General features: G+C 38.4%; 1 protein-coding gene and 1 long non-coding RNA gene across 3 annotated transcripts; both read right to left on the bottom strand.

Moving 5' to 3' along the window:
* Positions 1–487: 487 nt before the first annotated feature.
* MMAA (metabolism of cobalamin associated A) lies at positions 488–25,819 on the bottom strand. 2 transcript variants are annotated; one of them, XM_015081606.3, is made up of 7 exons: positions 25,404–25,819; positions 10,856–11,360; positions 8,535–8,657; positions 5,350–5,520; positions 2,848–2,933; positions 1,878–2,027; positions 488–853 (listed from the first exon to the last, which is right to left on the bottom strand). In XM_015081606.3, the coding sequence occupies exons 1-7, from the start codon at positions 25,734–25,736 to the stop codon at positions 563–565; spliced, it is 1,659 nt and encodes a 552-aa protein (XP_014937092.2). In that variant the 5' UTR covers positions 25,737–25,819; the 3' UTR covers positions 488–562. The 2 variants fall into 2 exon arrangements, with proteins under 2 accessions (XP_014937092.2, XP_014937098.2); XM_015081612.3 differs by lacking the exon at positions 25,404–25,819 and adding an exon at positions 21,423–21,744.
* Positions 25,820–30,221: 4,402 nt separating this feature from the next.
* Positions 30,222–37,744, bottom strand: LOC106983428 (uncharacterized). Its single transcript, XR_003422253.2, has 3 exons — positions 37,387–37,744; positions 35,579–35,626; positions 30,222–30,627 (listed from the first exon to the last, which is right to left on the bottom strand). It is a non-coding gene; the product is annotated as an uncharacterized LOC106983428 (long non-coding RNA).
* Positions 37,745–57,168: the final 19,424 nt, after the last annotated feature.

The following is a 57,168-nucleotide window of genomic DNA, read 5'->3' on the forward strand; positions in this document are numbered from 1 at the left end:
ATAAATTAATTAAAAAAAAAAACTGTTCACATCACTACACAGTCCAACTGTTTTGTTACTGGTGTACACAGCCATTTCAGAAATTGCTAGAATACTCCGGTACACTAAACACCAGTCATTATTTTCAGCTCTCGGAAATCCACCGTGTATGATTCTAGCCTGAAGTAAGAATTCAGAAATGTGGTCACTCTTGCTTACATTTTCTCTGGAAACTCAGCGAATATGGAATCAAAGAAATCAAAGAAGGTACATGACCTTCTTTTGTTCTCCTCAGCTTTCTCTGCTTATGACTGATGAGAAGAAACTATCCTACCAGCTGCCATGGCAGCGTACGAGAATAGAAAGAAATGGAAATCAGTAACATACAACAGGTACCTTACAAATACTGCCGACTGCCTGACCTTTGCCAGCCATATCTAACATTCTTTGACTTTTCAAGCATAGTTCACAAATGGGGCCAAGGGCACCACAAAAGAATTGCTGAAAATACAGGCATATAAGTGACCTTTAATATTAAAATACTTTATGCAATGTCATATAAAATCATTATATAGGATACATTTCACAAGTCTCTGCTTTTAAAAGTTTTCAACAACACATCTGCGGCTAGTCCTGGGGACAGGGCTCCACTGAGAACCTTTTTTTCCAGAAGAGGAATCTGCTCCCGGACTGCGGGATGGGTCCTGAAATGGTCTAACACACTTTCCTGAATGAGATTCCACATCCAAACTTTCTGCTGCTTCTGTCGTTTGGCAGTCAGCTCCCCACTGGCGAGCATGAGGTCCTGGAATTCTTTCATTTTATCCCACATTTCAGTGATGCCCTCTCCACTTCTAGCAGAAATACGAATTACCTATTAAAAAGGGAAGAACCCAAAACCGTTTTACTTAAAATGATAGAAAACATTTTCACAGGGAGTCTGGTTTCCTGCCAATTAAGTCTTAAAGTGTATGAAAATAGGCAAGTGAAACGGAGACATTTTATCACTGTGTTGAAGTGAATATACTGAGGTCACTTACTAGGATTACTAAATACATGCAGAAACAAGACACTGATTCAAGGTCAAAATCTTTAGCCCAGGGTCTATTCTGGTCAATTGTTAGGATCGCTCAGATGGTCTTCAGGGGCAACACAGACAAACTGCGAGAGGGTCACGAGGATGAGAAGGGCAGGGCTGGGTGGGTTTCCCTGAGGCCTGAGTGCCAGACCATGAAACTCAGTTGAGAAAATAGCCCCATACCCTCCCTTTGTCAGAGTTCCCTGATTCAGCAGGTGCCAAGAGCTGAGCATCCAGCACCTGCCAAGTACAACGCAGACAACGTGACCAGGGAGACCGGGAGCTGATGGGAAGACAGGTTGTGGCTGTTCTCACTGTAGTGAGTGTAGCTTATTCTTTAATAACATAGTGTCCTCCTGCAGATAAAGCTGCCCACATCAAAATTACCGTACCATTTATTACAGAATTTGTCTTTTTTTTTCCTTATTGAAAATAGCACCCAACAAGCATAATGGGAAGGGAAGCTATCACATCAAAAGCCTCTTCTCTCCTACTCAAACTCTAATAAAGATAATCAAATCACTAATTACTCCATAATCTTAAGAATGGTTCCTTTCAGAATGGATTTGCTATCACTTCCAAATGGCTCAAGTCAAGCATTAAGCAATCTAATCTATCCCCTCACATCCAGTTTTTGACATCTAGTGGTTGAAGGATTAGATTTAAAATCATGACTGCACACTCTGGCTTTGTCATAATTTTAAAATTGTAATCTCACATACAAGCAAAGATTGATTATCTGTCTAGCTTGGGACTTGCATCCTCTCTTCTAATGTGCACGATCCACTCGGTGAAAATGCAGAAAGGAAGGCAAGCTAACCTTTGGTCTCCAGACTTCTGAACGCCTGTGGAGTAATTTCAGTGCACTCACATACTCTGCTTGCATCCTTCGAGCTGGCACGATCAAGTCTCCATCAGATTTAGTTATAGCTACCAGATCTGCCATCTCAATTATGCCTCTTTTGATACCCTAAAGTGAAAAAGACAGTGATGTATCAGAAATACTTCATTTAATTGTAGCCAAAAATGGGACAATAGTCAATTGAGAGTCACGCACTTTATTAACTAACTTTTCCTCTACATCTTCCTAAACCCTGGGTTCCAGGAATTACAGTTACTCAACAGAAATTACTCAGAACCACCAGCTGTTGGGATTATGGAAGTCATCTACAATGTCTCTTCCAAGTTTAGAGACTAACATGCTAAGATACATTCACAATTAGAGTAAATATGTCATTAAGACACCACATGAATGAGTGGCAGGAGACAATTCACACTGACTCATGATGGGTTCCCTTTCTCATGAGCTAACACTGCAGGATGCAAAATCATCCGTCATTAAGTGCTTAAAAAGAGAAGACACCTATCGCTAACATCTGCATTTCCATAAACAAAGTCTTTGAAGTTTTCCTTAATGTTTGTAATTTTTTCTCCAATTTACATTTGAAGAAAAATAACCTGATAGCAAACAGTGCCTCAGTCTCTGTACTACAAACACCCACACAACAGTAGTCTCTTTTGGCTGGAGCTGTCCACGCATTCCATTCACTCCCGTGTTGCGGGTGGAAAAATCTAAGTTGTATGGTTAGCTCGAGGTCATAAACTCTATTACTGTAAGTTGAGAAAAAACATAGAGAATCTGTCTTTGACTCAGTACTTTAGCCAATATGAATGCTGCTTCTTTCCCTACATTAACAGCAACTTCATTTACAGAAGTACAACACTGGAAATTTGTACTTTCAGAGATGTATACTTTGTGTTTGGGGAGAAAAAAAAGTCAATATAATTACCTGCAATTCATCTCCTCCTGCTGGTGGCAGTAGTAAAACAAACATGTCAACCATATCAGCAACAGCAAACTCCGACTGACCCACACCTGCAAATGTAAATCACAACTATATGCTAAAATATTCATAGTAATTTGCTTTCTCAACTACCTTGACCACCATTCCCGTTCCACTTCGTTCACTTGTACCCACGATCACACACTCAGCCTGATCCCACTTTAAACACCCCACCTCTCGAGAATTTATTAAACGCACTGCTTTCCTATGAGCAAACTGTGACCTTCCCAGCTCTCCCCTTCGCTTATTCCCATTAGCCTTAGTCTTGGCTGAATGGAGAACATCGAGATGTCCATTCTCTCCTCCCCCCTTGCAACTCTTTCCTGGCTTCCCTCTCAGTGGTAAGCAGCTTGAGCAATGTGGCTCTAACCCTAGATCATGTCTGTCAAGATGTTCAGCTTTCTTGCCTTCTCAACTTCCTGTGAGCCCCGCAAACCCCCACCCATGGATCAGTCCAACTACCCGTGTTCTCTCCTCCATAAGCGTGCTGGAGAAATGGCTCGAGAACAGGCACCACAGCAGGATCATGGTGTCTAACATCTGCTACCTCCTCCTCACTGCCTGGTAAAAGCAATGCCCCCAAACACCCTCAGTCAGCTGCCTTCCCATTTCTCACAGTGGCTATTACAAACATTTACTGTGCCATAATCTCCCCGCATGATGATGACCATGACTCCTACGTGGCGGTGAAATAAAGGCAAGAACCCCCTCAGCTTTTCCCTCTCCACCCTCTGCAGATCAGCGGGCCCGAACACCAGCTCTGCTCACTGCCTCCTCTCCAGTCGCAGTATAAGAAGTACTGGCTGAAGGTTACCCTCTCTTTCCTTCCCACTTCCTCTGTGCCCTTGCCCTTGCTTTATCTTTAACTTCTTTAGTCTACGGGCTCTTGTCCCCCAACACCTGACAGGAATTGTGCTCATGTCTTTGTCATCTGAAAACCAAACAAACAGGAAAAAAATAAGACAAAAACTCACAACCTACTCCAATTATCACCATATTTCCTCATTTCTCTTTATACCTAAGTGTCTAGAAAAAAAAAAAAAATCAATGTGTGCTCACTGGTCTTCACTTCATTACTTCATATTAATTTCAATCCACTTAAATCTGACTTCCATATCACCTGCTCCACTGAAACTCCTCTCGAAATTCTGTCCGTTGGGGTGGCAGAGACTTCTGGTTGTCCATTCCATATTTATTCTCCCCTATTTCCTTATCCCAATGTTGTCAGAAGCATCGATGTACCAGGCGAAAGCCCACAGTCACCTGAACCCATTTCAGCTAGAGGTGATTAATTAGTGAAAGCCAAAGTCACTAGATGGGGCTTTCAGGAAAGTTCTTGAAAGGGAGCTGACCCAGCTAGGAGGGGCCCACCCCTTCCCCCCACCTCCCCTCCCCCTACCTAGAAGGTGGATGTGACAGTTCAAGCTTCATCAGCTGTCTTTTAACCATGAGCAACCCTGAGGATGGGAACTAAGTGCTAAGAATGGAGAGCAGAGACAGAAACCCGGGACACCGAGGGCACTGTACAATGACCAGGCCTGCTTGGGACTGCCTGCCTCCAGGTTTCTTCTGTTTACAAAAAATAAACCACTCTCTGTTTGAGTCACAGTTACTTCGAGTCTCTGGGACAAGCAGTCAAATGCAACTTCCAGGTCATGCACTTGGTTCTTATGGTCCTCTACCTTGATTCTCCTGCTACCCCATGGGCAACTCTGCCCCATCCACCCTTAGATGGTGGAGTTTCCAGTCTCCAGCCCCATCTCTCTTCATGCCCGGCCTCCACACTCCATGCCCTAAATCTCCTGAGCAAACTGCAGGTCTCTAAATGGGCCATGTCCTCTCATTCTCTTTATTTCATTTTATTTAACTCCAATTCCTCCTTCAGCATGGAGTTTAACTGTCACCTCCTCCTGGAAGTCTTCCATGATCCCTCAAACCCAAGTCAGACTGTGTCACAAACATGTATCACTCAGTAATAGTGGATTGTCTCTCCAGAGGAAGGCGAATTTCTTGGGGCTTCCATTTCAGTATTTTCACTGGGTATAGCTATGTGCTAGGGATATAAAGATGAAGTAAAACACGGCCCTGTATTAAAAAGGTACCCAGCTACATGAATTTTCTGAGCGAATATTGAAGACATGTGAAATGCGCTTTAAACAAAATAGGTGTTATGGTAAAATATCGTTTCCAATGCTTACAGTTCTCGTCTGGTACTTACAACGCACCACCCCTGTGTAACAGTTCTCCAGACACATGGCTTTTCTTTAAAGGTAAGGATGATAGCCCATATTCTCATATCTCCTATAGAATCCAAGATACAGTACCTAGTATTTAATGACACCTTTAGTAAATACATGCTCAATGAACAAAATGGTATTAGCTGTCACTCATCTTTATATAGCATTTGTTATAGCACTTCATTGTTATGAAACAGAAAATCATACTCACCTACGGTTTCAATAAGAATGATGTCATATCCCCCTCCTTCGCACAACAGAATGGCTTCATTTGTGGTCCTTGTCACACCTCCTAAAGTCCCTCTAGTAGGAGATGGCCTGATGTATGCATTCATATCTCTTGATAACTCAGTCATTCGGGTTTTATCACCTAAGAGTGATCCTAAAACACACATTTACATTTTATAATCATGGAACACCTATAGGGGCCAATTATCAATCAGCCAATTCCCAGGGGAAGTGCCTTATGACATTTCTCCCAAGATCTCAAAATCATGTCATATAATTGAGCTTTAGCGCCACACAGCATATATGATGTCAAATTAACACCTCAAGCCTCTCAAAATTTATAACGGCTTTCCATTGGCTAGAGGTTCAAATCTAGATTCTTCAGTCTAACACTAAAGGCCCTCACAATGCAGCCCTACCTTACCTGTCCAATTTCAGCTTCCACTGCCCCCAAATCAATCTTCCAATTCCAGCCAAGACAGCTTCTTTACTGTCCTTTTAACATTGTTGTCCTTATGGTTTGCAACTGGAGATGATTATGACCCCAGAGGAAATCTGGCAATGTCTGAAGATATTTTTACTTGTCACAACGGGGGGCAGGATGCTACCGGCATCTGGTGGGTAGAGGCCAAGGATACTGCTAAGCATCATTCAGTGTCCCACACCAAGACTGTCATTAGTGCCAGTGCTTTAATATAAGTTCCTTGCCCATGGAACCACGTCTCACATTTTCTGTAATGACTGCTGGTTCCCAGTAGGCAATTAATTTAATACCTATGGTACAGAATGAATGATGTTCCAAGGTTTACGACAGTATTTTGGTAAACGTCACTACTTGCAAATTCTAAAAGACTAAAATAAAAGCCTTGGAACTGTTGAAATTCCCTTTAACTTTTACTTTCCTCTGGCCATATAACAACATTGGAGGTGTAGTGCTGTTCTAACCCGAATTTCAATTTTCACTCTGCCCCAAGAGCTAACTTTTCCACATAAAGTTGATGCTAAACATTGAGAAGTTCCTTAAAGATATGATCTCTCCACTCATGACTCCAGTTTAGAGTTCCCATAGGTTCTAATTCTCGAGCACATGCCTACCATGCATCTCAACTACCTTATTTACTTTTTTCTAAAAATATTTAGATGTTTTTCTAAAACTTCTTCCTAAAACAATTTTCTACATGAAATCATCTCTGGATAAGTCAACAATCTGCCAAAGCTATACTTTAAATTATTATCCTATAGATCTTAACACACTGAACTAAACATTATGAAATTACTCTCCCATATAATTGTCTTAGCCAGTGAGTCCAAAACTGTCACTTGCAGACCCTAAGGGAAGTCTCAAAGCTACTGCTGGAATCTGTGAATCCAAAACACAACAAGGGTTGACTACAGGCCAAAAAAGGAATGCTTCTCAACCTTGGCATCATGCTACTTTCAAATGCACAGTCCTATAGCAATATTAAAGTAGAAATGTAAACTTATAGTATCTTGTTTATCCCCATGTATTTTTTTCTTTCAAAGTCTATACATGTATTTTTTTTTCTTACCTGAGAAAGGGGCGTTCATTTTTAGTTTAAGAATTAAGAACCACATAGCTATGCAACTTTAATCAGACTATCTTGTCACCATACCTGCTATCACTATCTCAAGCTATGGTTTTCTTTTGCTACTGCAAGTATTCTAGAATACTACAAAGGAAAAGAGAAAAAAGGATCTCTCACCTATATGAAAATGAGAGCCACCATAAAAAAAATTATTTGTTCTGGGGCACTTGGGTGACTCAGTCGGTTAAGTGCTGACTTTGGCTCAGGTTCTGATCTCGCAGTTCTTGAATTCAAGCCCCACATCAGGCTCACTGCTGTCAGCACAGAGCCTGCTTTGGATCCTCTGTCCCCCCTCTCTGCCCCTGCCCTGCTTGAGCTCCCGCTCTCAAAAATAAACAAACACTAAAGAAAAAAAATTCTTTGTTCAAATACTTACCTTTACCAAAGTTCTTAGACTGAAAATAAGATAATACACTGATATGGATTTAATCTTGAACGTTGTAAATACAATTTTATTTTATGGTTAACATTTTTATTTTAGTGAATCAAAAACCGTGCATACTCTCAGCTAAAGTTCTCAATGGGTGGTGACAGCCACCTTTCTACTGACCTAAAGCCCCTAAAATATAATGATATCATCTCTATTTTTTAGCGTTAAACCCACTGTATGCAAACCAAACATTTCCACAAAGTGCCCTGTATTCCCTCCCCCCGCCACAACACACATTACATTGTAATGGCCTGTGTGTACATGTCTGTTTCCCTCGTTAGATACAGAGCTCCGTAGGCCAGGGGACTGTGTCTCATTCACCATTACACAACATGGTACCTTCCTTGTACAATGCCTGGCCTATAGCAGACATTCAAACACCTGTGAAATGAATAACTGCAATGTGAGAAGCCTAGATCATAAAGAGGGATAAGGGAAGAAAAACCTTCCTATTTATATGGCATGCTTTATGTTTTCCTTAAATGATCCTTTGGGGAAACTAAGTTTATTCATCGTATCTCTGATGAGCTGTGAGTAAACTCGGATGACTGTGTGACCCTGAATCAGTAATTGCTGAGCACTGTACATGACATACCATGCTAAGTGCTGTAGGGACAACAGCGGTATATTACATGGACCCCCTAAGAGCTTTCTGTTGAACCGAACATGTAATATTAACGGGTGACAAATTGTAAAGAGCAATAAGATTTTCTTTTAAGCTTAAGAGATGTTACAACAATATAAGAAAAAAGGCAATGAACAGACGGACCCATTTTCTGAACTGCATAGGGGCTGATCCTGCCAGGAGGAAACAACAGGACGGAAGTGGGGGCCTGGCCTCAGGTGTGATAGAGGGCTCAAATTTGCTTTTGATGATCTTCAACTTCTGGCACCTGTTTTCCTAGTTCTCTAAGTAGCCAGGCTACTCCTGGACTACCCACTAGCCAAGGAGCCTAATACCCCAAACTACCTCCCTCAATCTCCACCTTGTCCCTAGGACTCCCTTCTTTCAGTGAGACCAAACTCGGCTAGAGGTTAGAAGTCACCTGATTGTGCAAATTCCCACTAAATTATAACAGAGAGCCCCACGAGCCCCTGCTTTGCAGTTTAAAAAGAATCAGCAATACTCACCACCACTGGTACAAGAAGAAGGGTCCACAGCTAGCACGGATAATTTGTGCCCTCTCTCAGTAAGCATTTTTCCAAAATATTCTATGAAGGTTGATTTTCCAGCACCAGGGGGCCCAGACAATCCTACAGTAGAGAGAATCCTTCTAATTTAAGAAATGAAATCAGCCCTATGATAAGTTCTATTCAAATAGATTACCTTCTATTTCTCCTAATTTATTAAAACTCCTATTAATGTATTTCACATTTCCTAAATGAAACAAAACACTATTTATCTAGTTCCTGAGTAATATAGAGAAAGAAAACAATCCTGAGCTCCATATGTTCACCAAATTCACTTTATAAGATTATAAAATAGGATACGCCTTTTTACCATAACACAGATCTTTCTGGACAGACTTTATTGCCTCTGTCGTTAATGTGCTACATTCCCTCAACATCTGCCCACCTCTCATCATGACCAGTCATTATTCCACCTACCCCAGGGCTGTACTTTTATCTTCCCAGTGGAAAAACAACTCACTACTCTAGAAATTTCCAGTGACTGAGAAAATAATTTTCTATTTATGAAGGATAATTTGTTTCATCCCACCCATAACTCAAAATATATCCTATCAACTGGATCCAGGAAAAATTAATTTGTCTGAAGAGAGGCAGAAAACTCCCCTGCTTGGAGAATTCACAGAGCATGCAGATAAGACCGCACACTCTGCAGCCAGGTGGCCAGTTCCAGTTCTAGCTCCACCTCTTCTGAGCTGTGTAATCTTGGTGAAGTTACTTAACCATTCTGTGCCTTTTTCCTCTGCAATAAAATGCATATGATAGCACCTATCTATTCAGGTTGTCGTCAAGAATTAGATGTTAATGTTTGCAATGTTTCGAACAGCATATGGCATAAAGGAAGAGATATATGTGTTATGTTCACAAAGTATATAAAACTTAAGCATTTAATTGTAATTATATTCAAAAGTATGTGTACGTCATATGGTATGCTTGGCTCCTTACTGAAGTTTTCAGGGCAGGTCTCTGTCTTAAACATCGGTACGGGTGCTGAATCTGTTACTCGTATTTATGATGATAATAAAATAACTACCACAGAGACACAGGTTTATCTGGCCTCATAAGACCAAGATAAAAGAACCAGAATAGCAATCAAAATTTATGAGTTATTAGTTATGTGTGAGTTGCTGGTTAACTCTAGATATTTCTGGGACCTTCTCTCTTCAAATATCTTTTAGGTGTATCAAGTAAACACTTTGTTATAGCTGGAATTTCTCTTTTGGAGTCTGCTATTTTGTCTGTCTGCAATACGTAAAGATTATTAACACCCAACATAGTACTGTCAAAATGAGGGTTCCTTCAGTGATGGCAGAATAGGATGTGTGAACAACATAGACCAATACAAATGTTGGTTGGTGAACTCTTTTTGAAATTATCTTTAAAATTCATACCGTTACCATAAAAATTAGGAGGCTTTAATCCCATATCATCAATAAACTGAGATGTAAGTCTAATGCAATGCCAGTCAACTTTTAAGTGTATTTTAAGTGTATTTATTCAATTTCTGCACTTTGTTCACCATTTCTAGTTCTTTTTGGTAGGAAAGTTGGTTGGAATCACCTATTTTGCCATCATGAAAAGCTCTCACTCCACCCAAACACATCTACGTTGTTTTATAATGCGCGATTAAAAAATATATATAACAAGCTTATTTACAACTATGGAATCTAGTCAACTGTTCAAGAAATCGAGTGAACATCTAATAGTTTAGATAGCAAATGAATACGGTCTCTCCTTTAAAATACATTTTGGTATTGAGTTGGCTGTGCTTAGAGCCAAGCAACTGCCAGAAACTTTAACAAAAAGTACCTGAAAGAGGCTTGCCCATAGAAACTAATGAAACACCTGAGAAGTAGAATTTTGAAATGTGATAAGAATAATTACAGTTGATAGAAACACAAAACCAAGGCATTTACTTTAGACTATCAAGCAGAAGGACTACCAAGAGAGAGGAGTAAACCTGTAAAAGTTCCTCATACGCATATTCTATCCTGGGAGCCACAGCATGATTCTTGCCAAAACAGAAATCTTATATTATTCTCTTAAAATACAGAGCCTTGGTTCAAATGACCATGACAGTTTTCCACCCCCCAACATAACAAGACTAATATTTGCAAAGAAAAGGCATTTAAAATCCAGCCCAAAATTCTGAAAAGGAAAAAAGAATTCCCATTAGATTGAAAACTATTTAGACCTATTTCAAAACAGACAAAATGTAGAAAAATATTTACTGAACAGACATAAAGGGAAAAAAAAAGACTGACCCACTCGAAATGCTAGTGGTTTTCCTTTATTTATTTGTTCTTGTTCTTTGTGGTAGACTAATACTTTCTGAAGAAGCACCTGGGCTAACTCTTTTTTCCTCTTGTGGGTTGATTCTATAAGAGTTATGGCCTCTGCTAAGCAGGCCCTGTGCCCTTGGATTAAACCGGTATAAAGTTTATCCACAAATCTTTGTTCTTTATCAGAAAGTTCTTCTGTGTGTTCCTTTAAAGTTGTTTGTACACATAATTTTCTCTTTAAACCATTTGACAGCAGCATCCATTTTGTACAATGGAGTCCAGGAGAATTAAATGGCTGAGCACAAGGGACTCCTGATCCGCGATGACTACTTGAGTGAAAGATGAAGTGGTAACGTCGAAAAGGTGTTCTTAAAAGGCCTTTTAGGAAATGCCGGTGAGGGTGTTGTAGTAGCATGGGAATATTCATTTTGTTTGTAACTGCAGAAAACACTGGATGTTTTTTTGGCTCAATGTGATTTGTGATTCCCTAGAAGAAGAAAACATATTTTTGCCAGTTCAATGTACAATTAAGATTCTGAAGTTAGTAAAACTGCAAGCTTAGTGGTTTCTCTATATTCTAAAACACACATAATCAGGCTTCTTGGCAGTACAAATAGGTGAAAGTTTCTTACCAAACACGAGAGAAGATCCCCCCACCCTTGCCTACAGTTAACAACCAGAGTAGCCCTAAATTATGGAGTTACTGTTCTACTGTGAAATACAATGTACATTAAAATTTTCTTCGAAACAAAAAATATACAAAAAACCCCTGTAGGGTAGAAATTCTATGCCATGTTTATTTTCTTCTGTTTACAGACCTTACAACTTCCTCAGATCAAATATACCCTATTTTGAAACTCATTCAAAAGGTTTAAAAAAATCCCTCTGATGCTAGCCTTTTACTCTTTCTCTACAAAAAAAAACAAAAAAAGTGCTTAGTAGTGCAGGCACTTGAAGTCTAAGTTTAGATAAATGTATGTATTCAATAGGCTCACCCTATTATATATTCAAAGAATGGCCTAACATAAGCATATCATCATCACCACCACCGCCGCCACTGGGGCCTCCATGTGAAATGAACTGTGAGGTTTGTATGGTAACTAGATCAGCCTATCTCAAAGCATGGCCAGGGGTGCCTGGGTGGCTCAGTCGGTTGAACATCTGACTTTGGCTCAGGTCATGATCTCATAGCTCATGAGTTTGAGCCCCGTATCAGGCTCTGTGCTGACAGCTTGGAGCCTGGAGCCTGCTTCAGATTCTGTGTCTTCCTCTCTCTGCCCATAACCCACTCGCATTCTGTCTCTGTCTCTTTGGAAAATAAACATTTAAAAAAGAGGATTTTTTTAAAAACCATGGCCAGAACCGCCTGGCACTTATTAAAACTGCATACTCCCAGCCCCAGTGAATCAGAATCTCTGTAGAGAAATAAGCACACTGAAGTTTGAACCACTATGGAATTAGATGAGGATGCTTTATTTAGATTTACTGATACTCTCCACTCCAAACTGTATTCGACAACAAAAGCTGACATAGTACATGGAGGGTCAAGAAAATACAGAGGTATTAGCTTTTATTATTATTTATTAAATCAACAGCATTAGCTTTTATTATTATTATACCAATTTATAAAACTTTGGTTAAGAGTTAGGTCACAGATCTAGCTTCCAGTGGCAAACTACAATTTACATACAAATGATACATATGGCCTACCAAATTCGGGTTTATGATTATTTGAAAATTTTGGTTTTCAGTTCCTCGTAGCAGAATGAAATAAATTACTTGATTGCTCCAAAGTACCTCTCTAAATTGTATTTCAAGACCAATCAGCATGAAATCAATTTTACTAAATAACATTCTAATAGGAAAAAGAAGACATTTTAAGTATTTTTTATTGTTAGAACTGTAACTGCTCATCATTTTTTCTATTTTGGGGGAAATATGACTTCTATTTGTACAAAATTAGTCTTCTTCTAAAAGGACAGTTTATGGAAAACTGTGTAAAAAATGGTTCTAAAAAAACAATTTAAAACATCCACTACCACCCTTCACACAAACATACAAAAAAGATATTTACAACAAAAAAGTTCAGAGGGGGATCTATTTTGGAAGCTCACTGTAAGCACACTTCTCAACAATACCTCCACCATTACCACAGACTGGAAGCTCACAGGGAAGAAATGTATTTTTATTCGACCACTATTTTCTAAGTGTATGCTACTTTTCAGGTCCCAGGCTAGGTTTAAGAATGATAGTGATGATAATGTTATTGTTGGGTGACGACAATGACATTTTACCATGTTCCAGTCATTTTATTCTGACCTGCTGTATTCGTTTCCTAGGGCTGCTGTAACAAATAACCACAACCTGGGTGGCTTAAAACAACAGAAATGTATTCTCTGACTGTTCCAGAGGCTGGAAGTCAGAGATCAAAGTGTTAGCAGGCCTGCACTCCCTCTGAAGGCTCTAGGGGAAGACGGTTCCCTGCCCCTCCCAGTGGCCCCTGGTGTCCCTTGGCTCATGGATGCACAATTGAGGTCTCTGCCTCGGGCTTCATTTGGCCTTCTCTTCATGTCTGTCCTCGGTGTGGAGATTTGTCTCTGATTTGGGCCCACTCAGATAATCAAAGATGATCTCATCACAAGATCATTAACTTAATGTCATCTGCAAAACCCTTTTTTTCCAAATAAAAGTCACATTCACAAGTTCCAGGGATTAGGACATGGATTTCTTTTTGAAGGCCACCATTCAATCCATTACACCTTCTTAGGTGGACTGTCAGTCTTACCCTAAATGACATAATCTCAGCACTTCAAAAGTCCACAGAATAAATAACACCATGTCCAAAAAATCAGCCCTCAACAAGTATAAAAAGATGGAGATCATACTGTGCATATTTTCAGACCACAACGCTATGAAACTCGAAATCAACCACAAGAAAAAATTTGGAAAGGTAACAAATACTTGGAGACTAAAGAACATCCGTATAAAGAATGAATGGGCCAACCAAGAAGTTAAAGAGAAAATTAAAAAGTACATGGAAGTCAATGAAAATAATAACACCACAACCCAAAACCTCTGGGACGCAGCAAAGGCGGTCATGAGAGGAAAGTATATAGCAATCCAGGCCTTCCTAAAGAAGGAAGAAAGGTCTCAGATACACAACCTAACCTTACACCTTAAAGAGCTGGGAAAAGAACAGCAAATAAAACCCAAAACCAGCAGAAGACAGGAAATAATAAAGATTAGAGCAGAAATCAATGCTACTGAAACCAAACCAAAATAAAACAAAAACAGTAGAACAGATAATGAAACCAGGAGCTGGTTCTTTGAAGGAATTAACAAAATTGATAAACCACTAGCCAGCTTGGTCAAAAAGAAAAAGGAGAGGACCCAAATAAATAAAATCAAGAATGAAAGAGGAGAGATCACAACGAACACAGCAGAAATAAAAAGAATAATAAGAGAATATTACGAGCAATTACATGCCAACAAAATGGGCAATCTGGAAGAAATGGACAAATTCCTAGAAACATATACACTACCAAAACTGAAACAGGAAGAAATAGAAAATTTGAACAGACCCATAACCAGTAAGGAAATCAAATTAGTAATCAAAAATCTGCCAAAAAACAAGAATCCAGGACCAGATGGCTTTCCAGGGGAATTCTACCAAACATTTAAGGAAGAGCTAACACCTATTCTCTTGAAGCTATTCCAAAAAATAGAAATGGAAGGAAAACTTCCAAACTCTTTCTATGAAGCCAGCATTACCTTGATTCCAAAGCCAGACAAAGGATCCACTAAAAAGGAGAATTATAGACCAATTTCCCTGATGAACATGGATGCAAAAATCCTCAACAAAATACTAATTAGCCAGCCGGATCCAGCAATACATTAAAAAAAATTATTTACCACAACCAAGTGGGATTTATACCTGGGATGCAGGGCTGGTTCAATAGCTGCAAAACAATCAATGTGATTCATCATATCAATAAAAGAAAGGACAAGAACCATATGATCCTCTCAATAGATGCAGAGAAAGCATTTGACAAAATACAACATCTTTTCTTGATAAAACCCTCCAGAAAGTAGGGATAGAAGTATCATAGCTTGATATCATAAAAGCCATATACAAAAGACCCAATACTGATATCATCCTCAATGGGGAAAAACTGAGAGCTTTCCCCCTAAGGTCAGGCACAAGACAGGGATGTCCACTCTCACCAGTTATTCAACATAGTATTGGAAGTCTTAGCCTCAGCAATCAGACAACACAAAGAAATAAAAGGCATCCAGATTGGCAAGAAGGAGGTCAAACTTTAACTCTTTGCAGATGACATGATACTTTATATGGAAAACCCAAAAGATTCTGCCCCAAAACTGCTAGAACTGATTCATGAATTCAGCAAAATTGCAGGATATAAAATCAATGCACAAAACTTGGTTGCATTCCTATACACCAACAATGAAGCAACAGAAAGAGAAATCAAAGAATCAATCCCATTTACAATTGCACCAAAAACCATAAAATACCTAGGAATAAATCTAACCAAAGAGGTGAAAAATCTATACACTGAAAACTATAGAAAGCCTATGAAAGAAATTGAAGAAGACACAAAAAAATGGAAAAAAGATTCCATGCTCCTAGATAGGAAGAACAAATATTGTGAAAATGTTGATACTACTCAAAGCAATCTACATATTCAATGCAACCCCTATCAAAATAACACCAGCATTCTTCACAGAGCTAGAACAAATAATCCTAAAATTTGTATGGAACCAGAAAAGACCCCGAATAGCCAAAGCAATCTTAAAGAAGAAAGCCAAAGCAAGAGGCCTCACAATCCTGGACTTCAAGCTGTATTACAAAGCTGTAATCATCAAGACAGTATGGTACTGGCACAAGAACAGATGCTCAGATCAATGGAACGGAATAAAGAACCCAGAAATGGACCCATAAACGTATGGCCACCTAATCTTTGACAATGCAGGAAAGAATATTCAGTGGAATAAAGACAGTCTCTTCAGCAAGTGGTGCTGGGAACACTGGACAGAAAAATGAACCTGGACCACTTTCTTACACCATACACAAAAATAAACTCAAAATGGATGAAAGACCTCAATGTAAGACAGGAAGCCATCAAAATCCTCGAGAAGAAAGCAGGCAAAAACCTCTTTGATCTTGGTTGCAGCAACTTCTTACTCAACACGTCTCCAGAGGCAAGGGAAACAAAAGCAAAAATGAACTATTGGGACCTCATCAAAATAAAAAGCTTCTGCACAGCGAAGGAAACAATCAGCAAAACTAAAAGGCAACCGACAGAATGGGAGAAGATATTTGCAAATGACATATCAGATAAAGGGTTAGTATTCAAAATCTATAAAAAACTTTTTAAACTCAACACCCAAAAACAAATAATCCAGTGAAGAAACGGCAAAAGGCATGAATAGACATTTCTCCAAAGAAGACATCCAGATGGCCAACTGACACATGAAAAAATGCTCAACATCACTCATCATCAGGGAAATACAAATCAAAACCACAATGAGATACTACCTCACACCTGTCAGAATGGCTAACATTAACAACTCAGGCAACAACAGATGTTGGCGAGGATGCGAAGAGGATCTCTTTGCACTGCTGATGGGAATGCAAACTGGTGCAGCCACTCTGGAAAACAGTATGGAGGTTCCTTAAAAAAACTAATAATAGAACTACCCTATGACCCAGCAATTGCACTACTAGGCATTTATCCAAGGGATACAGATATGCTGTTTTGAAGGGACACATACACTCCAATGTTTATAGCAGTGCTATCAACAATAGCCAAAGTATGGAGCTCAAATGTCCATGAATGGATGAATGGATAAAGAAGTGGTGTATACACACACACACACACACACACTGGAGTATTACTCAGCAATCAAAAAGAATGAAATCTTGCCATTCGCAACTACATGGATGAAACTAGAGGGTACTTGCTAAGCGAAATTAGTCAGAGAAAGACAAATATCATATGACTTCACTCACATGAAGACTTTAAGACAGAGGACAGATGAACGTAGGGGAAGGGAAACAAAAATAATATAAAAACAGGGAGGGGGACAAAACAGAAGAGACTCTTAAATATGGAGAACAAACAGAGGGGTTACTGGAGGGATTATGGGAGGGGGGATGGGCTAAATGGGTAAGGGGCATTAAGGAATCTACCCCTGAAATCACTGTTGCACTATAAGCTAACTAACTTAGATGTAAATTAAATAAATAAAAAATAAAAAAAATAATAACACCATGTCCAAAAAAAAAAAAAAAAAGAACCCATGAAGGGCTGTGGGAACAGAGAAAATTATAGAAACTAACTCTCCTTGGGGAGTAGAAGGTTCGAGTCATGGAGGGGTCAATGTCAGGGCTAAGTCTGAAAGGATTACAAAAAAAAAAAAACAAAAACAAAAACTGAAGGACGAGACAGGCTTTCCAGGCTGATGACTTAATGTACAGAGTCACAAATGGAAATTGGTCTCTTCCCTGCCATCAGAGAAGATTGAACAAGTCAGTGAGGCAGAAGCCTAGTCTATATATGGAACTAGTGTAGGAGATGAAGCTGGACCAGGATATAAACCGAGACCAAGCAGCTATATTTTGCCTTGTTGGCAGTGGAGACACAACAGTGATCTATACAAAGGTTAGTGACACCATCAGCTCTGGTTTTTAGGAGATAACACCGGGAATGGTGGTAAGAAGAGTAATTAGACCCTGGTAACAAAAAGCCCAGTTTAGGAAACCCTAGCAAAGACCCAAATGGGATGATGAGGACCTGGACTTAGGCAAGGCATTAAGGGAAAGACAAGTCAGATTCAAGACCTTACTGTCCACACTAGAATCCTCAAAGCTCACTACAGAGGCTGGCAAGTTGCAGTTGCTGAAAAACAAACAAAAAAAGGCTGCCGATCTGAACTCATTTCATTTCCCACCTGCCTGTCACTCAAGAGCTTATAATCCATTTTCAAATACTCCATTTCACTTTATTTCCCCAGACAATTCTATGATGACATTTATTATTATTATTATTTATTCTCACTTAACAAGGGAAGGAAAACAAGAGTGAGTCAGGTAACTAAATTAGTCATAACCAATGAGCAAGCCAGGATTCAAACTCAGGTCTTTTGACTCTCTGTGGCATTTTTTTCTTAATAAATTATTTTGGGATAAAGGAGAAGTCTTTTGACTAAAAGGTATTAGTAACCCTGCCCCTCCCAAAGCAAGTAAAAAGCATTTTTTAAAAGTATGCAGTGACAGTGGCAGCATTCGGAAGAGCCAAAGCGCAGAGAAGAGGAAATGTTGACCAGGATACAGAACATTCTTACTACCAATCCTAGTCCTATCTATCCTCCCATAGGAGAGATGCTGTCTATAGAGTCTAAGAAAAAATTATAACTATTTAAAACATTCCCTTTAACAAATTTTACCATGACTGATTCATTATCCAACAAAGCTATGCTCAAAAAAGAGAAAGTAGTATGTTGAGAGACAGAGAAAGAAGATTATAAAGCACTCATTCAAGAAACACTTGAGCATTTACCATGTGTCATGCAATAGTCTAGGGGACATAATGATCAAAACAGAACAAAGTTCTTGCCCTCATAAAGCTAACATCCTAGTAAGAGAAAACAGATAATAGACATATAAATAAGGAGGCCAGTGTGGCTAGACATTAATAAGAGGGGAAATAATAGGAGAGAAGGCCAAAGAGGGACATACAACTATAGATAGGACTGGAGGAACTCTGAGAAGGGAAGCGATAGGACAAAGGAGAACCTGATGTGACTTCTGTTTTAAAAGGATCTGATGGGGATGCAAGAACAGAAATGGGAAGGCCAGCTAAGAGATCAATGCAATAACCAGATGAGAAATGATGAGGACAGGAACCAGGTGGGGATGGTGTTAAATCAGGATTCTGGATGAATTCTAAAGGACCTGTTAATGAATGAGATATAGGACGGGACAGAAAGAAAGCAGTCAAGGATGAGGCACAGGTCTTACCCTGAGCCACAGCAAAGATGGAGTTGCTCTTTAATGAACTGAGGAAGACTGCAAGAAGTCAGGTTTTGGGTAAGATTAGGCATGTTTAGTTTCTGATACGTTAAGTTTAAGATGCCTACTAAATATCCAAGTGACATCCTGAGTAGGCAGTTGTGTTACTAGTCTCAGGAAGGGGTCAGAGCTGAAGTGTAAATTTGAGAATCATTAAGTGTTTAGGTGTGATTTAAATCCATGAGCCCAAAGGGGATTACCAAAAGTGTGACTGGAAACAAGGTGTTACACCATTTTTCATAGAATTTTACATACAAACACACATACAGAGAAATACATATGTCAAAACATTAACTTCATCTATAAATGAGTGGTATTATAGTGCTTATATGTTGTTTTTTGGTTAATCATATTTTTCTGATTTTTTAAAAGAAGCATATGTTCCTGTTGTAGGCAGAAGCTCCCCACCCCCCGCAAGAGATGTCCTTGTCTTAATCCCTGGAACCTGTGAATATGTTACCTTACATGGCAAAGCGGAATTAAAGTTGCAGATGAAATTAAGGTTGCTAATCAGCTGACTTTAAGATAAAATGATTATCCTGGATAATCCAGGTGGACCCAATATAATCACCAAAGTCCTTTAAAATGAAAGAGGGAGGTGGAACAGCAAAATGATGTCACGTGAGGAGGACTCAGCCCACCCTTGCTGAACCTCTAGGATGGAACAAAGATGCCTTGATTCTAGCCCCGTAAAACCTACGTCAGACTTCTAACCTACAGGACTCTAAGATGAATAATTCGTGTTGTTTTAAGCTATGAAGTTTGTAGTTGTTATAGCAGCAAAAGAAAACTAATACAGTTGTTATAGTAAAAAAAAATCGTTTTAAAGATAAAACACAGAATTTGTATACTTTTAATAAGAAATGTCTAGTAACTATTCATGATTTAATTTTTACCTTTGTCTGTATCTGTAATCTGTAACTTGCTTCCTTCTGCACTGAGATTTCATAATGTGAGAATCAAACCTGATGAGTCCTTAATTTAAACAGTTACTATGACCAACAGCATTACATTCAATGTATATTTATATGTCAATTTCTCAATTAAACATAAAATTAACATATATACTCAAAAACCTAGTAAAAAGAATTATTTACGAGGTGAAAAAAGTGATAATCATATTTTAGCTATGCTTCTGTGCACAGGTTCTATCAGAATTCTCATATTAAGATATGAGGTTCAACATAATATTAAGATATGAAGTTCAACTTCGAAATAATGTGGTATACGTGGGCTACTAACCATTTTTGAGGACGGCAGCTTTAAAAAACAAACACAAAAATTCTATATGCTATAATAAAAATTCGGTGGAAGCTAATTAAATTAGCAGAATGCTTATCTTCCACATTTTTGCTTGACAAACTCCTACTCAGTTCAAACATACCTCTTCTAGGACACATCTTCCCCCACCTTTCCCAGGCAGTCACCTGTTCTATCTGCAAAGCTCCACAACGTTTTATTCATCTTTTCTGATTTATCTATTTACAGATCTCTCCCCACCAATTCTCATCCCTCAGCCCAGCCAATGACTGTCCCAGAAAAGAGACAGTGTCTTATTCTGTTTCCTCGGAATCCAGCACAATGCCAGGCATATAGTAATCGGTTAATTTTTTTAAGGTTCATGAGTGGACTCTCTACTTATGTTAATCTAATATACTTGAAAGGAAAGTGTGAGTACCTCCTTAACCTGTGTGATCTAAAAACATTCTACCTTCTAAGTTCCCTGTTTTGAATCAAGGCACCTTTGACATCTAACTAATCTTCCAAAACAGAAAAACAGAAAGATAAATTTGTAAGGAATCAAAACCCAGTAACAAGAGTTCACTAGATGAAAATATGTCCACTTCTAATGATGCAAACAAACAGTATTCCCTAAATAAATGAGATGAAACTAAAAACTGTCTAATAAATAGTAATATAAGTTGCTCTAACATTTAGAATAGTCATTTCTTACAATAATTTAATCAAAGTCTTTTTCAGAAAATCCAGACCAACTATCTGACAAGCTTATGGTTTACACTGCAGAGTTTATCACAATTTGGGATTATGAAGTTCTCTGTCCTTTGATGCCAATACAGATCTTAAATGGCTTTTAAGTGACAAGAATCAGGAAAAAGATACCATTTTCCCCATTCTTTTGCGAAAACCAAAGAGCTACCCAGATGTATATAATTCAAGGTTTTTACACCTTCAAATCTCTGGGGGCTGATTTTCTTGCTGCCCCCAAACCTTCTGGACCATGTGAATAGCAGAGCAGCAGCTGTTACCTTTCACTGAGCGTTTATCATGTGTGAGACATTCCTGTATACATTTCCTCAGCTAAGCCTCACAATAGCAGACAAGATTCTATTTTATAGGTGAAGCTCAGTAAAGTTACATCGATTGACTTAAGGCCTCACAACTAATGGCAGAACTTGGGAAAAACTATGGATTTGAAAAATCAGATCTATGGGGCACCTGGGTGGCTTGGTCGGTTAAGTGTCCCAATCCTGATCTTGAATCAAAGGTCATGATCTCTCGGTTCGTGGGTTCGAGACCTGTGTCAGGCTCTGCGCTGATGGTGATGGTGTGGAGCCTGCTTGGGATTCTGTTTCTCCTTCTCTCTGCCCCTCCCCTGCTTGTGCTTTCTGTCTCTCTCTCTCTCTCTCTCAATAAACTTAAAAAAATAAAAATAACAATAAAAAAATCCAGATCCATATGAAGACAGGTGGTGTTATGTCACATCAAGAGAACACCAAATAACCCTTTACATTTAAATACAGAATGATTATGGCAGGCTGTTTATCTTCATTTTTTTTTCTTTTTGCTTAAGCCATAATGAAAAATTATGGTTTGCTTAAGCCATAATGAAAAAGAAGTTTACATCTTCTGTACAAACCTTACCAGTAGGAGATCCCAATAGTATATTTGGTGATAGAATAAGCCAAATTTGTACAAGTTTTAAATGTTTTTCACTCCACAAATAATTCACACCTGATAACTCAGTGTATAACATACTTAAACCCATTAATTTAATGAATCAACCAGATTTTGAAGAAGTCCATAATTTCTTTTAAAGTCAGTGTAATTCAGCCTTGTCTGAACAACCCTCCACCATTATAGTAGGTCACCTACAGAACAGACTAAGCCTCTAGAGTAGCAAAATTATGGAGGTAGGGAAAAAGACTTCCCATCTGCACATGTAACTAAGCATCTTCTCCTGCTTTCTTAAGGAAAGAAATTTTAAAACTTGGCCAATAATCAAATTAAACTGTTTCAATGAATTTTCATGATTCCTGAGAATCGTGGAGGTCTCATCCTACAATTTTAAGCTGTGTACTACCAAAATACAAGAGAAAATTTTGCAGCATTTACAACATTAGTGAGATGTCTCAAAGCACTGTCATTTGTAATAAACCAGAATGTCAATTTGTTAATATACAGTGAAAAACACCAAGTGGGCAAAAACACTAAAATGAGTTGGTAAGTGAACCCCCTCTCAAGCAAAAGGTTCACATGGACAGCAACATTTTAAGAATCACATTTGTTTTCCTCCAATACCTCTTTTATATCCATTCCCTCTACACCACCCTCATTCCCACCTTACTATAATGGCTTTCAAGCTTTGATCACGGTCCATGGGAAGAAACACACTTACATCAGGCCAACAAATAGGAATATAGCTGAAACAAAAGTTTCACAAAACATTTCTTACTGCTAATTCACGTGATACACTCTAATGTTACCTTTTCTATTCTGTTTTTTTTTTTTAATGCAGATTACACCTACCGCAGGTACAACCTTACGCCTGAAAAACGCTCATCTACTATGACCATATTACCACTTATCATCATAATATGTAAATCTATTTTACTCCTCTGTTTAAAATACTTAAAAAGTTCCCTCTGCCTTATCTGTAAAAAAAATAAATAAAAAGTTTTCCTGGGATTCAGCCATTCATTTATTCAGCAACTATTTATTGAGAACCTACTATATGCCAGGCACTGTGCTATACATTGGTATATGGGCCCAACATAGCTTCTGACATCATAAAGTTTACAATCCAGCTAAGACAGTTATTACATAAATAATAACTCTCCAACTCCAACTTAATTCATTCCCCTCCTCCACTTTTACCACATGGCTGTAACTATTCTGATCTGCACGCAGGTCCCAGAAAACCACTCTTGAACATCTTGGCCATTGTCCATGATGTTCCTTCTGATTGGAATCCCTTCTCTCCTTTAATCATCTCACAAATTCCTCTTCAGCCTTCAAAAATCAACCCAAGTGTCTCCTCTATAAACAGTTCTCTGCCCCTTTCCATGCCCTTTCAGTTGTCACTCATATCTCTTGTCATCCTATGCAGGCTACATCCCTCAATTATAATGCCGGTCACATTGTTAAGTTGTTAGTCTTGCCTAGACTATGAGTTATCTTTGTACCCACAGCATATTTTATTGCTCACAGAATAAAAGAATGTGTACTAGAATTTTGTATGGGTCAATAACTCCATTATGCTGATTACTCAATTAATCAATGTTTGAAAACATACATTTTGCTAGATTTTACAGTAAATATATATTTATTTAAGGATTCTCTTTTTAAGGTCTTATTTCAATATATGGATGTTTTCCTTCATTAAAAATTTGCTCAGCAGCAGCCAGTCTGACTTGGGATATTTGTCTTGAAATTGATCCAATGAATATTCTCAATTTCAATAACTACCCTGGCAAGAAAAAGCATACAGGAGTTCCAAAATCAATACCTTAGGTCAGTGTCTGCAGCAAAGCACAGTTCATACAGGCAATGCAGTGTTACACCATGTGTTTCCATTTCTCAATGGTAATCATTTTTGATTAGAAGATAAACTGTCAGGTGCCATTAATCTGTTTACCATCTCCCACCATCCCCCACAGAAGGTTTTACATTCTCCTTTTCAAATAATCTCAGGAAATTTTGGTAGAGCAGAATGACTTTTTAAACAAGCAACTTTTAAATAGGTCATTGTTATATAAGAGTAATACCGAACACATACGGAACTCATGCAGGAAATACTCTAAGGTTCCCTGTCCACTATACCTTTTATCACATTTCCAGTTACGACTCACATTTCCCAATTTCCACTTTTAGGTTTCAATCTGTTTGGGAAATCTCTATTTTTTAAAATTTCATCACCATTAAACGTTTTCATTCACCCCGATTGCTATCACCCAAGTTCAAATCCAAAATGGTCTTGGGGAGCCCTATGTACATCTATGTATGAGGGACCCACATATCCTCATACATGACTATATGAGGAACAGTCAGCTAACAGGCAAATGTTTCAAGCAGTCGCCAGTCCTTCCCATGCCAAATACAGGTTTTCTTTAGTCTTCAAATATCTCAAGATGATATTTACATTTCTTATGGTTACATAACTTCTAGCATTTGTTTTGCCTCTAACAGAACACAGCCCTAAAAATAACTGAATTGTTCCCTTTTTAAAATTCTTACTACCTTGAGCACAAAACAATATTGTTTACTAATAAAAGAATATTTGGGGGGGAGCCTGGGTGGTTCAGTTAGTTAAGCATCCGACTCTTGATTTCGGCTCAAGTCATGATCTCATGGTTCCTGAGGTCAAGCCCCAGTCAGGCTCTGCACGGACAATGAAGAGCCTGCTTGGGATTCTCTCTCTCCCTAATAAACTGAAAAAAAAATAAAATAAAATAAAATACTTTATTGACATTGCAGATGACCCAAAATGATTTAGTATCTTCACAGGCCTCCAGGAATGTTGATTTCCTACCAACTTGGAAGAGCTATAATGATCAGTTTTCCTATATATGTACTAGGGCACAACTCTTAAGAAAGATAATAAAAAAATTTATCATGGCATTTTTGCTTAGGTGGTCTTTCATTTGCTAATAAGAAACATAAATTATTTGAATACAGTATGTCTGCTAGAAGAGACTTAGCCCATGCCTTTCCAGAGTACTTGACAAAGTCTAGGTACTCTGTGACTTTCAGTATGAACCTACTTTACATCCTAGATTATATTCCATACAAGTTTTAATTTCACTCTTTGACTGTAGCTACACTGGACTATCGTGCCTTTTCCCTCTCCATCCTTTGGTTAACCATTCACCAAGTTTGGCATCGGCAAGGGACCAGCAACCTCACCAAAATTTCCTTACTGTGGCACAACAGTAAGCTCACAAACCTGACTAAAATGATGTAGATTTTAAAATATTGTTTTACAGCGCGACCCGTCCCTTTGAACCAAACTTGCCGACGCCTCCCTGTCAGCACATACCCCGCATTCCCAATATCGCCCAATCCAACAATATTCTCCTTTTCCCTCCCCCACGCCCAAATCCTCCAGGAGGCGCCTCCAGGTTGGTCCCCACCGGCGGCCGGAGGCCAGAGCCCAGCTCGGGCTCCAGACGCCTCGCGCAACCTCCACCCAGCACTCACCCTCCCGAAGCCACGGAAGTGCGGCCCTGCCCCACCCCTTCCGCCAGGCAGGGTTCGCTCCGCCCCACGCTGGCTGCGACGCGCAGACGCAGGACCCGGTGCCGGACGCGCGGAGCCCGGAGGGCGGCCGGGGGCTGGAGGGCGGCGCGGGGCGGGACTAGGGTCCTGGCGGACGTGGCCGCGGAATGCCGTCGTGTGCCCGGAACGCGTGTGCTTTAAGGCCTGTGGGCCTGCGTCGGGGTGGGGAAGTTGGTCGGGCGCTGGGAATCTGCCAAGAAATGAAGCAGGTCCGTATTGGATCGTTCGCCTCCAAAGCTGGAGAGTAACATTCATACCCTTCCGGCCTTGGCACTTTAGTAGTCCGGGGAACGGAGCCAGGGTCCAGCCCCGGGCGCCAGCGGCGTGCAACGGCCCGTGAGCGTAGACCGCTTTTTTACCTCCCAGAAGCTTCAAACGTGGGGTACACACAAACTGGGCCTATTAACAGACTGGTGACATCAGGAAGACTCCAAACTCCGCCAAGCAATTTCCAGCCTATTGGAATAAATGTTCAACTGAAATATAACTCAAGTGTTTAAGCCATGGAGTAGCTTTTTCTCTTAAAAGTTACCATTCGTATTGATTAACATTTTACTTTGTACTAAAAGTAGGGACCCGCGCTCACTGCCTCGAAAAGCCACCGACGGGGAAAGGCTCCCGGCTGAAATGGAAATGGAAATGAACGTGCTTAATATTTGCTACCTCACAGCGGGGCCGGAATGGTAACTAGTTTCTTGAAAACCTGTTGGATTCTGTAATAAGTTGTAAATCCTGAGTTTTACCTGCGTGTAGGATTTTTAGGGAAAGCAAGTCTCCCAAATGTATGCTGTAATGTAATAAAGACAGCATCAATAGGCAATAAATAGCAAGGTTCAAATTATGGCAAACAGAAATGGTCATAACGGAGGGCTATGTTATAATTAGTATCTGGAGCCTTGACCCCAGTCTCCCCATATGATAAGCATAATTGCATGCATTTGTGAGAGGTTAGGCCTTTCTCAACTACTTGTGGGTTCATTCTTGTTGAACGTAGAACAATAAAAAAAACGAATTGGTCTTCCTTAGTGTCTTCATTATTATTCAGACTAAAAGACCACCACTTTTACCCCAGAGTAATTGTAATTGACCCAAGTACAATGAATTACAGAAAAAGAAAACTAAGTCTGAGTGAAGTAGAGGCCCTTGTGGAAAACATGGAAGCAGTCAGATCTGGTTTCATATCTCAGCTCCTGAACACACTAAATACAATAAGGATAAAACTTGGTAGAGGTTACTTCATTTCTTTAAGTTTGGGGTTATTCATCTGTCCAAGTTTTTTTTTTTGATTAGTGTTAAATTTAATGAAAGCTCTGTTTGCTTTACCTAAGGAAATGAGGACTTTGTTAATTTAAAAATGATTTTTAATCCTTATCTGGTTATTCTACAAACTTAAACACTTTAGTTCATTTCTTTCTTCCTTCTCCCTTCCTCCCTCCATCCCTTCCTCTCTTTTCTTTTTTCTCTTTTCTTTTTTCTTTTCTTTTCTTTTCTTTCCTTATCCAGTTGTTTCCTAAACTGTTCTTTGAACATTCGTCCTTTGCAAAACGTTAATAGATGCTTTGTGGAAAAAACGCTTAGAATCAGCACTGGGGAAAACACAAATCTATTGCTGTGAGGTTATTTAAATTTCTAGCATTCTTGCGAAAAATGTTAGCCTGAATCTGTGAGGAGCACTCAGATAAATTCAGTGTGATTTATTTGGACTTTTCAGTAAGGTCAAAGGACAGAAGAAATTTTTAAAAAAGGACTGATCTGCATTTAGGGCAACTGAACTGTATAGGATTATAATTTTTTTTTCTTAAGTTTTAGAGGAATTTTGTGGACAATTGAGAAAATTTGAACATGGAAGCAAAGTAGATCTATTGTTGACTTAAATTTCTCAGGTATGATAAATTGTGTTATTACAATAATGCTTTTATTCTTAGGAGACACGTGCTCAAGTATTTAGGAAGGACATCATGAAATCTGTCTGGGAACTTCTTTCACATAATCCAGGCCAAAAAAAAAAAAAAAAAAAGTGTATATGTAAAGAGAAAACCTGGCACTGTGTTAATTGTGGTTCTAGCTGAGTAGTATACAAGTGCTCTTTAAACTTTTCTATAGGTTTGAAATTTTTTTTAATTAATAATTGTGCGGATGGGCGCCTGAATAGCTGTCAGTTGAGCATCCAACTTCGACTTTGGTTCAGGTCATGATCTCACAGTTTGGTTCATGAGTTCAAGCTCTGTGCAGGGCTAACTGCTGTCAATGACCCCACTTAGGATCCTCTCTTTCTCTCTGCCCTCCCCCGCTTGTACATGCTCTCTCTCTCAAAAAAAAAAAAAAAAAAAAAAAAACCATTAAAAAATATTAAAATTAAAAATTAGGGAAGAAATTGTAGCTAGCAATTACTAGCTTTTACTTTTTTTACGAACTTTTTTTTTTTTAAATATGCTGGTAATGCTTATTTATAGGAAAATACAGAACTCATTTATATACTAATTTTCTTACAATCTGACCTTAAGAAATGGTGTGCCATGTCTAAGAACTATAGGAAATCACTTGGGAAATGACCTCATTCTCAAGGGTGTGATATTGAATCCATTGAGGCATATTTACCAAAGTAATGTTCATGTATATCATCCAAAGATCCCTGCTCTATGTTGGTATATTGCATTAGAATTTTAACAATATTGGTGAATTCTTGTAATCTATTGATAGTTTTTAAAATGTTTGCTTATTCCTACAAATATTTCTTTACTGCTATGTGCCCATGTACTCTACTAAGTTCTAGAGAGAAAGCTGCCATCAATAATGTATAGATAAAGCTCCTGCCACATACAGCGTACATTTGGGGAGCGAGAAAGAACATTGAGTTTTAGGTTAGTGTTGAGGAGAAGAGCTGCCATGACTTCCAGTGCTTTGACAAAACCTCAGGTGCAAGGCCTTGTGTTCAAGTGTCTGCAGTTTCATATTGTTGAAGCATTTGTTGTATCCCTGGGGGTTGCAGCTTTCTGTAAGTTTGCTGTGGCCAAACCAAGAAAGAAGGCATATGCAGATTTCTACAGAAATTAGGATTACATGAAAGATTTTGAGGAGATGAGGAGGGCTGGTATCTTTCTGAGTGCAAAGTGATTTGGGAATGTAAAGAATTTCTTTGGGTTGAGTTCTGTGGAAGTTTGTCACTGACGTGTGTTCCTGAATATTGGGTTATGGAATAGTTTCTCTTGATAAACAACTAACAAATACTGTGGGCAGAAAAACAAAAACAAACAGTAAACAAGCAAATATGTATCAAATGATAAGGGCTATGTAGAATAATAAACTAGGGTCAGAGATTTGGGGATACCAGGTAAGGGTGGGGCACATACTGCTTATATAGGGTCAACAATGAAGACCTCACTGAGAAGATGACATTGGAGCAGAGACCTGAAGGAAGTGAAGGAGTGGGTTACACGGAGCTAAGGAAAGTGGGGTTTGAGAAAGGGCAGCGGGCTTAGCATGTTTCAAGAATAGTAAGGAGAACAGAGTGAATGAATGATAAAAAACAGGAGGAGTTGTAGGAGATGAGGTCAGAGAGGTAGCCAAGGCCAGATTATGTAATATGCTTTCAGAGGTGTTTTAGCTTCCTTTTTAGAGAGAGTTACCCAGGAAGCAGAACATAGTAACCCCTAGCTGTTCATATTCATTTTCTCTTGCTGTGATAAGAAATTACCATGAATTTAGTGGTTTAAAAAAAGGCAGATTTATTTTCTTACAGTTCTGTAAATCTGAAGTCCAACACAAGTCTCACTGGGGTAAAATCAAGATATCAGCTTAACTGCATTCCTTTCTGGAGAGAATCCTCTCTAAGGAAAGATCTGTTGCATTGCCTTTTCCTGATTCTAGAGGCCGCTTACATTCCTTGGCTTGTGGTCCCTTTCTGTCTTCAAAGTCATTAACATTGGTCAAAAAGTCTCTACTTTTAAGGATCTTGTGATTAAATCGGACCCATCCAGGTAATCCAGGATAATCTCTCCATCTCAGGGTTCTTAACCTTAATCACATCTGCAAAAATCCTTTTATCCTTGTAATATTCACAGACTCTGGTAATCAGGGTGTGAACATCTATGGGAGAGGCATTCTTCCTCCCACAGGCCATCCTCTGATCCCCAAAGATTCAGGTCTGTTCACATGCAAAATCTATTCACCCCTCCCTAAGTCTCCCCAAATTCTCAACACATTGCAGCATTTCATCTGAATTTCAAAAATCCCAAACCACATCTAAATTATGTATAGGTGAGGCTCTAAGTATAATCCCATCCCTGGCAAAATCCCTTTCCATCTATAGACCTGTGAAACTAGAAAACCAGATGTCTGCTCTCAAAATGCAATGGAAGAGGAGGCTCAGGAGAGCAGTTGAAGCCATTCCCAATCAAAAAGGGAGAAAATGAAGAAAAAAAGGAGTCACCAGTCCCAAATAATTTCAAAGACCAATCAGGCAGTCCCCATTAAGTTTCAAGCCAAGCACTGATCTGTGGTTCTTGTTTGGTTCCGCTCTCTGGGCTCACAGCTCCACTCTCTGGGCACTGGGAATCAGAGTATGGACATCTTTGATAGGCTATATTTCTGCCAATCACAAGCATCGTTATCATTAGATTTAGTATTGTTTTTTTACTAATCTTCATTTAGTAGTGGTTCTTCAGCTCTGAAGTTTCTCCATTAGCACCAGTCAAGAGGTTAATTGCTGTTACATAAATATACAATCAGTACTTGAGGAACTCACCATTTTAAGGAACTTTATTGTACATCATTTCATGGTAAATGCAAATGTACCATCTAATTTCTCTTAGATGGAAAAGAGTGCACTCCCATTTTTATATACAGATCATATTTTCTTTATACACAGTTAATGTATTCAAAATTACTAATTTCTAAAATAGACTAAAATAAAAATAAAATTATTGATTTCTTTCAGGCCCCAAAGTTCCTATATTATGCTTCATTTTATGAGATAGGCAAAGTTTTACAGCTTCTAAGGTCATCATTCTTGCCCTTTAAGGACACTGGAAACTCCTGCCTCCCAGCAGGTGGCAGCAAATCAATATTCGATAAGGTGTGGTAAAATTATTATATTCTTCTTGTCCTAATAGATGTTCTGGGTGGTGCAGACTGTGGCTTCTCCTAGCTGCAAGAGCAGGAAGGCTATTGTCACCAGATGGTAGGAATTTATATCAATTTATCAACTACTTGGGAGAGTGTATTTAATTTATGTGACTAAATTTTATTATATCGTTATATTAATTGTTCTTCATTGCTTGTCTCTCACAGAACCAAAAGTCCATTTGTAAGCAATTTTGTTCGAATAACAATAATGCTCATATGTTCTCTCCATAGATAAATAACTCTCCATAGCCATTATTTGGCTAATATCCATCAACACAACACAGCATTTCAAAAGGTATGGGATACAGACAAAGTATTCTTAGAGGAAAAATGTATACCTTTTTTATTACTTTATGAAAAAAGAGTAGTTAATCAATGCTCTAAGTCAAGGTCAGTGAAATGGTCCACAGGCCAAATTTGGGGCAAAGCCTGCTTTTGTACACCCTACACAGCTCTTAACAAAACTAATTTAAAAATGGAGACAAATTACCAGTATCTAAAATGGAAGATCACTAAAGATCCTACAGACATTAAAACCCTGGCTCTCAACTGGAGATGTTTTGTCCCCTAGAGACATTTTTGGTTCTTACAATGGGGGAGGCTGCTACCAGCATATAATATATAGAAGCCAGGGCTGCCGCTATGCACAGAAGAATTCCCCACGGCAATTTTCTGGCCCCAAATAGCAATAGTAATGAGGCTGGAAAATTCTAATTAAAACCATCAAAGGAGAATATTACAAATTTAGCTTAATAGAATTCGATAACTTAGAAGAAATTGATAAATTCTTGGAAAAACAAAACTTAACCAAAACTGATTAAAGAAGAAGTAGAAAAATCTTAGTAGTTGTACATCTATTACAGAACTTGAATTCATAATTAAAGAACACTTTGCAAAGAAAACTCCAGGCCCAGATGATTTCACTGGTGAATTCTATCAATATTTAAAGAATATAAACTGTCAATCTTATATAAAGTCTTTGAGAAGACAGAGGAGGAGAGAATAATACCCCACTGATTTTATGACAGCATAACCATGATAGAAATGTCTGACAAAGACATTAGAAGAAAAAGATCACAGACCAATATCCCTCATAAGTAAAACTGCAAAAATCCTATATAAAATAGTAACACATTGAACACAGCAAAAAGGATAAAATACAGTGGCCAATTGGGGTTTTTCCTAGACTGCGAGATTTGCTCAACATTTAATGAATCAAACAAGGTAGCTTGCCATATTAATAAAAAGGAAAAAAATCATATGATCATTTCAATAAACACAGAAGAAGCATTTGACACAATCTATTGCCAATTTATGCTGAAAACATTCACAAAACTAGAAAGAGAACTGACTTAATTTTATAAAGAGCATCTAAGAAAGACCTGTAGCTACTATCATGCTTAATGGTGAAATATTCAATCCTAGGATTGGGTAAAAGGTGAGAATGTCTGCTCTCACTACTTCTATTCAACTTTATGTCCTCTTAGATACTGTAATAGGCAAAAATAAATTAAAATTATAAAACATGGAAAGATTAGAAAGGAAGAATAAAACTGTCTATTCACAGAGGTCTGCATAGAAAATTATTCTTTTAATGTTTATATTAGAGAGAGAGAGAGACAGAGCATGAGCATGAGCAGGGGAGGGTCAGAGAGAGAGGAAAACACAGAATCTGAAACAGGCTTCAGGCTCTGAGCTGTCAGCACAGAGCCCAATGTGGGGCTCGAACTTACAAACCAGGAGATCATGACCTGAGCTGAAGTCAGATGCTTAACTGACTGAACCACCCAGGTGCCCCAAAAGTTATTTTTAAAAACTATTAATTACTTATCTTTAGATTAATTACTGTCCATGTAGAAAATCTTGGAGATCTACTGGAACGAATAATTAAAGTTAGCGAGCGCAGGATAACAGATCAGTATATAAGAATCGGTATTTCTACATATTAGCAAGCACCAATTAGAAAATGAATTTTTAAATATAACATTTAAGGGCGCCTGAGTGGCTCAGTAGGTTAAGCGTCCGACTCTTGATTTCGGCTCAGGTCATGACCTCATGGTTTGTGAGTCTGAGCCCCGTATCGGGCTCTGTGTGGGCAGTGCTTGAGATTCTCTCTCCTTCTCTCTCATTCTCTCCCTGCTCTCTTGCTCTCTCAAAATTAATAAATAAACTTCAAAAAATTATTTTAAAAATTTAAAAATAAATATAACATTTAAAATAGCATTATAAATATCTAGAAATAAATTTAATGAAAGATACATGAAAACTGTACTACTGTGAAACATTGCCTAAATGGATATGTATGTGTATATATATAGACAGACAGACAGATAGATACATAGACAGATAGATCTCCTATATATATCTCCTATTTGTGCACCCAGAGCATACACCAAGAAAGATCATATTCTTGGCCTTAGAACAGCCTCAATTAATTTGTAAGGATTGAAATTGTGCAAAGTATGTTCTCTGACCACAGTAAAATTAAAATAGAAGTCAATACTAAATTTCTGGAAAATCCCCAAATCTCAGTAATCAAAGGCATAGACTTTCTAAACTGCTAGCCACAGAAGTTCATGTTGACACTAAAGACGTTTTTCTTCTCTCCACAGCCAACTGAATCATGTAGGAATTGATTATGGATGTATTAGTGCCACATTCTAACCAACTGTGCTAACCTGGCAGTGCCCTGAGATTGGGGTATGCTGTGAGCAACTACAGACGGCTGTTATATACTTGAGTATTGCACTGAAACAAGAGTTACAGCATATTTAAAATTCATGAAATCATTCCCATTTCTTGCTTTCTTTCCCTCACAGTCTGAAAATACTGATGAAAAATCTGGGAACAAGACTGTGGGTGTAGTTGACAAAACAGAAAATCTGTTCCTGGACAGCTTTTGATGAATTTAATAAGTAGAAAGATAATGAACATAGACTGCATTTGCATAATGGCATAACGAAAATTCTTTGAACCATGCTAACTATCTGGGGAAACAACACTTTGGAAACTGAATGTAAGATTCTGGTCCTGGCAAGATTACCCATTCTATCTAATGGTGTGCATGGTTTTAAAAGGGTAGGGGGGAGGGCATGGCAAATATCCCACATGCTTTATTCTCATTGATCTTAAATAACTTTTCATCCAGTTTTGCTAATGAAATAATTAAAATTCATTTTCAAATAGAAAAATTTCCAGCATCCAGATTTCATCCTAAGTGTATCTCTTTTAAGGACTTATAAGAGCATACATTTTGGGGGTACCTGGGTAGCTCAATTAGTTAGGCATCTGACTCTTGATTTCAGCTCAGATCATGATCTTGTGGTTTGTGGGATCAAGCCCTACATCAGGCTCCACAGGGAACACACTTGGGATTCTCTCTCTCTCTCTCTGTCCTTACCCAGCTCATGCTCTTTCTCAAAATAAATAGACATTTAAAAAAAATAACCTTTAAAAGGATATATGACTATAAATTATGTTTAATATTAAAAGGTTTTTTTTTTCTACCCTTGAAAAGAATTTTAAGTTACCTCCCCCCACCAATAATTACTTATTTTGACGGTCAGTTATGGTTAATTCAACCAGATAACTTTCAAATTTCACTTTGTAAGAAGAATTTAGAAGACCTTACCAGAAGTTTCCTTCCTTTTTTCTGAAAAGACATTTTTTGTTTAAATGTTCTTTCAATATCTACCTTTTGCAGTTTTTAACTTCATGCTACTTCCGATCATTCTGAAAATAATTCTACCATTTTAGCATAATTCTCTAAAATCTCAGAGGAAGTCTTCTTCTTTGGTGCTCTTTCTATTCTATATTGAACATAAAGAAAAAATTGAATGTGATGGTTTGTTAACAGCTAATCACAACTGATATTATTGAGCTATTTGATGGCCATTGTGCTATTGTCATATTAGTAATTGTTCCTCATGACATTCCTGTGAGATAGATGCTACTCATAGCCCGATACTTATGAGGAAATGGAGACTCAAGGAGATTAACCATTGTCATATCATAATAAATGGGAAAGCCAGGGTTTGAGTTCTTCGACTGCAGTGTCCTCATAATTAATCATTGGTGTTTATTAGCTCTCATTTTGCTGTCCATTAACTAAAGTAATAGGATTGTTTCAGATCCCCCACCTTATTATGGGCTCTCCAGTTCCAGTGTTATCTCTATATAATGTGGCAGGTTTTCCACTGTGATACACAGTTTCGCCACATGATGGTGCCAATGAAGTAAGAAGCCCTTGTGCTGCTAGTATTTGACATTAGGCTCAGACCTAAATATAAAAGTCAACAGAAGATAATTAAAGGTGTTAAAAAATAAGATTGTTTTTGAAAAAAGCGACCACAAGAATTACAGTGTAGAATGTCTTTTTAAAACATAAGGAATGAAAAGGTCGTAACTATAAAAAGGGTAAGAGTAACTGACTCATAAAAGTTAAAAATAAGATAAAAGATGAGCCTTTGTATTCATAAAGAAGTATGTGGGACAGATGTCAGAGACTTCCCACAGGAAGGAAAACACCAAAGGAAATGAATTAAATGAGAGCAGGTGACTTAAAAAAAAAAAAAAGAAAAGAAAGAAAGAAAGAAAGAAAGAAAGAAAAGAAAAAAAGAGACCAGCTGTATAGTGATGTAGCTCCAGGGTCAAATGGATAAGTGTTCCAGTAAGATTCCACAGCAAGCACAAATACGTTAGCAAAAGCCTGTGAGTAAAGATTTTAGAGGCCTTTTAATACACATCAGTATTTCTTTTTCTAATCAAGTTAAGTGTTACTATTTTTTCCTCTGCAATATCAAAGATATAACTTACTGTGGAAGAAAGAAGCACTGTTTTTAGAAATTTATTGAAATCAATCTGTATACATTCTGTTAATTACAGCTATTCCAGTGACTCAAAATGTCACTGGACAATCAGCATCACCTAAAGTTGTTACAAAAGCAAGTTCTTTGGCCCCACCCCAGACTTACTGAATCAGAAACTCTGGGCATGGGGCTCTTCAGGTGCTTCGAATGCATCTGAAAGATAGAGGTCCAACAGTATTAGTTAAGAAAAACAAAGAAAAAAAGAAAAGAAATCCATCTAAACATTGTTAATACAAAGATATTGAAAATTATAACATTAAAGGAATATTAAGTAAATAATGGAATGTTATCAAGGCATTTAAACAAGTCTGATGGATAGATTTTAATAATGAAAAATATACATGATATAATGGAAAAGTCAATACAAAATTTATCTGAATCATGTAAAAACAGTTCTGGAAAAAATAGAAGGAAACAAGCAAGACTAGTTAACAGTGGTTGCCTTGGAGTGATGGAATTATATGCACCTTCTTTTTCTGCTTCTTTATATTGCAGATGCTGTTTTTAAAATTTCTGTGAGGAGCCATTTTGCAAAAAAAAAAAAAATCTTATAATGATTAAAAAAATAAAAAGAGAAAGAGAGACTTTCTAAAGTCAAAATGCTACATACAAATTATATTCTTGCCCATTTGTCCCTATATATATGGTTAATTAGGGAAAAAAATGACACAGTAACAGTCCAAAGCATTAAGAAGAAGCACAGTTGTGATGTTGCTTACTGGAGAGAAAAAAGACACAGAAAGACCACAGAGTTGATGTATTCAGTGTTGAAAGTGGTACAGGAAATTACATTAGAGAGTGTGAGAAAGTAATCGGTTTACATACAATAACCACACGCTTTACTCTTTCAAGTACATTAGTCAAAATATTAAGCATTCTAAAGTAATGTAAAGGAAAATGCCTTCAAATTTAAAAGAGAGTAGGTTTAAACATGTTACCCCTAAGAAAGATTCCTATTTTATATCTATGTCATTTGAATGAATGGCCGAATAACTCAAGTAGGAAGAAAATGTCTCTGGTATCACTATAATTTTAAAGATTAATATCTATGTTTATGTATATCTTGAATGTTAGACCCTACATATTCTTTTTTTTTTTTTTTTTTTGACTAGCATCTGCAAAATATATAAAATTGAGGGTTGCCTGGGTGGCTCGGTCAGTTGAGGGTCCGACTTTAGCTCAGGTCATGATCTTACAGTTCGTGAGTTTGAGCCCCACCTAAGGCTCTGTGCTGACAGCTCAAAGCCCGGAGCCTGCTTCAGATTCTGTGTCTCCCTCTTTCTCTGCCTCTTCCCTTTTTGCGCTGTCTCTGTCTCTCTCTCAAAAATTAATAAACATTAAATAAATTTAAAAATATATATATGATTGATAAATATATTAGGCCATTAAATCTTATTAATTTTTTAAATCTCGGTAAATTTTTTGAAAATCTGAAATTAAACAGACCACATTCTCTAAAAATAATAAAATACAATCAAAATCAATAATAAATGATCAAATAAAAGGGAAAAAGGAAACAAAAACTATAGGCCTTCAGAAAAAGAGCATGTGAAATAATAGAATGGGATACATCCAAAATTGAACTCAAAAACAAACTTATAATTTAAATCTTTTCATTATTTGAAAAAGAAAACCTAAAAATAAATGAAATATTCAACTCAATAAGTTGGAATTTTTTTTTTAATGATAAGAAAGCAAATAAAGATAAAAACAGAAATCAAAGAACTATGAAATAAAAACTAATAGAGGTATACATGGACCAAGAGTTGTGTCATTGGAAGAAAAGTACTACAAAAATGTCCTGGCAATTTCGAATTAAAACACACACACACACACGCACACACATTAAATATGAGGAAGGGGACAGAAACACAGGTTGAAAATAATTTTTTAAATTGTAAAATAAAACCTACCTTTTCCATCATGACAGATTACATTATTCAGGCCAACCCTCTCAGCTGGAGGGAAGAACAACTTAAAATAGCACAAAAAGCAAGTTTTTAAAAGCAACAAGGATCTGATGAGACAGTAAGGAATTTCCAGGCCAAAATCTAAATAGAGAAGGAATCCTAGAGATGTTAGCAGAGCACTTCAGTTGCTTTTGCACTAGAGCGTTTGCGAAACTAGGCAAACTTTCACTTTAAGTGGACTTGCGGAGGGTGGACAACAGAAATCAAAGCCCAGGGTTTACCCAAGGTGAAGATCTAAAAGGAAACTCTTCCAGAATAAAGCTAAGATACTCAAACCATATTCCCTCAGTCTAGAGATGAGCCAAAGGTTAACCTACCCCCATTTCTGCAGGAAGGCTTCCTTAGCTCTGAGCAGAGCAGGGAAGGGAAATAAAAACCATCCCTGAGAAAGTTTTAACTAGATGGATGCTTCAGGAGCTTGCATACCATATTCACGTCACTGAGATGGTTCCGAACCCCTTAAGCCATGAATTTAAGCTGTTTCTGAACTGATAGTGTACCTATGTATCAGACAGAGGCAAAGATATCTTTACTTTAGGCCAATGGGAATCCTCAAAAATAATTTTCCAAAGGAGAACAAAAAGCAGCTTACAGTCAAAAGTAACAGAGTACCCTGGGGAAATCCTCAAGAATGAAAATCAGCAGAAACAACAAACTACAGAAACAAAAAAGTACGTTGAATTTGACTTTTTCAGGGACAGATCATATAATTACTATGCTCACTACGTTTTAAAAAATGAAAAACAAGTTTAAAATATCTTCAAAGGATAGGAAACTATAAAATATAGGCTAGCATATTTGCAAGAAAACTAAACAGAACTTCTAGAGATAAAAAAATAATTAAGATAAAAACTCAATTGGAGATTTAGCAACATATTAAGAAATACTTGAATAAAGAATTAGTGCGCTTGAAGATAGGGAAGAGGAGATTATCTGAATGCAGAGATACAAAGAGGTGCTAGTTATGAACAGGAGTTTATGTAACATGGGGCTTAGAGTAAAAAAGTCTACCACATGTCTAAAAACGGTTCCATTTAAAGAGGAGAGAAAAAGAGATGTGGCACAGAAAGTGGATGACAATTTTCCAGAAGTACCCAAAACATTCAAAATAAACCTCCACCTGGAACCATAGTGTAATAGCAGAAAGCAAAATCTTAAGATTATTTTAAAAGAAGCCAGAAGAAAAAAAAAGACACACTCAAAAGATACTCAGTTAGATTGACAGAAAATAATGAAAGTCAGTAGATAGTGAAATATCTTTAATATGCTGAAAGGAAATTACTGCTAATCTAAAATTCTATATCCAGTAAAACCGTCTTTCCAAAATTGAGGGTAAAATAGAGACATTTTAAAACAAAAATAAAATGGAGAGAGTGTATTACCACTGCAAAATCCCAAAAAAGAAATTATGAAAGATAAAATTTGGATTGAAGGGAAAAGTGATTTGAAAGGAAGAGTCTGATAGGCAAAAGGAAACAAAGGGCAGAGGAAGGGCTAAATGGTATGAGTGAATGTGAACAAATGTTGCATGTTTCAAACAAAATGATAATGTCTAGTGGCATGAAAAACAACTTAGATTTAAAATCTATGAAAATAATTAAATGTTATTTGGGGACAAGAAGTAAATGGACTTAAAAGTGTGGTAGGTCCTTGTAGATAAATATATCAACTTTAGGCTTCAATAAGTATTCGTATTGTAATTTCTATGTCAAAAACTACAAGAAATGGGGGAAACTGGAGTGATCAAAATAACTAAATCGACCCAAAAGAAGACAGAAACATAGAGAAAAAAAATAGAAGAAACAAATGCAAAGCACAAAATAAAATAAAATCGTAGGTTAAAATGATTTACACAGAGAAGCCCTTATCTATTAGCAATTATATTTAATATAAATGGATTAAATACTTCAACTTAAAAAATTGTGAGACTGGGTTTTTAAAAATCAAACTATATGCTGACCAGAGACACATCTAAAACATAAGGGTACAGAAATGTTGGAAGTCAGAAAACTGGCAAAATTCAAATAAGGTGTGTGGTTAGTTTTATTGCATAAATTTTATTGCATAAATAATACCCTCTTTTTGATAATTGTACTATGATTATGTAAAATGTTATAATTAGGGGACTCTTAGTGAATGGCATATGGGAACTCTGTACCATTTTTGCAACATTTCTAACAGTTCCAAATTATGTCAAAATAAAGATGTACATATGCAAATGATGCAGTAATGCCACTCCCAGGTATATACCACAGAGGAATGTTGACCCTCATGTGCCTGGAGAAATGTGTGAGAATGTTCATAGAGGCATTATTCCCTAAAACAGAGAGACACAAATGTCCATTAGCAGAAGAATAAATAAATTGTGGTATTTTCAATTTTTTTTAACGTTTATTTATTATTGAGAGACAGAGAGAGACATAGCATGAGCATGGGAGGGGCAGAGAGAGGGGGAGACACAGAATCTGAAGCAGGCTCCAGGCTCTGAGCTGTCAGCACAGAGCCCGACCCTGGGTCTCGAACTCACAAACTGCAAGATAATGACCTGAGCCAAAGTCGGATGCTTGACTGACGGCTGAGCCACCCAGGCTCCCCAAACTGTGATATTTTCAAGTAATGGAATATATAGAACAATGAAAATAAATAAACTACTGCTACATGGATCAACACTAATGAGTCACAACAACAAAAAATTCAGTAAAAGAATCTAGACATAAAATCTTTATGCTACATGATTCCATTTAAAGTTCAAACATAAACAAATTATAATGTTTATGGATACATATTTGGGTGGGGAAGCTAAGGGGAAAAATAGAAAAGTGATTATTTTATTTATTTTTAAAAATTTATTTTAGTTTTTAGAGATAGAGCACATGCGTGTGAGCGGGGGTGGGGAGAGGGGGGAAGAGAGAGAATCCCAAACAGGTTCTACACTGTCATCACAGAGCCCAATGCAGGGCTTGAACCCACAAATTGTGAAATCATGACCTGAGCTGAAACCAAGAATCAGACGTTCAACTGACTAAGCCACCCAGGCACTCCAAAAAGTGACTATTTTAAAAGTCACCATTCTGGTTACCTTTAGGAGTTGGAGGGGGTTGTGTTTGGGAAGAGGAATAAGGGAGCTAAGAGAAGGCATAGAAGCTCGTGTCCCTCACCCATACTCTGCTCTATGCATCTCCTCATCTGGCTGCTGAATTCATATCCTTTATCGAACCTTTTAATACACAGGCAAACTGTTTCCCCTAGTTCTGTGAGCCACTCTAGCAAATTAAAAGGACCTAAGGAGGAGGTTGTCAGAACCTCCAATCTGTAGCTTATAGGCCACAAGCACAGACAACAGCCTGGGACCTACTTGTCACTGGCATCTGGAGTGGGGAGTGGGGAGTGGGGCACGGTCTTGTAGAGCAGAACCCTTAACCAGTGGAATCGGATGGTGTTTCCAGGTAGATGGTGTCACAATTGAGTGTTTTGTTTGGGGTTACCCCTAACCCATGTTGGACTAGGGTCTGGGGAACCCAAAAATAATTGGTGTCGTTAGAGGCAAGAGACAATGGAAGGAAAACTGAAAGTATAGAGAGGAGATGAACTGATTTAAGAGCCCAGAACAGGAGAGCATCTAACATGTTTACCCAGTTTTGTTGTTATTGTAGTTTGTCCCAGAGAAATCTGTTTCTAAAGAACTCCATTGGTAGATAAACGACTTTGTTCCAGATAAGTTTTAAGCAAAGAAAAATTAGGGTTACTGGATTTAGCAAATAAAAATGCAGGGTCTTATGTAATATTCAGGACATATTTATATTCCAATACTAAAAATATATTTATTGTTTATCTGAAATTCAAATATAACTAAGCATCCTCTATGTTATCTGGCAACCTAACCTAAACTGAAATGCATTTTGGACTTCAAGTTTGATGGTTACTTGCCACAATTATTATCTTAGGACAATGGTTCTTAACTTTGATGGCAGATTATAATCAGCTAGGGAGCTAGTCTCAGGGGTGGGAACCGGGCATCGATATTTTTACAGTCAACCCTCTCTACCCTCCACCTCTCTCCCAACCAGGTGATCCTTATGTGCAAGATGTAGAAAAATTGGATCAATGGTTTCAAATGTTTAAATATTCTCCAGTTTACACAAAATTTCATAAGGTGAAAAATCAAATTTCCAAATAGTTACCATAATCTAATTTGATGTCTTTAAATGCATCATCTTAACTTGACAGCAATATATGCAATATATCTGACATGACCACATCACTTTACAGGGATCCTGGTTTTTTTACTACATTTATCCGGAAACGTTCAAGCTTCTTTTCCTCTCATTCAGGAGAAAAATTGCTAAAAATTGCTATGGTATAAAAGTGAGCTAAAGGCTCTTCCCTAAACTGAGATGAAAAGCAATTCAATGTATTTTTTTAAATTGTATTTGGTGTTGGACTTTTATTTCAAAGGAGAAAGAAAGAAATTTTTAAAAAACAGATTATATTAAAGTATGAGAATTGCCTTAAAGCGTAATTCAATATTTATCAAATTGTGTATTTCTGCTGAACTCAGAAGAGTAGCTCTGGTCTCAGAAGACTAATATTAAACTCTTCATGATAAATATCCTTAGTCCCCTTTATACCAAATTCAAATGTTTCTTTGGTTCTTTTTCAATCTCACAAAAAAGGGAGACAAGACTGAACTGCTGAATGATTTTTTTTTTTGAAATCTCATACACTATTTCAGCTTGTTAGAATAAATAAGAAATGTCTGTTTATTTAATTAAAAGAACTCCATTGGCTGTGTTAGCCTGTCTTCCTACTGATAGAAAAAGAAACTATACTTACAAAAGGAAAGGATCTGAAGTTGTGGGTTCAATTTCTCTTACGTTTTTTAGTCTATTTTGACAGTTGTTAAGAGTATCAGCCAATGTTTTGAAAATGGTTTATTCTGAGCCTTGAAATAACCATTGCCAACCTCACATTTTAAATCATTATTTCCGGGGTGCCTGGGTGGCTCAGTAAGTTAAGCATCCCACTTCAGCTCAGGTCACAATGTTATGGTCAGTGAGTTTGAGCCCTGCATCAGGCTCTGTGCTGACAGCTCAGAGCCTGGAGCCTGCTTTGGATCCTGTGTCTCCCTTTCTGTCTCGGTGCCCCTCCTCCCACTTGTGCTCTGTCTCTGTCTCTCAAGAATGAATAAACGTTAAAAAAAATTAAAAAAAGAATAAATCATTTCCTCCCTAAAGATAGTTGATGGAGTGCCTCCAAAATATCTCATGATTATTTATTAATGCAAATTGCTTATTGCTTACCCTAAATCCCGTAGTCTCATGGAGAAAGCCTGCTGGTCACCCAGACAGGGGTACTGGGTACCTGTGGTCAACTGCTGCACTCTATCTTCAGCCTGGCAGGCTCACACTTGACTTAGGATCTCTCAGGTAGAGACCCATTTTAAACACACTCATGGACACTAATGTGTGTGACCAGAATGCCAATTTATTGATTGGTTATGAAAATACATCAGATACTTGTCAATAATTCTCTCTACAGGCCAATTTCCCTTTGAGGTCAAATTTCAGTCAGAAGAGGAGTAAGATGATTTTAATGTTAGTGTCATTGATCTATAACACCTGATACACCAGCTTCATTTTAAGGTTTTATCCCCTATATTGTTGATCACCAGTTTTTATCGATATATACTTTTTTTTTTTACATATATCTAAGCATTCAGTCAGATTACAGTTGAGTGTTGTTGGGCAAGAGTACATTTCTTTATCTTGTGTTATTAATAAAATGATGCTTCATAAGCTTTTTTAATGGCTTACTCCAGAGTTTAGCCATCTTTTTCTCTTTTCATGTCTTGAGAGGCATCTCAGCACTGAACAAATGCTGTACAAGAACCAAAGTCTTGTCTGTCTCATTTACAACTGTACCTTCAGAGCTTAGAACAGTGCCCGTAATGTAGGTAAGCACTAATAATAATAGTAACTGAATGAAAGAACAAATGCTGTCTTTAGTTATTTCTACACTTCACAGATGTTCTTAGAAAAAAGAACATGTCCTAAGTACTCGTGGCTGATTTCTCTTTGAGGACCTCAAAGGAAATAGCTCACGCAGCACTTGCCTTTGACCCATCAACTTAAAGGAGACCTTTCAGCCTCCACTTTCTTATTCTCTCTCATCTTTTTTTGTCCTTCAGCACTTACCACAGTTGGTAGCTTGCAATTTATTTGTGTTTATTTCTATAATCCCCAGAAGGTAAAGACTGTCTGTTTTATATATAGTCTATATCTACAGCCTAACTGTATGCTGTAGGCTTAATGGTATTTTATAACAATCAGCCAGATCTATCTTGAAGTCATGGGAGGAATAACACATGGCTTGGGGATTTGGGATATCAGGCTAGTTGGATGCTGACCTATTTTGGCAGGTAGCCATCCCAACACCCCAAAGTAGTACCTCCTGGGGAAGTGCTGCTCACAGACAAACCAGGGGTCATTGGTAGGCTCCCGGCCATCTATAGAAGGAAAGAGCAAGGGAACAATTTAATGTTCACTTGGTAAATTTGAAAGTTAAGATTAATATTATATTTTCTATAAATCTAGTTGCATACCTAATAATCACTGTGTGCCTGAAAGTTGTTCATCCCGGCTATGGTGCATAGCATAAGCATCCATTCATGGTGCACTTTGCCTCAACTATTGAATTGTATACATTTAAATGCTATTTACATCTGTAACTTTTACATCTTTCACTGCATGCTACGATAGCCAATTCACAGAAATAAATCAAATGCTTACAGGTACTGAAGTGTAAAAGTAATGATGCAATGATAGTGTAAATATAACAGAACTCTGAAAATGTAAACAGTGAACAAGAGCCCGGATGCAAAGCTCGAATGTGAAACTGTATATGCGAGAACAATTGAATCTTGATGAATACGTGAAAATTGGATTTTATCAGACCAGCAATCAATTTGCCTCTAGTCTCTATTGCATTGTCTGTTACAAAACTTTGTTAAAGAATGGCAAGAAGCCACAGAAGCTTTTGCATTGCTTTCAAAGTACCGTGACCTTTCTGATAAACCAATTGAGTTTTTCCTGAACAAGCACAAAATAATGCTTTCTAATATGAAATGGATAAATTCTGTCATTTAAAGGTGAAGGGACCCAAACTAAAGAAACATTCGAAATTGCACACCCAAAACCAAAACCAACAACAAACAGATAAGGAAGTCACACAAGTGCAAAAAACTTACGATCCCAACTATGAGGGTAATGATAATTACCAGGCTCAGGAAGAAACGTAAATTAGCCATTGGGAATTTCCTAATCAAAGAGGGCCATTGTGCATCATGCAATATTAATGGCATATAGCGCAGAAGGGCAATGTCTATCACAAGTGCATGCTAGCAGACATTTGGCTTACATTCGGAAAGAATCACAGATGTGCAGAGTATCAATCAACACTTGGCAGAAATGTGCAGAAATGTAGAAAAGGGAGGCGCTCCGGGACTTATTTGTGAGTGTGTTGCTTCACCCTTGTGTTCGAGGAGATTTTTCACGTGTATTTGGCAATTGTTTTGTGAGCCATGATGCAGGCTGGGAAGACACCGACAGCACCAGTAATGTTTTCAGTAAGGAAGTGTTTGCCTATTTGGATAAACTGTCCCTTTACCTATTGCTGCATCTTAGAACACAGTCGGTGAACGTGGTTAATGTGTTCAAATTGTGGTCACTGAGTGTTTACCTCTGAAGCGTGCTTTGTGAAGAAACTGGCAGTAAGCACAAGCTGCCTTTTCCACGCAGAAATAAACTATTGAGGTGAAAGTGTTTAGACAAGCTTTTGAAATCAGGGATGAGATAAAAGCATTTCTTCATGACACTAGTAATGCCATTTTTTTTTTAAAAGTAGGTTTTTCAAGTGGCACATTTCAGTGATATATTCCACTTTTAATAGCCTCAGGCTATCGTGTCGGAATGTAAATTTTATCATTTTAAATATTATCACTATCAGGATTTCTTAAGAAGACCAAGCTATGGTATAAATATTTTAATCCACAAGTTTGATTTTAACACTTGATTTTTTTCATTCATTGGAGAAATCCAAGATAGTATGGTACTTACCTGTCATGTTCCCCCCAAATGAGATATATAAGAGAAAGTAATCCAAATGCTTTTCCCAAACCTAGAAAAACACTTTTTAGAGCCAAATGAAATCAAAGTGGGGTAAGATTCCATTTACCATCATCTCTGAGTTGAAAGAAAACATTCCAAGTATTAAGTATGGTGTTTTTTTTTTTTTTATCCTAGTGCCTGACTTATCACTGAGAGAGAAATCAGAGCATACTTTCTGGGTGTATGTTTGAGCCATATATTTAGAATTATTAGATGGAGGTCCTGAACAATTCTGCCAATCTTGATAACCAATAATTATGGTTAGTTCTATTTCAGTAGAAATAGAGTAAGAAAAGACACTGACTGGATGTGAGCTCTAACCTATGCCTCAAGCCTTCCATCTTTTAGACAGTCACAAAAACCTTGATGAAAGATGACGAACAGTATCATCTTCTTCACTGATATAAGGTGATTATTATTAATTGAACACTATCTTGTTCTGGATGAACCTTGGAAACATTATACAAGGTGAAATAAAGCCAGATGCAACCATGCAAATATTTCATGGTTTCACTAATCTGAAGTACCTAGAACAATCAAATTCATAGAGACAGAGAGTAAAATAGGAGTTACCAGGGATTCGGGGGGCAAGGAAGAAGGGCAATGGGGAGCTGGCGTTTCATGAGTTTCTGTTTGGGGTGATCAAAAAGTTCTAGAAATCGATGGTGGTGATGGTTGCATAACAATGCAAATGTACTTAATGCCATTGAATTATACACTTTAAAATGATCAAAATGGTAAATATTATGTATATTTTACCAAAGTAAAAAACTGCTTTTTTGCTATTTTAAAATGATAATGAAAACATATTTAAATATTCTCCAAATTGTTAGTCTTATGTGTGCCAACATCCAGCAGTGGTCTGTGCCAGCTCTGGAAATGTGTCTCGTTAAGGACATTCGAAGCATCATTTCTACAGAATGGAGGAAGTGAGAACCCACTGAAAAGGCCAAGAGGAGGCCTTGAAGAAGTAAGGCCAAGAGGTGAAAGTTGGAGCTCCTTGTACTTTGCTGTGGGAGAATCCACTCTTCTTATCTGAGGAGATAGAGTCCAAAGAGAAATTTAACGTTTGGGTTTCTTCTCATGGAGTACAACTCGGTCCACTGTCAGGCAATGGAAGCATATCAGTGGCTGTTTATTTGATAGTTCTGTATTTATTTTGAGTTTTAACTCATTAGGCATATTAAACTGAAAGCCTTTGGTTGTGGAGTTTCTTCTCTAGGCACAGTAATCAAAATAAGAGGCCTTTGGGACTCAAAGCAAAGGTCTTCTTGGACTTTACTGGAAGTATGGTATTTCCTAAAGTGGGCCTTGGAATGTTCACAAGTGTTCCATGAAAATAGGTATCTGGTAAGTAAGCAATTGCTGCCACAGGTTTCTCCACTGCAAAACTTTCCAGAGTGCATTTTGAATCAACAAAAGAGTCCTTTTTTAAATGTTGCTCATATTGCCATAGGTATTAAAATTGACCTCTTTTTTGTTTTTCACACAGCATTTTGTGGGACCTGTGTTCTGGGAAGCACACTTTGGGAAAGGCTGGTCCTGCAGAACTGTGATATTGTGAATTACAATACGAAAAACATACTTGGTCTGCATCCCTATTTCTGGCACAGAGGTCCTAAAACCCTTGGAATTACTAAGTGATAAGAGCAATAAAAGTGTGTTGACATGCATAACAAACCCCTTTCAACCTCACCTAAGTTTATGTTACTGGAGTGACTTTTGGAAAGTACCTAAGGCTGGGTGCTGGTTGCCAGGGGGATCAACCAGTTGATTAGAGTGTTGAAACTTTCTGTTCCATCACACTGACCTCCGGAGATGGGAGAGGAGCTGGAGATTGAATTCATCACCAATGGCCCAAGATTTAAATCACTCATGTCTGTATAATGAAACCCCCATAAAACCCCCAAAAAGATGGGGTTTGGAGTTTCTGGGTTGCTGAACACGTGCAGGTGGTAAGAGAGAGGTGTGTTCACAGAGCACGGAATTTCCACCCTTTCCCCCACACCTTCCCCTATGCATCTTTCCATCTGGCTGTTCCTGAGTTATATCCTTTTATAATAAACCAGTGATAGAGTAAGTAAAGTGTTTCTCTGAGTGCTGTGAGCTGCTCTAACAAATTAACTGAACCCAAGGAGGGGATCGTGGGAAGCTTTGATCTATAGCTGGTGGATCGGAAGGAAGCACAGATGACAACCTGGAACTGGATTTGGCATCTGAGGTGTGTGGGTCGGGGAGGGAGGAAGGAACTTTATAGGACTGAACCCTGAGCGGGTGGGATCTGATGTGACCTCCATACAGATAGTGTCAGAATGGAATGGAATGGAATGGAATGGAATGGAATGGAATGGAATGGAATTGTAGAACCCAACTGGTGTTGGAGAATTGCTTGGTGGTAGGGAGAAAACCCCTACATTGGAATTGTTGTCAGAATTAAAGGAATCATTCTTACTGCCATTTCTTTGCTTCTTGCCCATGTTTTACATGATCGCTACAGGTTATCAGCAGCTCAGTTGCTGTCAAATGCCCTTAACACTTTTTGTAATACAGTAGGTTTAAATAACATTTATTGTTTTTTTTTCTTATCAGGAAAGCAATATGATCTTGTTGAAGAAAAATTGGAAAACACAGACCAGCAAAAAGAGTAAAATAAAACACCCATGATCCCACCATCTGGGAGTAATCGCTGTTAACAATTTCTAGGTATCCATTCAGCCCTCTTCTTATTATAAATATACACATTTATTTACTACAAGAAGACTATTCAGTATACGCTTTTTAAAACCTGATTTATAAATTTAACAGTCTACCACAAACTTCTTCCCATGCCAATAAGTATTTGTCCACAGTATAATTTTTAAAGGCTAAACAAATTCCATCTTTGTAATTGCATAAATGTAATATTAAAATGCAGATCTGAACTATTGGCACAGACTTTGTAAGTTCAGGGAATACATAAACGCCTTCATTTTATCTCTCCTGTTTTGCATTTTAGTGCAATTTTTAAGGAAGGATTTGGTCAGCTTTTCCTAATCCCTTCACAGCTGCATTTTGACTATTTAGATATAGTCACAGCTGATCAAGGTTATGTGTGTCACTAACATATTTGCCTACAATGTAGTTCTTAGATGAATCCTGAAAAATGACTATAATTTCTAGAGACACCTGTTAGCAATTTACGGATATTTATTTATGCATTGACTGTCATCTCATTGCATACTCTGGACTACCAATGGTAGTTAGCAACAGAAAAGCAAAGTTTAAGTTAGGGAATGGGAAAAATGCAAACTTTCTTCTAGGAAAGGAATTTGTCTTTTGAATTGAAATCTATAGAGAAATCACCATCTTTTCCAAAGATGATGCTACCTAAGTATTTCCATGTGCCACCCAAAACCTTACGTGTAATTATGTTCATATTTCAAAGGCCCTCGGAGATCAAAAGGGATTGAGGACTGCATTCTGCTGGTGGAGCCACTGTTTTCAGGAAGGAAAGGATATGTCGGTGAAAGGGATAGCCTTTTTCAACAACTCCAGTAAGGCCCCTCCCCACGATGTCCTCATGTCTCCTTTCTGACTGCCTCAACACCACCCAAAGAAGTCATAGTACAGCAAAGTTTTCTGTGAGTTTAACTATCCCACACCTGAGTTCCCCGTCTGACTATGATGAGAAGGACTGCTTCTCTGGTGAAATAAGAAACTCTCTTAAATCTGAGGACCAAGTGGGTCACTGACTTGAAGATCCTGAATGCTAGAGGTTCACTCCAAAGTAAGAATCAAAATTATGAACACAATCAGGGACACTTTGAAATTAAATTCAAAGATGGAAGTGTAGATGTTTATTTTAAAAATATATGGCAATAGGGAAATTATTGTTTCTAAACCATAAGAAATTTTTTTTAATGTTCATTTTTCATTTTTGAGAGAAAGAGAGAGAGAGAGACAGCACGAGTAGGGGAGGGGAAGAGAGAAGGGGGACAGAGGGTCCAAAGTGGGTTCTGTGCTGATAGCAGAGTGTGGAACGTAGGGCTCCAACTCACGTGTTGTGAGATCATGACCTGAGCCTTAGTGGGACACTCAACCGACTGAGTCACCCAAGTGCCCCTGAACCATAAACATTTCTAATCAAGTATAAGAATAAGCACAAACTAATAAGAGAATTAAAGATCACACCCTTGGTTTATTGATCACATACAAGTATTCCCTTTCAATTTGCCAAATCACTCAGGCCATTTCTAAGGATATTTCTATGGACCTAGAAAATAGATTTGTGTTTCTGCCAAGGAGGGCTTTTATTACCAATAAATAAACTACATACACATGCACACATGCACATGGACACAAGCTTCCATCTAGTTTCATAAATAATATTTCAAGAGCAGTAAACACTATTGTATATTAGTGTTTGTATATTATATAACATATATAAGATACTATTGTATATTAGTTCTAGAAACTTTTTCAATTTAAAATGAAGCCAGGAACAAAGTCCCAAAGAATCCTTAATTAATGCTCAAAAAATAATTGTTGATTGAAACTCTGTTCAGTCAACATGCCTCTAAGAAAGAAAATATATATTTGCTGACATAGAAATATATTTCTATTTTCACTTAAAATGACTCATCTTACTTGCCTGTGCTTAGTTTTTCTCTTGTCTTTTCTCCACACACACACACGCACACACACACACACACACACACAATTAGATAATAAGTACTCAAAAGATATTTCTTGAACCAATGATCCTTAGAATTGGAAAGTATATGTAGATGACCTGAGCAGAATTATTTGTTAAGTCAAGACACTCAAGGGAGACAAAACTCTTAATGAAATGTATATATTTTGAGAGACTTTTAGATCTGAAAATGACCTAACAGATCTTTCCATCCAACCCCTTTATTTTACTGATAAAGGAACTCCCACCCTGGGAAGTGAGGTCCAGCCATCCAAGGCCAGAGAGCCATCTGTTGGCAAAGCTGATCCTCAAAGACTCCAGGACTCCCAGGTCTCCTGATACTTAGGCCAAATACTTTTCACTCCTACTGTATCATTTCTCACCTGGTGTGTACTTGATGAAATCTACACATGTAATAATATACATACATGTTTATAAACTATACACTGGCATTTATTGAAAGTTATGCTACTCATAAATCAATTCCTCACAGAAACCTTCACCTATCCCTCAGACTTGTCAAAGCCCCCATTCACTCTCATAGACTAATGTCCCGCTCATTTAAAGCACTAACTCCAGGCATAATCTTACGTTTACTTGTGTGATCACAAGACTGTTAACTCTGTGAGGGTAAGAAATACATCTATTTTTGCTCACTGTCATATCCCAAGTATCTAGCACAGCGTCTGGCACTAAACAGATGCTTAGTTAAGGGGCACCTGGATGGCTCAGTCGGTTAAGCGTCCGACTTTGGCTCAGGCCATGATCTCACCCTCTGTGGGTTTGAGCCCTGCGTTGGGCTCTGTGCTGACAGCTCAGAGCCTGGAGCCTGCTTCAGATTCTGTGTCTCCGTCTCTCCCTGCCCCTCCCCTGCTTGCACTCTGTCTCTCAAAAATAAATAAATAAGTGTTAAAAAAAAAACCAGATGTTTAATTAACTATTTATTGAGTGAATGGTGATCATTGGTGCTAATGACTGAAAAAAATGGGGAGTTAGTGTACATATGCATGTGTGTGTGTGTGTGTGTGTGTGTGTATACACACACACACACACACACACACAATTATATATCTACCTATATGTATATAATTTATTATAGGAATTGGGTGACATTGTGGAGGTCGAGAAGAGAGATGTGAGATGAAGAACCAGGAAAGCCAGGGATATGATTTGGTCCAAATCCAAAGGCCTGAGAACCAGGAGCACCAGTGTCAGGCAGGAGAAAATGGAGGTCCTACCTCAGGCAAAACAAACAAATTCATCCTTTTGTTGTTGTTGTTGTTGTTGTTGTTGTTGTTGTATTTAGGTCCTCAACACATTGGATGGTGCCCACCCACATTGGTGAGGATGATCTTCTTTACTTAGTCTATGGATTCAAACGATAACCTCTTCTGGAAACATCCTCACAGACACACCCTGAAATAATGTTTTACCAGCTCTCTGGGTATCCTTTAGTCCAGTCAAGATAACACATAAAACAAACCATGATCACGATGCATGTCAACACTAGGGGTGCTTCTAACTCCCTTGTCATTCATGGCCACTTAAAACTGTTCTTTTATTTTAAGTTAATCCATTTATTTTGAGAGAGAGGCGGAGAGAAAGGGAGAGAGAATTCCAAGCAGGCTCTATGCTGTCAGCGCAGAGCCCAGTGCAGGGCTCAGTCTCATGAACCGTGAGATCATGACCTGAAGTAAAATCAAGACCCAGACGCTCAACTGACTGAGCCACCCAGGTGCCCCAAAACTGTTCTTCATATTTCATATGTATAGGAACCTCATGTTATTTTGTCTGTGGTTATATTTCCTGTCCTTCAAGGCACAATCAAGCCCATTTGCCTCAAGTTATGCTTTTGTGGATTTTCCTTTGACCACATTCTGGCCCACTTTTTGATGTGTGAGAATTCCACAGGAGACCTTATTCAAGATGTCAGACCAAAGCACACACATGGAGCTCCACTCTCCCTTCAGATACCATTAATATTGTCATAAAGTAACCTAGAATTAAAAATAAAATCTCAGCAATAAAAAAACAAATGCAAGGGATCCATCAGCAGATAAGAGAGCTCAACCCATTTCTGGAATTTGTGGGAAAGGATGAAGACGGTGACCATGAGGCTGAGAGGAAGCAACAGCTGCCTAGAACATAAAAGGTGAGAGAGCTGTAGCTATGGGAAGGGACTGGCAATGACAGACATCACAGCACAAGGAAGAGAAGTGAGGTAGAGAACAGAAGGACTAATATTTAGAAGAGTTCTGTCATCTCCCTCTCCAACTTTTGCTTGCAGAACTGCTTCAGCCTGGCCATTACTCTAAGACAAAGAAATTGGAAGATTGTTCCCCCAGCAAACTCTCTGGGAAGAACTGGGGTAGCCACTATGGTGTTGGACTCCAGAATAAAACCCTGCTAATTTTGGCATTTAGGATGCTGCTAACGTACAGCTATGAAGGATACCTGCTGAGCAACAAGCCCATTGCTAACACTCAGAGGGTGTTAGGCTTCTAATTGGCCTTTTTATTGCCTTTTTTGTCAGGATGAATGGAGAATAAGAGGTCAACATTCATTGGAGAAAAGCAAGCACCATGATGTAGAGTCCAAGATTAAAAATCCACAGCAACAACAATGAAAACCCAGAAAAATCTATAGCAGGAAAACATTAAACAAGATATTTAAAGTTTTTTCAGAAAAAAAAAGATATTTTGGAAAATAAAAGGTATTTCAGATTCACTTTGAGATAATCTACATGAAAAAAGATACATGTTCTTAAAATAAAAGCATATCCATAAAATAAGAATAGAATCCTAGTGAAGAGAAACAATCAAGAAACAATAGGTCTTGAGGGGCGCCTGGGTGGCTCAGTCTGTTAAGCGTCCGACTTCGGCTCAGGTCATGATCTCACGGTCTGTGAGTTCGAGCCCCGCGTCGGGCTCTGTGCTGACCTCTCAGAGCCTGGAGCCTGCTTCCGATTGTGTGCCTCTATCTCTCTCTCCCTTCCCCACTCATGTTCTGTCTCTTTCTCTCTCTCAAGAATAAATAAACATTAAAAAAAAAAAAAGAAATTTATGGTCCAAATAAAAAGTACGCTAAAATCAAATGTTATTTTGATTACACAAAAGGAGAATCCATTTGAAGTTGACTCTAGAAACATTTCCCTCCAAGGGATGAGGTTGTTGTGATGTTAGAACCACAGAGTCACTTGGCTCTGGATGGATACTTTCTATGCAGTTATGATAACGTTAATGCTGTTTATTGGTTTGGAACATTTAGAATCAACCTGTGTGCAAATCACAGCAGACTTGACTCTGTTTAAGGAACACAGTGTAAACGCCATCAACCTTGACATTGTACAAATAGAGGTTCTGGTTACAAGGCCAGGAGGAGAAGCTGAGGGCAAAATGAAGGAAACAAGAATCATGAAATTGCTACCCTGGGCGGAGGCAGGAAGGGGATGTGGGAGCCGTAGAAGCTAGCTACGTCATCTATCACAGGGCGGAATCAATAAAAGAGGTCTAGAATCGATAAATCAAGAAATAGAAGTAGAAGCTTATTATTTAGAGCTGCAGAGATGGCAACCAAAAGAAAAACAATAGCAGATGACAATGGGTGCCTCAGGGCAGCCCAACCGAGAAAGGGGAGAGCAGAGGGGATTGTTGTTTTGCAAGAAGTCTTCTGTACTATTTGTTAATTAATCACAGGAACGTCACCTTTATGAAAAATTTAACCAATCATATTTGTAAACAAAATCTCAAACAAAAACGAAAGGCTGCATGAGCTCGTAAAAGATGCAAGTTGGACAGAGGGCACTGTAGTAGTCGTATTTACAACAGAAATTCAAGATTACTATCCAGCCTCCTCCTGCCTACGGCCTCAGTAAGGCCTCCCGAGATTTGTGTTTGGGGGTCAACATTCAGCACCACGCACACAGCTGGCCTGGCGACTGGGGAAGAATGCTGGAGGACAAGTCAAGTATCATGTGGTAATAACATCTGACCCCTAATCAATAGCACAGGGCATTTCTCCAACTTGCCTGGCTTCTCAGGCCATCTGCCTTTTGGCCACTCACATATAGTCAGCTCCCATCAAACAGCGGCTTGGCCACTATGTGAAGGAACCCGGAGGGAGGAGACTGTTCTGCCAGTGACCCCAATTCTATTAGAGTGTCACCACACACTGCAGGTGATTAAGGCTTGTGTTGGAACTGTCCCAGGTTTTTTTACTTACTCGTCGCAATTTCCTGGCAGCTGTGCTCCAAGGCTAGATGAAATCTTGACTCTTACCAGAAGCCACTCTCAATAAACATTTGCTGAATAAATGCTTGCATACATGAATGAATGATTAGAAGCCAGAGGAAAAAGCCTCCAAGAGAGGCTTGGGGCGAGCAGGACAGCAAGCGGGTACTTGGGATCTTTGCAGGTGGGGGAGAGGGGTGGGCATGCCAGGTGGCATGTGGGATATGTGGGGGCGAGAGCAGACCACGGACAGCTGGCTTTTCCTATTAGCTTTCTCTTTGTGCCGTTTGCTCTGAACTCTTCTTTCTCTCCTGCCTTGTGCCACTTGGCCCTGGGACCTGGGCTTTCATGTGTCCTCCTGGCCACCCTTCGGTTCTGTTCAGCATCTGCAATGCGCATCCTATGCACATAATTCTAATACTTGGCTTCTCCACATTCACAGAATGTTCCTATCATTTCCCTTCTTGCGTTTCTTCCTGCATAGTGTCTAGCCTTTTTTAGGAACTACAACAGAGGGAGGACAGGTTACCCCCTACATACCACTCGCCCCCCAGCTGACTCATGCTAGATGCACCTCATTGAGCTGTTCTGCATTTGGAAGCCTTTTCTCCCTCCCTCCCCCAGTAAGCAACTCTGAATGAGACTTTTTCAGCAGTAGTTCCAAGCCTCAAGGATAATCACCACAGGCAGTCGTGCAACCTGGGAAGGACCTCCTGTTCTTCAGTATTTAAAAGCCGGGAAAATGGATACACCATAATAGACTGTTCTTGTCACTCTCCACAGCCATTGCATCAAGGCAATAATACTTTTTTTTTTTAATTTTAATGCTTATTTATTTTTTAGAGAGAGAAGGAGAGAGACAGAGTGCAAGCAAGGTTAAGGACAGGGAGACACAGAATCCAAAGCAGTTTCCAGGCTTCGAGCTATCAGCGTAGAGCCTGACACGGGGCTCGAGCCCACGAACCGTGAGGACGCTTAACTGACTGAGCCACAGGTGCCCCAAGGCAGTAATTCTAAAGAATTTTCCATGAGAAAAAAATAAATAACCTTTTTTAAAAATTTTTTTACCATTCCAAACCAAAGTCCTGTAATGCTTCTCTTCTAAAAGCACAAAAATGGAGTTGAAACCATAATTTTCAAGGGAACTTCTAGTTGTCATTCCCTATAGGGAACGCGAAGTAACAAAACATTGTCCCTGTAAAATATTTAAATAACTTGGCCCATGTATAAATAAAGCAAGGCATCACAATTTTAGAAACTAAGAGCCTATGAAACTGCAATTTCAGGAGCTCCAACATAGCTCAGTAATTTTATTATAGAATTTGCATTCTGACCTGCAGTACCAATTTGAACAAAATTTAAAAGTATCTCCAAAGGGTGTGTGTTGCGGGGGACAAATGAAAGTATCAAATAGCGCTCAGTCGTAGTAGTTACACAATCTGGTGTAAAACAGAGATCAAGTGCAGTAAGTATATGCCTTAGCCCTAGTTTTAAAGTGGTACCCACTGATATTGCATTCAATTTAGGACAACTGGGATACTGCCATCAGTTTAAGAAGCCTTTCTAAGAAAACTGCCGGAAGCATCAGCCCTCTCTGATGGGAAGGCAACATGGGCAAGCAATGGAAACTTGCATGGGCAAGCAGTGGAAACAAGCAGTGGAGACTGGGTTCCAGGCACAGCTAGGACACTAAGGTGCCACGCAGCCTTGGACAACTCACCCAACCTCCCAGGCCAGAGTTTTCTTTATTGAGGGAGGAAAGTTCATATTGGGCTACATTTATTTTATTTTATTTTATTTTTATTCTATTTTATATTTTATCTTACTGTAGTTTTGTTTTTAAGTGAGCTCTCTATGCCCCCGCATGACCCCAAGATCAAGAGTCATATGCTCTACCAACTGAGCCAGCCAGACACCCCAATATTGGGCTAGATCTTAACCTTTCATTGGTCACAGATGGTTTTGAGAATGGGGTGGGCCCATCCACCCACAGGGAAAATATACCTCGCTACATACACAAAACATTTTACAGGCAGTTTTAGGGGCTCATCGCACCCCCAACCTCTCCATCCCCCCGCCCCATGCACATGGATGTATGAGGGCATGTGGGCTATATGTTCTCCCTGGTTCTTCAAGCTCTCTCCTTCTTGAGGCTGCTGGGCTGCCTCCCCTTAGTTATTCACCAAGCTGGGCCACATCTTCCACTCTTAGAACCCCCTATTGTAGTCTTACAGTCAACAAATGCCCTTGATGAAAGATTATTGAATTTCACATCTGTAAATATTCACCTGCCTTCCTGAATCCCCTGTGTTGCTACTGAACACTATTCTGAAGAGGTAGAATATAAGAATCCCAAGGAAAGGAAGCTCAGATCTCACATTCAGACTCAGGGTGAGCCTTCCTTATGGAAAGAGCAAATCACGTTCAACTGTGAAAAGATAAAAATCATATTTAGAATAGCAGTCTCTGAAATATCAGATCATTATCAGCTTATTCCACCAAAAGATCATTAAATCTTTAGGTAAATTCATTGTTTTTTTTTTCAGACCAACATACACTGAGTGTCTATTGTGCTCCGAGCCTCGGGTAGTGAGGGAGAGACTAAGATAAGTGAGATACAGTCCTGCATTCAAACAGCAGCTAGTCCAGTGGAAGAATA

Source organism: Acinonyx jubatus, chromosome B1, assembly GCF_027475565.1.
Source record: "Acinonyx jubatus isolate Ajub_Pintada_27869175 chromosome B1, VMU_Ajub_asm_v1.0, whole genome shotgun sequence".
Classification (NCBI taxonomy): Eukaryota; Metazoa; Chordata; class Mammalia; order Carnivora; family Felidae; genus Acinonyx; species Acinonyx jubatus.

Coding starts and splice junctions, on each gene's coding strand:
- MMAA (XM_015081606.3), bottom strand. CDS start 25,736: ATGAATGTTACTCTCCAGCTTTGGAGGCGAACGATCCAATACGGACCT. Junction 11,361..25,403: donor ACTTCCGTGGCTTCGGGAGG/GTGAGTGCTGGG, acceptor TTCTTCTTCTAG/GGAATCACAAATCACATTGA. Junction 8,658..10,855: donor ACCACTAGCATTTCGAGTGG/GTCAGTCTTTTT, acceptor TCTCTACTGTAG/GATTGTCTGGGCCCCCTGGT.